Source organism: Actinia tenebrosa, unplaced genomic scaffold, assembly GCF_029948245.1.
Source record: "Actinia tenebrosa isolate PJP-AT-01 unplaced genomic scaffold, QUT_ActTen_1.0 PGA_scaffold3__52_contigs__length_22856419, whole genome shotgun sequence".
NCBI lineage: Eukaryota > Metazoa > Cnidaria > Anthozoa > Actiniaria > Actiniidae > Actinia > Actinia tenebrosa.
This window is the reverse complement of record NW_028292580.1, coordinates 16,046,382-16,116,764: the sequence shown is the minus strand read 5'-3', so window position 1 is coordinate 16,116,764 and position 70,383 is coordinate 16,046,382. Positions and strand designations below refer to the sequence as shown.

At 39.5% G+C, this 70,383-nt stretch overlaps 8 protein-coding genes and 1 long non-coding RNA gene across 9 annotated transcripts in view; 6 read left to right on the top strand and 3 right to left on the bottom strand.

The window, feature by feature from the left end:
* Positions 1–1,217, bottom strand: part of LOC116305906 (uncharacterized) — a 2,589-nt gene extending 1,372 nt beyond the window's left edge. Inside the window, exon 1 of the mRNA XM_031715907.2 lies at positions 1–1,217. This exon is cut by the window's left edge and continues 1,372 nt beyond it. Coding sequence (XP_031571767.1) covers positions 1–92 — 92 coding nt within the window. The 5' untranslated portion in view covers positions 93–1,217.
* Positions 1,218–4,946: 3,729 nt separating this feature from the next.
* LOC116305907 (EEF1A lysine methyltransferase 2) lies at positions 4,947–8,898 on the top strand. Its single transcript, XM_031715908.2, has 6 exons — positions 4,947–5,049; positions 5,743–5,808; positions 6,621–6,738; positions 7,186–7,290; positions 7,644–7,869; positions 8,382–8,898. The coding sequence occupies exons 1-6, from the start codon at positions 4,964–4,966 to the stop codon at positions 8,486–8,488; spliced, it is 708 nt and encodes a 235-aa protein (XP_031571768.1). The 5' UTR covers positions 4,947–4,963; the 3' UTR covers positions 8,489–8,898.
* Positions 8,899–17,526: 8,628 nt separating this feature from the next.
* On the bottom strand, positions 17,527–20,697 carry LOC116305869 (solute carrier family 33 member 2). The gene is made up of 3 exons (XM_031715848.2): positions 19,818–20,697; positions 19,106–19,218; positions 17,527–18,480 (listed from the first exon to the last, which is right to left on the bottom strand). The coding sequence occupies exons 1-3, from the start codon at positions 20,693–20,695 to the stop codon at positions 18,176–18,178; spliced, it is 1,296 nt and encodes a 431-aa protein (XP_031571708.1). The 5' UTR covers positions 20,696–20,697; the 3' UTR covers positions 17,527–18,175.
* Positions 20,698–27,583: 6,886 nt separating this feature from the next.
* On the top strand, positions 27,584–28,455 carry LOC116305922 (uncharacterized). Its single transcript, XR_016120665.1, has 3 exons — positions 27,584–27,650; positions 27,726–27,903; positions 28,342–28,455. It is a non-coding gene; the product is annotated as an uncharacterized LOC116305922 (long non-coding RNA).
* A 578-nt stretch (positions 28,456–29,033) lies between these two features.
* On the top strand, positions 29,034–35,317 carry LOC116305923 (cytochrome P450 10). The gene is made up of 9 exons (XM_089034940.1): positions 29,034–29,564; positions 30,292–30,491; positions 31,352–31,636; positions 32,123–32,220; positions 32,405–32,571; positions 32,976–33,054; positions 33,246–33,402; positions 33,748–33,791; positions 33,890–35,317. The coding sequence occupies exons 1-9, from the start codon at positions 29,152–29,154 to the stop codon at positions 34,001–34,003; spliced, it is 1,557 nt and encodes a 518-aa protein (XP_088891066.1). The 5' UTR covers positions 29,034–29,151; the 3' UTR covers positions 34,004–35,317.
* A 672-nt stretch (positions 35,318–35,989) lies between these two features.
* Positions 35,990–41,859, top strand: LOC148908743 (cytochrome P450 10-like). Its single transcript, XM_089034941.1, has 9 exons — positions 35,990–36,492; positions 37,037–37,236; positions 37,496–37,780; positions 38,618–38,715; positions 38,809–38,975; positions 39,243–39,321; positions 39,881–40,037; positions 40,358–40,401; positions 40,839–41,859. Exons 1-9 carry the CDS (start codon positions 36,083–36,085, stop codon positions 40,950–40,952), a joined length of 1,554 nt encoding a protein of 517 aa, XP_088891067.1. The 5' UTR covers positions 35,990–36,082; the 3' UTR covers positions 40,953–41,859.
* Positions 41,860–47,601: 5,742 nt separating this feature from the next.
* On the top strand, positions 47,602–50,053 carry LOC116305912 (solute carrier family 33 member 2-like). Its single transcript, XM_031715911.2, has 3 exons — positions 47,602–47,987; positions 48,579–49,074; positions 49,655–50,053. Exons 1-3 carry the CDS (start codon positions 47,606–47,608, stop codon positions 50,043–50,045), a joined length of 1,269 nt encoding a protein of 422 aa, XP_031571771.1. The 5' UTR covers positions 47,602–47,605; the 3' UTR covers positions 50,046–50,053.
* A 3,255-nt stretch (positions 50,054–53,308) lies between these two features.
* On the top strand, positions 53,309–57,309 carry LOC116305910 (vesicular inhibitory amino acid transporter). The gene is made up of 3 exons (XM_031715910.2): positions 53,309–54,540; positions 55,205–55,393; positions 56,179–57,309. Exons 1-3 carry the CDS (start codon positions 54,237–54,239, stop codon positions 57,165–57,167), a joined length of 1,482 nt encoding a protein of 493 aa, XP_031571770.2. The 5' UTR covers positions 53,309–54,236; the 3' UTR covers positions 57,168–57,309.
* Positions 57,310–57,824: 515 nt separating this feature from the next.
* On the bottom strand, positions 57,825–59,172 carry LOC116305913 (histamine H2 receptor-like). Its single transcript, XM_031715912.2, has one exon. It carries the CDS (start codon positions 59,111–59,113, stop codon positions 58,151–58,153), a length of 963 nt encoding a protein of 320 aa, XP_031571772.2. The 5' UTR covers positions 59,114–59,172; the 3' UTR covers positions 57,825–58,150.
* Positions 59,173–70,383: the final 11,211 nt, after the last annotated feature.

Below are 70,383 nucleotides of genomic sequence, written 5' to 3'. Positions count from 1 at the left end.
TCATCTCCAAATACACTCGGAGAGTCCAAAGCAATGTCCTCATCAGAATCAATAACTCCACCAAATAGAACATCAGGTACTTGCGCATCCATGCTGCTAGGAATTCTTTACAAAATTACCAACTCAGCTTCTGCCGGGATTATTCTTTGCACTGATGACGATGTTGTTGTTACTCGTGCGAGTTCAGGTCAGGAATGATTCTGGTTGTTTCAAAACCGGCGTCAAGTAGCGAGTGTATGCTCAGATGTATGCACAACAAACACTTTTTAGCGCCTCTGTTGTTGTTACTCTTCTTGGCCCGTGATTGGCTTTCTACTCCTCTCTCACTTTGATAACAATCATTAATTATACAATTACGAAGCAGGATCCTGATTCTCAAACAAAGTGCCAATGAAAAATAACAGATATTCTTCACGACTTGTCACAAGCTCCTCCGGAATAAATAAACCAACCAGGCTTCGAATGACAAACACTATGCAAGTTGGTATTTTGGAACGAGAGAAAAATAATGACCGAATATAGATTAGAACGTGACCTCTGATCCCGAAGACTTATCAATTGGATTTTGCCTCAACTTGTTCCACTAAAGAATGAAAAGTTATCGAACTGGAGGGCAAACTATATTTGTCTTGCGACAGAGTAGTCCATCGAATTTGAATAACAAAATACTTCCCATAAGGTCGCCTAAAAGTTGATTAGAACGATAATTACAGCAGTCCAGAGGTGATAAATTAGTTAAATATTTAAGTCCGTGTTGAGAGTTACCAGTGTAGGTAAAATCCGCGTTTGACGTTTAGCTCTCGCAAAGTACACAAGAAACTACATACTTTTATTCCTAAGCCTTGGGTCATTTGGTTAAATTATAAACGTAAAGCCGTAAATCCTTTGTGATTTTTCCAAATTCGGGCAACCTTTTATGGATTTTGTTGACTGTGTGGAACATCTAGGTGTGTCTCACTGGATGAGCGTCAAGAACATGGTACCTGCTGCGAGGAAGTTGATAGAAAAAACAATTAGCCAAGTAATTGTTTTGCTTGAACAGCAGACTTAACCGGAAAGCTAGTACTTAATCGCATTTCGTGGTCAAACACTGCCGAACTGACATATCATTTGTGCACCTTAAAGAACTTATTCAGTTCTTACTTAATCCTATATGTGTTTTTGTATTGACTAAGTTTAATCAAGTTTGCCAACACACTTGCTGTCGGGCTGCCTCGATATCGACTTCTCGAATGCGTTCAGACTAAACTTCTGTAACCCTAATATTGTTATAGAGAGTAGGATACTGGGGCTATAGTTCCAGTGTTCGACCCCGTAGATGTAAATTTTACACAAGGATGAAGTTGTAATAACAATGTGTCAGGTTTGTGATGTTTTGTTTGGGCTAAAGTGCTTTGTTTCATAACGTCAATCGGTTTAGATCTGAGGGCTCTGCTCGCTCGAATCTTTTTGTGTTCTCATCGAGTTACTTGAAGACCCGGAACTTCGACCAATTGAAAAGGGTTATCGACACTAACCGGAAGAAATACGTTCAAGTGGAATGCTAGAGCAATGCCTAACTGAGTCAATATTGCATTAAGTTACCGTATCGAATAGCTCACTTACTACATGCAACTCTACACTGACCTACTCATCCGAAAATAAAACATCCTTAAAATGACGAATTTAGCCTTTTATACTAGGATTAGAAGTTAAATCTTCTTTTGCAATCAACTTAGAAGATTATCATAGTAGTAATTGAATGTGTCCGTTCAAGTATTTTATGGAGACTATAAAAACTAAGGAGTTTCGTGCAGTTATGTACGTAACTACTGTAAATGATAGCGTCTTGTGAAACTGATTCCGGCACTGATTGTATTGTACTATGCTTGGATTGCCTACGCTTTTAAAGGTCAACGTATTGCGACTTGCTGTTGCGAAAGCATTGGGCTTTACGTAGTTCAGCGTTATTCTATATCCTTGTTGCTCAATTCTTCCGAATTTAATTGCGCTTTCTAGCTCTTTCTATAGTTGGAAAGAAGAGTAGGTATTTGAAAGTAAAGTGGAAGGAGAGCAGAGCAGAGCAGAGCAGAGCAGAGCAGAGCAGAGCAGAGCAGAGCAGAGCAGAGCAGAGCAGAGCACTGCAGAAGAGAAGAGATGAGATGAGAAGAGATGACATCAAGAAAAAGAATGTTGGAAAAGACAAAAGAAGCGAAATGAAAGAAGAAGCGAAAGGAGAGTGCAAAGGAACTCTTCAGTCACGGCTAAAATCATTTTTTTAGCAGGACAGTTCTCTTCTTGATGGTGGCCAATAAAAACGTTTTTCTTGGACAGGACAACAGGAAACTAATATTGTTTATTTGCAAGAGAACATCTTTAAATGTTTATTGAATGTTCACTTCACTGCATGCTATTTTCTCTGAAAATAATAAATAACATATTTCATGAGGTATTTTAAGAACTTTGCAAGAACTTACAGGTAACTTTAAAAATAGTTCAATCCTTAAACCCAACTAAAACCTATTGATTTGGGTCAACTAGTCGAATGATATGAATTTGATTACCTCGAATTCTGGGTGCTTTGCCTCGACCTTCATCGGCGCGCAACTATTCCCCCCTCCCCCCTCCCCCCTCCCCCCTCCCCCCCCCTCCCTCCCCCGATTTAATCTTGCAGCTCTCTTTTTGAATTTTAAAGCCAAGCTAATTATTTTGACCTACGCAGTTATACCTTCAAAAATGATAGATGATATCAGATCAGAGAAAAGTTGACGTTAAACACATGTAAAACGTATCATTTTCAAAAGTCCGTTAATGCTAACTGCTCATCTTTCGTATCATTTGAATTAAGAATTCTAAAATACACTCCAACAACTTTGGCGGTGAGATTAATAAGTAAGGTACAGCTGCTTGGACGCAATGCGCATTTTTCTAAATGCGGCTGCAGCTTTTACCGACAATGGTTTTCAAACAATATTAGTTTTTTTACAATGGCAGTCCAATTTGGCTTTGGCTGGTTTAAATGGAGGCCTGTAAAGTTTGATCTAAAATAGAATTTGTTCCGAGGCTCGTAAACCGCGTATGTGCGCAAATAATATGCGAGACAAAAGCTGCAGCGCCATTTAATCACGTTACCGTGAAGGATGGCCAATAAACCCGGCACAGCACTCTGCACCCAGCAGGCAGCAAAGTATATTTATATGCAGGGAACATGTGAGATATAGTGTTACCACATGTATGGACGGGAATGTTTTTACGTCATTTGACCTATAAAGTCACATTGCGCAGTTGAATGAGAGGAATCTTTTATGCAAGGTGACAATTATCTAACACAGGTGAGGATGTTCGTGATCGCAAGGTGCATCAGTGGCCGGTTCCTTGCATATGATGGTCGTTTTGAGAGGTAGTTGGTTACTCACTGCAGGTGGTGGGTCGATTACGGGGATGCATGTTTGCTTATGCGGTCGCTTAAAGAAGGTTATCTTGATCTATACAGGGTGTCGTAGTTGACAATGTGCATAGTGCACTCGAATCCCACCTCTTATTTGGGCCCCAGGTTCGATTCATCGCGGGTTCATCGCATGTGAGCCGAGGGGTTGTTGGGTCTTTCTTGATTCTCCGGTTTTTTTCCAGCTTCTCCGGTTTTCCTCCCCGGCTTCGCAAAACCTATAGGCTAAATTCCAGTTCGATCTGCAGTGAGTTAGCCATACCTTCCCTTTGAGTTAGGGAATCGATGAAATTTGAAAGTTTCTTTTTGAAGTTGTGGTCGATTACACGAGGTGCATAGCTGCTTACAAGTGGTCGCTTTAGCAGGTGATTGTCTGTGGACGAGGTCGATTACGCCTCAACTTTTGATGACTCCGCCTCCTTAAAGCTATTAAGGGTCGGTATTGAGGGAGTAATGGGTTATAAGAACCTCACTATCCCCTTAAGTAGGACTGATTTAAACAAGCAAGTAGGGATTTTAAGTCGCAATTAAACTGGTACGAATTACTTTGATTATCCACACCACGCGATTCCGTTACTAATACACATGATAGATCTTCTGGGGAGCAAGACAGTGAGATTGCAGACGAGACATATTTCCCTTCCAGCAACTCTCTATGCTATTTACACAATTTTTTAAATTAATAAATTTTTTATTTTTTACATATGAACAGTCTTTACTCCTCAAGTGAGTAAAATTCTGTTGTTTTCCCTTCTAAATTTAAGAAGTACATCTAGAAATTTATGCAAAAGCGGATTTACGCAAGAAATAGATAGCAGTGCAATGCAAGTGCAGCTCATAGACAACTTGGCTCACCGAATATTCATTCCTCACTCGTTCGGTTTTTACGTGTAAAAATGCACACCACAAAATGGGTGTAGTGACAATAACCTCACTGCAAAAACAATACTTTAGTCACAAGGGGCGATAAAACCTGACACCGCACGATAGACACAATACAAAGTACGCAATTCAAGATGTCAGCGCTCAGGGGATCAGCAGGACAAGTCACGGCCCAGCATCGTTTGCTATTGTTTTATCAGTGCAGTTCAAAGTACTTTTGAGCGCCGTTTTTGCCAACTATGAAAACGCTTGTAATTCCCCGAGGAATGTCACGCAAAGTTAGTGAGAAGCAACGTTGTGTAACTTTAAAAATCAAACAAAATTTAAACGGAAAAAGTAACGAAATAACTAGAAACTGATTTGAAATAAAGTGATGTCATGGTAACAGATGTGGGCGAGTGCCAACCAGCCATCTCTTTTTTTAAAAAAGAAATAATATTTAATACTCAGGGGATTATTTCCGCTCAAACTGTAAAAGTTTATTTCCTTTTCTCTTCAAATTTAACTTTTTTTCAAGTTTGTTATCTTGTATAGATTTGTTCTTGTAAATGAGTTGTAAAAGAAAGGAAAGATAAATATCGCGATTTAATAATGATTTGGGCTCCCTGTGTAAATAGAGACGCTGAGCAGCAATCATTGCAGGCTCGTTATTCCAATATGGCGGACGAGTTGAAGGTTTGTAGAACAACAACAGACGATGATGGTTCAAGCTTACCTCCTTCAAGATTAGGAACCAAGGAATAGTAAGTTATCTGAACCATACTGTTATCAATATTTTAGTGTTTGTAATTCTAATTTTTCCCTTTTTTCTCTCTTTCCCTCTTCATTTGTCTTTTTCTCATTCTCTACTTTCTTGCAAATATGTAAAAACTTATTTGCCGTATACTTACAGCAGTGTATTTAGCTGAACGCTATCTAACCCTAACCGTAACTCCGTGTTGTGGTTGGATAAGGGAGTTATCATTATTTATCGGGGGGGGGGGGGGGGGGGGGGTATTTATCGGGGGGGGGGGGCACCAAATTTGTATTGAACCCTGTCAAAAAAATGTATATCCCTTAAATAGGATATAAAAAATTATGACCCTCCCCGAAAATATATATACCAGAAATCCTGATGGAAAAATATTTTATTAACATTTCATTTTCTTAAGTCAAAACATTGTGGCCCTCCCTACACCCATTATTTTAAAAAAGCAACCCTCCCCAAACACACATTCAAAAAAATATGGCCCTCCCCACTAATTTAGTGGCCCTAACGGGGGGTCAAATAATGATAACTCCCTAACATACTGGAAGACGAAGAGATTGTAAAGGCAGGCACAAATGGAGGGGTTGGGGGGGGGGGGGTACCATAAGTTTGCCACTCTCACGAAAAACACTCATTTTGTAGTATAAAAAATCGTATTCATGATTGATAGAGTTCTTTTTTGTGATAGCTGGGATGAGGCATATCAAAAAGAACAAGAGAATTTTGAAGATATTGGAGATGTTGGAGAAATATGGTAATTATTACCATTGATATCCTTTTTAATCATTGTTTTGACTCAAAATGAAAATTAAAAGGGATATCAATGATAATAGATATTTGTATTGAATTCAAAGTTCTTACAGAAAGCTTGTAAATATACTGTAAAACCTTTGATTTTATTAAACCTAAGACATACTCTCGCCTGATCTAAGTCAGTCAAAGCCACTTCGTGGTATATTGGATTTTGTAGTTAGAGGAAAACTGGTCATTGAACCCAATCTCATTCCCAGAGCCTGCATTTTTTCTGGCCTGCGGCAAAGAGCAAGGGCTCTGGCATCATTCATTTTTTGGTGCATGCTTAATTTTCCAGAAGTGAAATATAATCAATGAAAATCATTCTTTCAAACAGAGTTCAGTTTTTACTACCAATCAAACTAAAAATTAGGAATTAGGAAATTTTTTTTATTTTTGGTAAGTCTTTGAATGCGTTCCCTCTTATACCAGAAGTCCAAGGAATCCTAGTCTCCAAAAATCTATTATGCCAGAGCCCTCATTCTTCACCGCAGGCCAGAAGAAACACAGGCTCTGTGTATGAGATTGCATTGAACATTGAAAAAAACCCTTGACTCTAGGGAGAGACCTAACAAACTCTACTTATTACACTGTGATGTTGAGTCAGGCAGGAATCAAACCTGATACCCCAAAGTCAAAAGGCAATGTACTACCACTGCTATAACTAAATCACCTTGATTCCCTAAAATGAAGTTTTTCACAGGAAGCCCAATGCTGCAATGTTTTACTAAAGAGAAAATAGAACCATGGTTGACATTAGCTTTTCAATTTTAGGTTTGGAGAGGGTAGTATGAACAGAATGATCAAATGGATCAAGAAATCATCACGAATCACTAAAGATTCATCTATGTTAGATATAGGATGTGGCAACGGAATGCTTGCCATCAGGCTGGTAAGTAGAAAACACACAGCATTATTTCTACTGTGAACAAGCCATTAAACTAAATATTTTATGATCAAATTTTTTTTCTTATCAAACGGGAAGGAGCAATTGCTAAGTTATTCAATATTTATTATTTGATCACTGTCATACTTTACTCCCAATACCCCCTCCCCTGGGGATATTAGACTAGCTACTTATTGTCATTTGGCCAAATTATCAAGCAAACACCAAACACTCACAAAATAAAATGGAAACACAAGGACTACTCAGGGTATAAGGGGTGGGGATTTTGTCACTGTGAAAAAGACCATTTGCCATCTGGCATTGAAGTTTAAATAATTGAAAACCACCTCCTGATAAGATGCACAGATGATTCAAACTCAGAATGTATATCAGAGTCAGGCACAATATTTTTGTTGCTTCCAATGAATATTTAGTTTTTCATGTTTTTGCCAGGCAGAAGAGGGATATACTAATGTAACAGGAACAGACTATTCGTCGGGTGCCGTACAGCTGTCACAATCCATAGCAAAACAAGAAGGTGTTGATATCAAATTTATGGTTAGTGCAACCACTGTTTTTATGAACACACTAGTGATTTATTGCTAATCATGTATTCTGACTGATTGGCAACACTAATAATGATCTATTTCTCATAATTCATGTTAGAAAAAAAACTAGATTTTTGAAATTACTAAAATCTAGTAAAAACAATCCATCAAATCCATTTTTTGTTCACTTATTCACTAATACCAATCTCAGAATGTTATGCCATCCAATAATACAAATTTAATGATGATAGCTAGAAAATCTATATATAAGAATTAAGATTAGTATGCATACAGCAATAATGCACTCACAGCACTTCACATGCAATATGCAATGGCTAATATAACCTTTTTTATTCTTCTTAGGAATGTGATATTTTAAACTTGTCTAATTCTTCTCTTTCTGGACACACATTTGATGTATGTCTTGACAAGGGTACTTATGATGCTATAAGTCTAAATCCACAAGATAGTACAAGATGTCGAGCTCTGTACATCAAGGCTGTTGCTTGTCTATTACCAGAGAATGGTTTCTTTATTATTACCTCTTGTAACTGGACAAAAAGTGAGCTGGTTGAGCAATTTAAAGAAGGTGAATAGTAGGCACAATGGAGGTAGTGGTTGCTGTAGATTATGGGATGTATGGGTTCAGAAATTACAAACGGCGTGGCTGTTGTGATAGATAGTCAGGTGGAAAATTGCCAAAAGAATAACGATTTGACAGCACATGAAATAAGCAAGAATCTAAAAGGAAGAAGGAAAAAAGAAAAAGAAATAAAAAAAAGGAAGTTAGAAGGAAAAAAGGAAGGAAGGAAGGTAGGTAGGTAGGTAGGTAGGTAGGTAGGTAGGTAGGTAGGTAGGTAGGTAGGTAGGTAGGTAGGTAGGTAGGTAGGTAGGTAGGTAGGTAGGTAGGTAGAAGTGAAAAAGGAAGGAAGGAAGGAAGGAAGGAAGGTAGGTAGGTAGGTAGGTAGAAGTGAAAAAGGAAGGAAGGAAGGAAGGAAGGAAGTAAAGGAAGGGAGAAAGGAAGGAAGAAAATGAGGAAGGATTAGGAAAACCTCTCATATCACTGATCTCACTATTTCTATATCTTTGCCTTTCATTTAGATTTTACTCTGCTAGATGAGATCCCTTCGCCTTCATTCTCTTTTGGCGGACAAGCAGGAAACACCGTGACGTCACTGATCTTTGTAAAAAGGTTCAAGTCAACGTGACACATTCACGGAAGAAGCCAAAGGAAAGTCACAAGGAATACACCATTGGTCGGGTCATAAGTGACAGTCTTTTGGCTTCAAGTTGCCATTTCTCTTTTATTCTATATCATGGAATGAAACATCTTTTTCGAGGCTTTCTTTCCATTTCTAGGATTCATTTCGGTACAACTGCTTGAGTGGCCCAAGAGGGGTAGGGTCATGTAACCTCGGTGTAAATGGCCCAAATTTTTGTCCCAAAGTTCGTGGATGAGCCACAGTGTATCACTGAAGACGTGCATGATGTTGAAGCCGCGATTCAATCATTTGTCTCTCAAGAGAACTGCAATGTCATGGAAGATATCTTGTAATCCTTCTGTAGACAAAATCTAAAACTGCGAAATTTCAAGAAAAATAAAAGGAATCTTGTTTAATTCCTTGTTTTGTACATATTCAGAAACATTTTATTTGCTATAAGAAAAATTCTAACCATTTTTATTTTTATTTTTTTCAACTGATGCTTTTTTTTTTTTTTTTTTTTTTTTTTTTTTTTTTTTTTTTTTTTGATGCGCTTAGTAGTGCACGTGTATCATAATAATAATAATGATAATAATAATAAAAATGATAATAATAACATAAATGGTTTAATCTATAGAATCCACGAGGTGGCTCTTCACCTATTGATAAACTATCTAATATATAATAACACACACACGAGATAAACTTACAATAATAAACTATGAAACTATAAAATAGACAAAGATAAGAAATAAGATTGAAAATTATTGGAAATTTCTTATTGATTAATTCTAAAGCGATGCTATAATTATATATGAAAGAAAAGGATAAAATTGCAGATATTGGGGGTACGCTCCACCACCCCCAAGCAACCGCCTCAGGCCGAGACATCCTGGGCAGACAAAGAAACTGACCCAAAACAATCACCCAAAGGCACCGAAGCGCTAGACAATATGCAGCGCAACGTAAGATGGCAACGCGGGTCGTAACCTTTTTCATACTTCTGGCTTTGCAAAGAAACTATAGTTACTAGTTGAGTTAACCACTTGGCAAACCTGTCACGAATTCTAGCTTTTTTTTTAAAAAAAGAAATATTCAGAATGACTTAACCCGTGAATTACTCTTTCGCGTGATAGACACAAAAGAAATCTAAGGAAGTAAAATCTAGTAACCATTTCACAGGTTATTTAAAACCACTCTAACCAGTTCTGGAGAAGCGCTACTATTCCTGTTTTCAATGATCCTTCAAGAATATAGCACGCGCTCTTTCTTAAATAGATTAGAATTTGGCGCGCGCTATAATTCGACAATTCCTTGCGCGCGGATTTCGTCTCGATTATAATCCATGACATCATAAACAGCTGCTTGACAAACACATGGGGGAGGGAAACGCAAGAGTGAATGTCAATATAGAGTAACAAAATGGATCTTCTTTTACCAAGATTGAGTAAAAGCTCGGGTTCGTCAGTACGGATCAATGTTTGGCGGCAACGAAGGGTGAGTAAATAATTTCATTAAACGAAGTTTTCTGAACACGGATATCTTACGAACTGATCGAAGGTGAAGTGACTAGTAATTTGGACAACAAAATCGCGCAACTGTTCTCGTAAAACTGCTATCCAACCCTGAAACAACATCTCTGGGCTTATTAAAGCGAGGGCGAGGCTAACTTGCAGATCGAATTGGAATTTAGCATGTTAGGTTTTGCGGAGGGAGGAAAAGGCCGGGGAACCTGAAGGAAAAACCGCGAACACGAAAGATCTAGGATACTCTACTCACATTTGATGGGTCCACTGACGAACCGAATCCAAAATCCCAGAAGTGAAGGGCGAGTGCACTTCCGCTCATTGCAGCATCTTTTAAAGACACCTCTTATAGATACTGATTCATTCTTCTTTGTTTAGGCATCTGTGGCACCGATTGGTAGAGTATTCCCAAAGTCCCCTGACCTCACGAAGAGACCTGACGAAACCTTGGACTTGACGGCTATTGGTCTGTCCAACAAAAATAGCCTGCTTTTCCCCGTGGTGGGGAATTCTCGAATATCTTCAAGCCCGATGGATTACGAGAAGATAGCCGATGATGATAACAGTACTGAAGCGTATTGCACAGCACCTAATGTATGTATACTGAAATTAATCTTATTAGGAGAATGTAGCGATACCTTAAAAAACCTATTAGCTGGTCGAAGTCAGGGCACGGCTAACCGGCCCACAGATCAAATCCTGAAACAACCTTTGGACTGATCGAAGTCAGGGCACGGCTAAACGACCCACAGATCAAATCCTGAAACAACCTTTGGGCTGATCGAAGTCAGGGCACGGCTGACTCAGATCAAGCTCTGAAACGAACTCTGGCCTGATTTAAGTCAGGGCATGGCTAACTCACGGATTAAACCCTAAAACAACCCCTGGGCTGATCAAAGTCACGGCACGGCTAACTCCCAGATCGAGTCCTGAAACAATCTCTGAACTGATCAAAGGCAGAGCACAGCTAAATCACAGATGGAACCGGGTTCACTACTGTCACGCCAATCTTGATTCCCCAGTTGTTAGAATTTAGATTAGGTAGTTTTTCTAAAATAGCTGCCAAAAATATATATTAATTTTTTTTTTTACGAACCAACAGCTTCCTGAACTCCCAGGGCTTCCCGGCGAGCGACGCGGCCTCAAAACACCCACCGAACCACCGGTCTTCTGTCTGAAGGGAGAAGGACAACGACTACCAACATATGTAATTGGTACAAGTAAAATAGAGAATTCCCCTGGTGGGATGGTTCTGAAGGTGAGTAGGAAAGAATTATCGATCTTAATGTTTGGGCTGAATGGTTTCTTAGACATTCATTCTTAATTGGTTCAGGCCTTACGTGCATTGAAAAGCTTAAAGGAACAAACTATTCTACGTTCCTCCTTGTTCCTCCTCGCTTCCTGGCTACTCTTCCACTCTCTATTCTTCCACTCTCTATTCTTCCCTGTCTTATTCACTCCTTCGGTACGCTTCTTTACTTCTTTCTCTCCCTCTTCTTTCTCTCTGCCTTCCTTCCTTCCTTCCATCCATCCATCCATTCATCCCTCCCTCCCTCCCTCTCTCCCTCCCTCCCTCCCTCCCTCCATCCATCCCTCCATCCATCTCTCCATCCATCCCTCCATCCCTCCATTCCTCCCTCCATCCATCCATCCATCCATCCATCCATCTTATATTATCCCATTCGATCCATCTTATCCCATTATTACAGAGTATCTGTACTCAGGTGCATTGATTCATTCATTCATTTATTTTCTACATCATTGTAGAGTATCTGTACTCAACTGCACTCGTGGTTTGAAACCTTAAGTAGGCAAAACGTGGACGAGACGAGCATCGAAGAAGAACTAAAAAGGCTTTTATACATCAAGAAAATGAGAGTCTACTTAGAGGTAATGAAACATGAAAGATCAAATCAAATCATTATCACTAGTTAAAAAGTGGTAGAACTTTAGCCATACTCGGGTCCCTCCTTCAATGTGGCCTCTGAATTTAACGATAATAATAATATATGATCAATTATTAGATAATATATTTTTAAAAAAACCTTCAATTTTTCATCGATACGAAGATATGAGCCTATGGGGGAATAATTCAGTACCGCTCGAAAACTGGATTTTCATTGCTCTCTAAGTACAGTACCGCTTTTGTAAGGTTAGGTTTAGAGCTATTGTTTGGATGACCAATCTATTGTTTTTTAATCCAATCATGTAACTCGTTCCAAGCGACACGGGCTGGCTCCTATGGGGTGATCTAAGTCAGGGCACGGCTAACTCACAGATCGAATTAGAATGTAGCTGGTTAGGTTTTGCGGAGGGAGGAAAACCGGAGAACCCGGAGGAAAAACCGGCCACGAATCAAGGGAGACACCTAACAAACTCTATTAACATTTGATGCCGTGTCCAGGAATCGAACTTAAGACCCCAGAGGTGTGAGGAGGATGTTTTAATTTGTTTTACCGCAATTGATGGGTTGCAAGCATCCCGAGAGAGTTAAAAGACAAAAACATGGCGGCCACTGTGGTACCGTTAACAATAGATGCTAATGAGAAATCTTTTTTTAAATGGCACCAACATGGCCGCGATGACGTAACTTGCAAACGAAGAATACCCCTTTGATTCTAACAGAGTAACATAACTAGCCTCACAGCTATCTAACTTATGGCCCTCATCGAACACAACTCGATTTTATTTGTCTTTTCAGGTGCGTAAGAAGATCTTTACTCCTGAAGTCCACTGTGTTCCAATATTCCATTGTCCATGCTGCTTAGAACATTGGATTGTCACTGGCTGGGCACCGGAGGACTGTCAAAACAGCATCCAGCCAACACGAGGACCGGAAGTCGTCATGTATGGTACCAAGATGCGCTTTATTTCCATGCACCCCAAGGGAAAGACAAACATTTTAGACAGAAGACAAGAATGTTCAAAGAGAAAGATCGGGTGAGCTAAAAGCTATTATGTACAGTATAAAACCCCTATTAAGCGCTGGCCATGTAGTTGCTAGTTTCTCAAAGAGGGGTTTCTGCAGTACTAAACTTATAACTCTTCTAAAAGCAAACAACCTTGATTTAGCTGTCATATGGTAATTCCTCGAGATGACTTCTTAATAAAGCTTGAATTTTTATCTAGCTGAAAAGCACAACATACAATCGGGGGGAAAATTGTCTAAGGTTTTTGGTACTTGTGCTTGAATTACTACTTAATTGCTGTTCTTAATATTTGTTTTTAAACCGTGCATTTATTTTCGCGCTCGAAAGAAGGCCTGTAAGTGACCTAAAATACCTTACAATTAGGCCGAGTGCCCAAGGTGTTTGATGCGCCTCCCTGCGTAACTTAAATATTCGCTTATTTACACGCTGTTTATATTGAGGATGTTGAACGTATTTCTCTTTCTCATTAAAGAATTCCAGTTGGTATATCAAGGCCGCCATATCCAAGCATTCCCGCAAAAGAGCGGGAGTGTACACTAAGCGAACCACGCTCCTCGCCATCCAACCCCGCGTCTGATCTAATCACAATTTGCGACTCTCCTGCCGTCAAACATACACTCCCAGAATTGGATCACAAGAATGACAAACGCGAAGAAGAGAAGAGCTCGGTTGGTGGTGGCGCAGACGAACCCGACAGTATTCCTCAGAGTAGAACTTCTATGAGTCTTATTCAATCGATTTCGATGAACGACGATCATTACAACGAGTACGCGAGGTCGAGTTCCAGAATTGGGAGGAGAAGAAATACCTATGGTGGACATCTTTACTCCGAAGACCCCAAAACTCTGTGGAAAACATATAAGCTAACGTCTTCAGTCCCGTTAACTTTAGTAGGCGACGAAGATAGGTTAAAGATGTCCCATCAAAATATTGCGATCACTCCAGTGTCAAGCAATGACTCTATTATTAGAATTGAAGGGAAAGATTTTGAGGTGGGGGAAAAGTTGGAAACTACTACGTACAATAGGTACCATACGAGTCAGTCCGAAAACAATATAGATGTGTCGCAAGAAGACAAGGCAGATAGTCTTCAACCGGTGATTGAGGGTCTACACGATATAAGCTCTGAGGCTCCTCAACCAGAAGACCAAGAACTCGAGTGCGAAAGAAACCACACTGAGAAGGTCTTTAAGAAAACAGAAGTCTTGAGGGAGAAGCAAATGATTGACTTGTCTTTGCTTGACAAAAACAACAAAACACCATCCAATGGAGAGAAAGAGGACAAGGAAACGGTCTCTCTCTTGAGAAATTCTGCATTAAAGAAGATTGATCCTATCGATACGAAGCATGCAAAACAGGAGAAGATCACTGTGACTTGGTCTGACATGAAGGTCGACCTGCCAAAGCTGTCAGGTGATTCAAATAAAAAAATAGACCAAGACGGGAAGAAAACTACTTTAATGGAAGGTACGTTTGACTTTTAAAAAGATATTATCACATCAAGTAAAGTTTGCTATGTTTTCCAGTTTTCTTTCTTCTACAAAGCCTAACAAGCTAAATTCCAATTCAATCTTTTGTTACAGCTCCTAGTTTATTGCCAGCTAATGCTGCTTCAGAGGGAAATGCAAGTAATGAAGAGAACGACAAGCGGTCCTTACCGCCAACAACGGACCACTTCAAGGAAGCTAGCAAATCAAGGCACATGGAAGAACAAATTCCAAAACCAGGTAAATAAAAAGCTCTATATCAGAGGGGGAACCACGGTTCGTTTTCGAAGGGGGAGCACCACTTATGATCAGGATGTTCACAAACGATCAAGCACCAATAAGGCAGAAAGTATCTGCAGTTCATCTGGGGGGGGGGGGGGGGGGGGGGGGGGGAGAGGGGGGAGGGAGAGGAGTGCGTACCTCCTGCACTCCTACCCTACATCATTAGAGTGATTTTATTCAACTGTAAGGGAAAAAAAGACTATTTAGTTAGTACTAGTTGATAAACAAAAAGAAAAGAAAAGAATGAGTTTAGAGTCTATTAACTGTTATACTATATTCTTCACGGGTTAAATAAAATCAGTCTATCATGTATCTTGACATTAAAATCGTTATCGACATCGCATATCATCATCATCTTTACTTTGTGTCATCAACTCGGTAATCATCGTGTATTATTCTTTGTACATCATATCATACATCATCATTATCATGTATCCTCATCATCATACATCATCATTATCATATATCATCATCATCATACATCATTATCATCATGTATTCTCGTACATCATATTATACATCATTGTCATCGTGTATCATCATCATATCACGCATCATAGTCATCATCATCGTGTATTATTATCATGCATCATCAACGTCACCTGTACATAGCTAAAACTTAAAAAGTCTTGTCCAATTATTGTCAAATATCTCGTGATAATTGTTCATTGAAGATGCTATTGTTGTCTTGTTTTGCAGAAGATAAAGTCATAAAACGTTATCTGGAAAAGTCTAAAGCAAAGGAACCCCAGATTGCCGATAATTCACAAAGAATGGTAGAATCCAGCTCTGCGCAGCCCTTGAGCAGTAGAACAGATAGAGTTAGATCATCTCGTGATATTAGTACTTCAGCTGGTAAGAAAAGATAGCTGCGACAGCAGTCTGGAATGAGGTCGAATTTGGAAAAAATCTTGATACACGGAATTGTGTTGATTTAAAAAGCGTTGTATACTACATGTCACTCACTCACTCACTAACGCGCACATAACCACTCACATCACGTCACCACACGTCATCCCACCTGACGTCACCTGACGTCACCTGATCACCTCACCTAACCTCACGTTATTCACCCATTTATTCATTCATTCATTCATCCATTTATCCACCCATTAATCCTCCCATTCATCCACCCATTTATCCACCCATCTAACTTTTGATAATATATCAATTCCATTACTATCTTACGATTTTTCACTTTTCATATTCAATGGTTGCACGTGGTGTTTAGACAAAAAGAAAATCCACCATCCCATGTCCTCAGAAAAGGAATCCCTCACCATCGAGGGTGCTCAAGAAGGTTTCGCCCTGCCACACAGGCGAAAAACAGAAATCCTTCACAAAAAGGAACGAAAGACTACCATTAAGCGTCCAAAGCACGCTTACCACAGCAAGGAAATGGAAAACGTCAAGGCAGAAACTTTACCAGTTACGCCACAGGCATTTAACAAACCACATGTCCTTGAAACCACAGCATTGTACGCATCGGGTTGCTTGACAGATACGCATAAAAGTACTCTAATTACCAACAAAAACAGCATATTCAGCACAGCAGTTTTGCCCTCGGAGCATGCGCAGGATTTGGCAGGACAAGAAATCAATAATGAATTTCGTTCCGTGGTCGCGGATATAAGAAGCGACATTAAAATAGCTGACTTGGAGCGCCGTCCTTCTCGCTTAACACATACAGTTAAGAAAGGAAACAAAATGGATGCCATTGTCGATGAAGATGACGATAGCGATGAGCTTTTTGAAGAAGTCGACAGTAAAACCGAGTTATTTTCAAAGAGGATTCCCAGTGCGGTAAGAGACTAGTTTGAGACTACTTTATCTACTGCTCTGATTACTGACTTTCTGTACTGTGGTTTTAACATATTTTTACGATTTAAATAGTTACTTGCGCAAAGTTCAGCCAAAGTATTAGCCTAATGGATAACTAACCCTATACTAACCCTAACTACAGAGTGGTTATCACATGAGTGGGAAACCCACCGACACATACACGGTACAACATATACCGTAACACGTCGCAGGTCGTGTTCACGTGATGAAAGTCGTTGCGCGCAATATTGCAGAAGTAAATCTTGATTCTACTATGATTTAGACGCGAAAATGTTGCAATTTCTCGTTGCATTCAAAGTTGCGCCCGAACCTTTAAAGTTATATATTAATGTTAAAGTGCAAATGAACCCTTCGACAATACTTTCAGTACTGATCATACATGAAGTAAATAGTTGAATGGTAAAATATTTCTTGATTTGAGTGATGCGTTTCTAAATTATGAAGGTTTATACTTTCAATATGCTAATAAGTGTGACGTCTATTAAGGCTTAATTAAATATACAAAATCGAACTGGTTCATAGATACAGTATTTAAAAAGCATCATTATTTTACTCATGGTTTACATGAAAGCTATTTAAAATTTTTATTTTCAAAATGACCAGCATTAAGTATTACTAGTTACAACAAAAACACTCAAATACCTTACCTGACGTCATCATCATTAACATATTGGAAGTATAAACCTTCCTAACTTAGAGACGCGTCACTCAAATCAAGAAATATTTTACCAATCAACTATTTACTTTATGCAGAACCGGTACTGAATGTATTGTCAAAGGGTTCATGTGCACTTTAACGCCTTGAGTTTTGAGTTATCTAAATCTAATTCTATTCTCAGATTCACAGACTCCCCGTGTCTAACGCTTTCACATTTTCATTCTACGAGCTGCCAAGCCAATACGAGAAACGCAACAGGAAACTACAAATGGCTTCCTTGAAGATCGGCCATGGTAGAAGAAAACAAACCGTATAAACATCAGATTAAAGACCCTTTATTTCCAGAGTGCCTCAGAGGAACGCTAGCTATACACATATATTATGCTGAAATCCAAAAATTATCTTTATGATCAACCATAGTATTACCTTATATTTTTAGTTTTTTTATGTCAATGTGTTTATGAGTAGAACCATCATATTTTGTTATTTGTGGTGTATTGATTACAAAATCAAAAAATACATCGCGTACTAAATAAAAAAATACATTTCATAAATAATATCTTGAGCAAGATTGATTTGCCTTTCAACTAGCTTTGGTAAAAAACTTTTTGTTGCACGTTTTTTAAATTTTCGATCCCCGCCATTTAATGCTATTTATGAAAAGATACTGACCCTAAAACTGCGTCTAAGTTGGGTTCACTAAGTTAGCTCGCGTATAAACATAAGCGGATCTATTCCTGCTGTTGCAGCAAAGTCTCAGTGCTAGCTCGTGCCAGCGATCAGGATCCATTGTATTTGATCCAGAATCCAGTGTATTGCCAGCATTTTACTCAACATTGTTGGAACTTTTTTGCGATTATTTGAATACTGTCACCAGCAATGATCAAAATGTTTTTGAGAATTGTTGGCTGCATTTTAACAAAGCTTTGATCTTACTCGTATCAGTTATTTTTCAGGTTTTTTTGTTCTTATTCCCTTTTGGCGTGTTGTCTCTCAATCTCGCGTTCTTTGGGGCCTTTTACAACCAAAAACAAGAATGCTATCGAGGCTAAAAACGAAATACACAGTCCAAAGGCATAGCCAAAGAAATCTGCCATCAAACCAGCAATAAACGAACTGAACTTGCTTCCCAAGGTATCTAATGTGGTGTACAATGAATGCTGTGTTGTTTGGTACTTGGAATGTTCTCTCTGGCAGAACATCAGAGTGATAGAAAACACTGGAATGGCTTGCGCACCGAGAACGATGTGTTGAAGACAAAAAGAGAAGAAAACTGGACGAAAAGAAAAATGAAATTCCTCGATCAATATGAGTGTAACTTAGAAGGACGAACCGCGTACTATCTCAGTTCGATCCAGATGAAACCACAACCGTATACCAGTAAATGGAATCAAAAATGAGACCGCCAGTTTTTTTGGAATGTATGGAATGTTTTCAGTTGAACATAGTAACTGGAGTAAGGGGGAGGGAATTCATTGACAGGAGAAAAGGAGTCGTACCAAGATCTTTGATTACTCGCAAAAGTAGAGCCTAAAATTCTTTCCACAGTGATGCCAAATTTGCTCTATGGAGCCTATAGTGCAGTTTTCGTATGACTGTGAAAAGTTCACGCCACGAACACGGTCGTGACACAGCAAGGGACACGCCAGACAAACTCTCCATCCAATCAAATACCCGGAACACGGCATAAACACGGCGGAAACGGTCACGCCAAGATCACGGCACCTTTAGACCAATCATATTGCGCGTGAAAAAAATCAGCCAATTAAAATTCTAGAAAGTATCACGGCACGTCACGTCACGCGTACGGCACTCAGCTTTCCACAGTCATACGAAAACTGCACTAACTTATTAACAGTGTTTCCAAAACTTGAACTAAATTCTTTTGATTCCTTTACCTGTATTTGTCGATACTTGGGCTGCATTTTGAGAAAAGACAATGAATATTTGAACCAGGACACTAAGAACGTCTAGTAATGATACACAGAAAAGGATGCTCATAGAAGAGAACCTGAAGAGAAAAAGAAAAGAAAAGATGAGAGATGAAGGAGTTCATGGGGAAGGGAGGGGTTAAGCTAATTTAAATAACATTTTATATCGAAAATTCTATTTTTTATAACAAGATCAAAAATTCTCAACTATTTCCATCCAAGATCAACCTTTTCTTTTTTAATGTGTTTTTTTTTTTTTTTTTTTTTTCAGGGGCGGATCCTGGAATTTGAGAAGTGGGTGACTAAAAAGGCTTTCAACAGGAATTCGAGGAAAGTGGGGATGACTTTTACTAACGATATACTGAGAAATATGAGCAAAAAGGGGGTGACTAGTCAGTAAAAGTCGATGCGCGCAATATTGCAGAAGTTAATATAGATTCTACTACGATTTGCGCAAACCTTTAATTAGTTACATATTGATGTGAACGCCTCATATCATTCATATAATCATATAATTCTATAGTAATTCATAGCTTGAACCCCTCTTTCAAATTCTAGACTGTCGACCTGTTTGTATGTCTTGTGAGTGATTTTTTAGCCTAGCAACTCGTCATACCTAAATTTCATAGCCATTTATATAAATGACTATTGTTTTGTATTAATCCCTTCGTGGACTAACCTTTTCTGACTGAGCATAATTCCAATCACCATGGCAACCAGTAGCGATATAACATGTCCTATGACTCCAGACATCAAGCCAATATTAGATACCTTAACACCCCGATCAACTAACGCCATCGTGAACAACAAATGCGAACTATGAGATGCAAATTTATAAACAAGCAAGCACGTGACCATCCACTTTGAACCACGTGACATATTAGTTATAAACAGACTCACGCCAGAGAAATCGAAACTTTTGGCCTTCACTTCCGGTACAGCGCAAGAAACCATTTGACTGTCACGAGTTTTCATTACTTCCGGTTTCTCTAAAACATTTTCCGGGATCAGAAATATTGTAAAGAATAAAAGTGCAAAATAAATAGCCGACATTATGAGGAATACTTGGTTTGTTAGTTCCAGAACTGATGAAATCCATATTGTAGCACCTCCTCCCAGCAAACTTCCCGCCTTATAAGCAAAAACTTTGTAAGAACTCGCTGTCTTGAGCTGTTCATCTTTAAGTTGACGAAGCAGGATCTTCCCAATCACCAATTCGTGTGTTGCGGAAAAGATATTTAAAATAATGGTTATGAGGGAAAAAAGAGTACCTTCTTGTGTTAGGTGTACCAGAAACAAACAGGTAAGGATTCCTGTAAGAGTTATCGTCAACCATGATCGTATACTGCAGTACAAGTCGATAGCCGGAGCCCATAATGACTTGAAAATCCAAGGTAGAGCAAGGAGGTTGAGTGAACCAATGAAGGATAAAGAAAGACCTTTATTCCTTAAAGTAATCGGTAGAAAATTGACTTGTAATCCGTATAAGATGCCTTGAAATAAGTAGAGGATAAATATGAAGATGGGAAGTGTTGACATGTTTGGCTGTTCGTCCATGGGATAGAAAGGTTATCTGTAATGTGATACTATCAAATAAACTTGGCAAGGATGATAAGAATATGTACAGGCTTATTGCCTCATCCGTTCTCGGTATCTATCCATCCATCCATCCATCCATCCATCCATCCATCCATCCATCCATCCATCCATCCATCCATCCATCCATCCATCCATCCATCCGTCCATCCGTCCATCCGTCCATCCGTTCATCCGTCCATCCGTCCATCCGTCCATCCGTCCATCCGTCCATCCGTCCATCCGTCCATCCGTCCATCCGTCCATCCGTCCATCCGTCCATATCTATTTCTTTATTCGTTTGTTTATTCAATCGTTCATTCATTCTTTCATTCCTTCATTCTTTTGTTAATCGTTCATTCATTCTTTCATTCCTTCATTCTTTTGTTAATTCGTTTGTTCTTTCATTAGTTCTTTTATTTCTTCATTCATTTACTCATTCACACATGTAAGCATATTTGCAGCTATACTGAAGTTTTTCTTGTGCTAAAACCAGTCTAAAACCAGTTTTTTGACGTCATACATACTTCATTAAGCCATCCAATTATTTCATTTAGTCTTAATTGAAGGCAATTTAGATTGCTTACATCAGCTAATTCTTCAGTTTTCGTTAGCTTTGCTACGAATTGCTTGTCTAACAAAATGAATGCGAAGAAAATGTGTTGGCCGACATGAAACGCCGTTTGGCGTTTTTGATTTTCTTTCTAGTTGCTTGGCAGCTAGCTAGCTCTCAGGGTAAGTAAACTAGAAATGTTAGAAATAGAATAACATTGATTAAAAATATTTATCGAGCTTCCTTTCTGGGCGCGCGCGTGCGCCATTCCAAATTTAAGATGAGCAACATTTTTTAACTTTTTTTTCCCCCCTACTATGGATTTAAACTTTTAGGCAAGATTTTTAAAGGTCTTTTTAGTACATCTTTATAGGGACGCCAGAAAATACTGGGAATTTTAAAAGAGAGAAACTGCATAAAAGTTAAAAAAGTTTAGGCCATAAAAATGAAACTCAAGGCAGCCAAATTTTTTTGGCAATAAGGTGGTATATTTTTGCTGAGATTTTATGTTAAGTTTTGTAATTATTGCTGAAAAAAGTATTTAAATACGTTATTCCAAAGAAGTCAACATGACAAGTAAAGAAGAAAGAAGAAAATGGAAAAGTTCTTGTCTGGGTTTTATAATTCGATTATTGGTGACGTCACACTGTAAATTGAGTAATTATTAGTCACTCTATCAGCCAATTACAGAATTAGATAAATCCTTTGATTATCCAATTAGAATCCAGTTAGTATCAATGTTGTTAGAAGGTTTTAGTAGCTACAGAATGTTTCGAAAACCAATTAAGGACATGATAAAAAATTAAACAAAACCAAAACAAAAGAAAGACAAAAAAGAAATAAAGAAAAAAAAACACAAAACAGGAAATTAAAGTCGTAAGACATTTTATTAGAGCCTCGAAGAAATTAAGAAAAAATGAAATAAAATAAAATAATGTATAATGAACGATGAAAAAATTAAAATTAGCAGTCTTACGTTAAATTTTAAGTGGTAGTTTTATTTTATTTTTATCTTATATATAAATAAACAATGCTTCCTTATTAGTAAATGTTTGGGTTGCGTAATAGTAGTCATAGGGTAGGTAGTCATAAGGTAGGTAGTCATAGGGTTAAGTAGTCATATAGGGTAGGTAGTCATAGGGTACGTAGTCATAGGGTAAGTAGTCACAGGGTAGGTAGTCATAGAGTAGGTAGTCATATAGGGTAGGTAGTCATAGGGTAGGTAGTCATAGGGTAGGTAGTCATATAGGGTAGGTAGTCATAGGGTAGGTAGTCATAGGGTATGTAGGTATAGGGTAGGTAGTCATAGGGTAGGTAGTCATAGGATAAGTAGTCATAGGGTAGGTAGTCATGGGATAAGTAGTCACAGGGTAGATAGTCATAGGATAGGTAGTCATAGGATAGGTAGTCATAGGGTTGGTAGTCATAGGGTAGATAGTATATAGGGTAGGTAGTCATGGGGTAGGTAGTCATAGGGTAGGTAGTCATAGGGTAGGTAGTCATAGGGTAGATAGTCAAAGGGTAGATAGTCAAAGGGTAGGTAGTCATAGGGTAAGTAGTCATAGGGTAGGTAGTCATAGGGTAAGTAGTCATAGGGTACGTAGTCATAGGGTAAGTAGTCATAGGGTAAGTAGTCATAGGGTAGGTAGTCATAGGGTAGGTAGTCATAGGGTAGGTAGTCATAGGGTAGGTAGTCATAAGGTAGGTAGTCATAAGGTAGGTAGTCATAGGGTAGGTAGTCATATAGGGTAGGTAGTCATAGGGGTAGGCTGTCATAGGGTAGGTAGTCATAGGGTAGGTAGTCATAGGGGTAGGCTGTCATAGAATAGGTAGTCATAGGGTAGGTAGTCATAGGGTAGGTAGTCATAGGGTAGGTAGTCATAGGGTAGGTAGTCATGGGGTAGGTAGTCATAGGTTAGGTAGTCATATAGGGGAAGGTAGTCAGGCAAAGAGTAGGTGGTCACACGGTAGGTGGTCATAGAATAGATAGTCATAGGTTGTATGTCATTTAGTAAACATATATTAATAAAGTAATAGATATAAGTTACAAAAAGCTATTAAGCTAGCTTTTTTCTATTTGTTCTATTACTTATGTTCCAATGTTAACCGTTTTCTCCCCTTCATTTTGTTAGCCGTAGTAGACCATGGCCTGAACGGAGACATTAACCCTGTCCTACCACACGAGGGCACTGTCTTTGAGAGCAATCCTATAGACAACGAGAATGCCAATGTCAAGTTTCATGTAGAGGTAAATAATTATTTATTGCGACCAAGTGACAAGGTCTTATAGTAATACCACTTTGTTAATCCATTGTTAAAAGCATTTTATTGTTTTATTGGCGTTATATTAAGCAATGACAATGGTATCACTTGGTAAGGATGTTCAGATAATAAGTACCAGATGATCGATGGTGATGACTAGATGATGATGGTGGTGATGATGATGATTATGGTGAAGACCTGCAGATGATGATGATGAGGATGATGATGATCATATGATGATTACCAGATGACGATGGTGATAAGTAGATGATGATGATGATGACCATATAATGATGCTGATAATGATAATGATTATGGTGAAGACCTGCAGATGATGCTAGTGATGATGATGATGAACATATGATGATGCTGATGATGCTGATGCGATTATGGTGAAGACCTGTAGATGATGCTAATGATGATGATGATGAACATATGATGATGCTGATGATGCTGATGCGATTATGGTGAAGACCTGTAGATGATGATGGTGATGATCATGATGATCATGATCATGATGTGATAATGTTGTGATGACCAGATGATGCTAGTGATGGTGATGATGAACATATGATGATGCTGGTGATGATCATGTTTATGGTGAAGACCTGCAGATGATGCTAGTGATGGTGATGATGATCATATGATGATGCTGGTGATGATGATGATTATGGTGAAGACCTGCAGATGATGATGGTGATGATCATGATGATCATGATGTGATAATAGTGATGACCAGATGATGCCAGTGATGATGATGATGAACATATGATGATGCTGATGATGATGATGATGATTATGGTGAAGACCTGCAGATGATGCCAGTGATGGTGATGAAGTTGATGGTTATTACCACCGACCAGCTAATGATAAAATTTGGTATAGCGGATTATTATGATGTTCGTAATGTTGATCAGAGGAAGCTTATGCTGTTGCTGATAGATATGATTATGGGGGTGACAATATGATGATGATATGATGATAATATGATTATGGGGAGCATATGATGATGATGGATGATGCGATGATGTTCCGTATGGCAGATGATATAAAAATAATTTATGAGGATGACGATATGCTATAATAATGATCATAACACAAAATGATTGATGATGATGATAATGATTCTTCTTAATTTTAGGATATTCCAGATAAAAATCCCTTATATGCAGGAGACCTAACCCAATTGCCAAAGCCCGTAGAAGAAAATATTGCACAGACAAGTACCCAGTACGCCCAATCAATTACTAATGGGCAAACATTGAGCCCCAAAGAAACTTCTACAAGGGTCCCATTGCCAAAGACGCCCCAACAACATTTGCCTACAGAAGCACTCACTCGCGTTGCGCAGTCTGTACATAACATCCAACCAGTGGATAATGTTCAGATAAATAGCAACCAAGGAGCTTCTACAGGGGCGAAAACAGTAGCAGAACATCTACAAATGTCTGCCAAGAATATAGAGACGCCACTTGTTGTTCAAAATACTCATCACATCCCGCTAGGGGATAATGTCTATGATGGCAACAGGAAAGGAACGTCGACTTCAATTCCCACTCCTGTCCAAGGAATAACACCACCGCCCATTTTTATGCTTGACTCTGGTCTACTTAAGAGTTTTACGAAACCAAGCAAGGACATCCAATCGACGACAAAGACGATGCAAGGTGACTTTGCCACTAAAGTGTCTCCTGATCAAGCTTCGTCAAATGCAGAACAAAAAACAGATAGTGAAAGGAACAACCCAGTCATGACCCAGTATTCGGTTAAAGATTTTACGCACCCCATTCTAAAGCTCGCAGAAGGTAATAATGCATTTGCCATTGTCTACAATGGTGTGGTGTGGTGTGGTGTGGTGTGGTGTGGTGTGGTGTCAGGTAATATAAGGTTATATATCATAATACTCGATAACGGTATTTTTTATCCTTTGTAAAACAGAAATAGAGATACCACCCTCTCCTGTTCCTGGTCTATATTCTAACCTGAAGGAGAGACACTTCAAAATTCGCAGAAAGAAGAGATCAACGGATGACGAATATCCAAAACATCGCCAGGTCAGTCTCGTTTAACAACATTGCTTCCACTATAACTAAGGGGGAGTTAAGGATAAAAGACAATTGAATCCTTCAAGGATGCAAATGCGCAAATAATATACAAATAATCATTGTCAAATTCAAAGGAGTCGTTTTCAGATTCACTAGAGTCATTGTTATGAGTGATTGTCGAGTTATTGCAGATTTGCTAGAGACAAGTGTATGTATTTAAGTGGCCAAGAGTACATTTCAGTACACTAGACTAATTATGAAATATTTATTTTCACTGACAGACGGATTGCACAGAAAATGTTTCGATGTTTCCAATATCGTACATCTGGGGTATTTGTGGCTGGGCTTGCTTTGTGGTAACCTTATGGCTTTATCTCAACGAAAAACTAAGGTAAGCTGGCATTTTGAATCTTAATCCACATGCAGTTTGAACATCAATACTCCGCGTCCAAGCTTTTTACTAGGCTTTCGAAGGCTATGCAACAGTGTAAACGCCAATCAAGATGATAACCATAGAGATACGTGGTTTGTCTATATATATAGACATCATATAGAGGTTTTGCACCATCACGTGCCCGCATCCCATTATACAGCTTGGACTACCTGTGATTAGATGGCAGAACAATAAAATCCCTTTGCTCTCGGGAATTGAATTCTTATGTAAAACGTTTGTATTATTCCTGCCATCTAACATGGCTGCCGTCACGTGTGTTACAAAATCTCTATTGTTTATTTTCTAAGATTCAATCTCAATAATATGAAAAAACAAAACTAATAACATGTAATTATAGAGTGTAAATTGAATATATACTTTGTTCTTATTTAGATGTTTCGACTATGAACCGACTATAGTCTTTATCAGTTATGTTACTGAGAAAGTCTGCGCGAGGATATATTTCAGAAATACAGCGTGTGCTCGTGCCATTATTCTAATGAAGGAATGACGGAATCTTAAGGTTTTCATATCTCTACTCCTCCCCCCTTAGGCTGCGTTCATAATCTATCGCAGGGGGGGGGGGGGCAGGTGAAAATTTGAAATTGCCAGAATAATTCTTAACAACCCCCCTTAAAGTCATGCAAAAAAATACGAGCCCCCCCTAAGCAAGGCTTGTAGCTTCTTCCAAAAATTGTGCATCCCCCCCATTTTTCTGATAACAATTTGTCCATCCCCCCTAAATTTCACCTGCCCCTCCTCTGCCATACATTATGAACGCAGCCTTATATATATATAGCTTGCATCTCCTGATTTTTCTTTCTCTTTTGTTATCGTTCAGTGTCTGGGCCAGAATACTTAAGCTCTGCACGAGGAGAACACACCAAGACCCAGAAGACTTAGAAAGTGGTCCTCAGATTAACCCTAAAGAAAACAAAGAAATAACAATCTACGAGAAAAGGGGCAGACGTCCCTCGGGATTCGGGATTGTAAAAATCAACAAAGATAGTATTGAGTTAATAGATGAATCCTACTTGACTGAAGGGGTTGCCAATCATCCATCTGTTGCTCCACCCCAACCTGCAGTCGAAAACGCCGAAGAGTTTGAGATGGGAGCTTTCCACAGACGTGCTTCGGAAAAGGTTAAAGTTATTCGAAGACTTTCTTCTTTCAATGGCTGTTCTTCCCTTGAAGATCAAATCCTTTTGGCCAAAGAGGTCATAGATAATGATGTTGCTAGCGACAGAAAGGAATTTTTACACATGATCATTTTTCCATGGCTTGGGCATATAAAGGCTCTAAGATAAGTTCTGACCAAGTTAACCAGAGAACCTTATATTTTCGTAATTATAATTAATGGTTACTGTATTTGTGAAAACGTTACTGACGGTCAAGGCGTCCTGGGCCCGGTTGTACGAAGCCTGGATAGCGCTATCCGACGGATAAATCTTATCCAGTGGATAAATTTATTGGATAACAGCATCGACTTATCCAATGGATAAGGATTTATCCGCGGGATAGCGCTATCCAGGGCTACATATTAATAGTTACGTTTATTTTTTTCACCCTTGACAGGTGTCAGAAAAGCGAAAGGTAATTAGGGAGGCTACTGCCAACGAGAGAAGAGGCTCCCTTCAAGATGAAGTATGTGTTAACATTAGCAAAAGCTACATTTAATAAACAGTGTTTTCGATACTAACTTGGCATAATATTTTTCAGATCGAATTCGCTCGTTCTGTCATTCTTCCTTCTGACGTCGTCAAGGAGCAAGACGAGGATGCGATGCATCGGCGCCAACAAATCAAGGCACAGACATCTGGCAGGAGGACATCACTGCTTGAAGAGATCATCGTTGCCAAGGAAGTGTTGGGTGTTGCCAATGACGTTGCTCCTTGAGGTAAGTATGGGACGCCAGTGAAAAAAAACCTATAACTTGGCCAGATTTTATGACTGATACTCCTTGTGTGTGCACTGACGATGGAAGTGGTGTTGGTGGTGATGATGTTGCTGGTAGTGGTGGAGGTGTTGGTGGTGGAGGTGGTAGTGGTGGTGGTGGTGTTGGTGGTGGTGGAGGGGTTGGTGGTGGTGGTGGTGTTGGTGGTGGTGTTGGTGGTGGTGGAGGGGTTGGTGTTGGTGTTGGTGGTGTTGGTGGTGCTGTTGGTGATGTTGGTGGTGGTGGTGGTGTTGGTGTTGATGGTGATGGTGGTGGTGGATTAATAATTCCGTCACAGCATTTGAGTGGATTTGTTTTCAAATCTTCTCCCATTTTGTGTTTTCCAAAGTATTTATTTTACCTTAAAAGTATGTAAACATGATTTTTTCCCTCTTGTTGCAGACGCTGGTCAGCCGCTAAACAGTGACAAAAATAATCTGGTTCTACTCTACATAACATATGCCTTCACTTATTTTAACGATCGTAACTGGATCGTTGCTCGACGAAAAATGTTGTCCAAAATTACTGGAAATAACAGTCAGTTATACCTTAGTATAACTGTCAGCTAATACTGACCAATAACTTTGAAACTTTACTGTCGGTGATAATTTTTCCAAACCTTTTTTCAACACTTTCACTCTCAGCGAAAAATAAAACAGAGCAAAAAATATATACATAGTTAGTCACTGTTTCTAATACTGCCTTATTTTGACAGTTTTACCATCTTTCTAACAACTAACTGCGAGGTAATAAACTGTGATTAACATTAATTTGCTGTTGCTTTTAATTCAAGTTCCGGTGGTTCCGATCACTGTTCCGGTGGTTCCGATCACTGCTCCAGTGGTTCCGATCACTGTTCCGGTGATTCCGATCACTGATCTGGTGCTTCCGATCACTGTTTTGGTGGTTACGATCACTGTTCCAGTGGTTCCGAACACTTTGTCGTTGGTTTCGATTTTTGTTACGGTGGCTCCGGCGCTTCCTCCGTAACGGTTCATATTGTTGACTTGCTGTGTGACGTTACGCGACGTGCGTGACCATTTGATATTTCTATTTTTGATCGATCGGTTGGTGTTTGATCATGTGATGAAAACAATAAATTCTTAGACAAAGGGTAAATAAATTGGTAACGAAGAAAGTCAAAGCGGCGGAGGGGTTAAGACACAAATAAGGAAAAATAAAGCAACCTGCCCAAAAGGAAGACAAAAAAAGATGGCATTTTTAAAACTCTCATCTAGATCTACGGGGATAGCAAGACCTTTGGTTGAGTTGGTTCGCTTCCAATCTACCACCACCACTGCAACTACACAAGATGTTGAATCGAGTAATGTTCGTCCCTTTGAAGAAGTTCCCGGTCCTAAAGGCCTACCTTTCTTTGGGTCGTTCTATCGCTACATACAAGGTGGTGGCTTCCATAAGATGTTTAATGTGCAAAAGGAGCTATTTAAAGAGTATGGACCGATATTCAAGGAGACTTTATTTGGAAGGACTGGAGTACATGTCATGGATCCTAAGGACTGCGAAAAGGTATTCCGAAACGAAGGAAAATATCCCCACAGGACAGTTATAGAACCGTGGCTTAGGTACAGAGAAGAGCGAGGATACTATCATGGAATTGCTCAAATGTAAGTATCTAAAGATAAAGCAAATTTATGAGAAGATGTGTTACATAACAGTCTGTAGATGATACTCAACAATCATTGGATAAGGTTGAGCAATATGTCGAAGCTGTAGGCTGAGGTTGATAAAACAGCCGAGGCCTTGATAATTTACGATATCTTGCGAAAACCGAATTCAAAAATTGGTTTATTTCAATTTTGTAAGTTAAGAATGAAGATTTGATTCGATCTGCTTTCGAAAAAGGAGGAAAAGTATTTCAATCTCAATTGTGACCTTGAGTGAACTTGACATGTTTGAAAAACTTTTTTTAATTTCTGACTAATTGATATTGATGTAATATTTCAAACACTGAACAGTGAGTTGAAAAAACGAGGTGCAGCCGATTTATTTCAACTGACTTTGAGGTGTTTGGAAATCAGAGGAAGAACTCTCTCAAGTGTCTCAAATTACTTCTTGAACTCATGAATATTTCTTGGAGAAAATTAAAGAAAAAGTTTACGAAATTTAATGCAAATTAAGAACACAATTCCAAACCACCGTCACAGTAGTGATTTGCTTTGTTTTCTCCTCATTAAATATTCATGAGTTTTAGAAAGATAATTATAAAATATTTGAAATGTAATGTAATGTGTGTGCTGATTGGCTGGCTATCCTGTTTATATCAGGTTTTTTCCTTTTTATCCTGTGAGAAGTTAATCATTAGACAATAATAAATTGTGGTCCATTTGTCAGGCAAGGCAAGGAATGGCATCGCATTCGCAAGGCTCTAGCACCAAAGATGATGAGACCCAAGCAACTCTACGACAACATTGAGAACTTTTACGGGGTGGTTGATGATTCAATGGTTAGTATCCGTAAAGCACGTGGCAATGGAAAGACTAGTGGAGAAGTACCAACTCTGGATCAGGAGCTGTTCAAATTTGCTACAGAATGTAAGGTTTTAAGTTTTTGGTCAGCATGATAACAGTCTTGATTGTTATGGGTGTATTTTGGGGTTTACTGAAAACTGAACACCTAGTGGGAAAAACTCGAGTCATGTCTTCTTGAGGCTGGTACCCAAAAATAATTGTCTGTTGCATGTGTTACCCAAAAATTGACTATTGGTTGGGTTACCCAAAAATTGACTGTTAGATGTGTTACCCAAAAATTGACCGTTGCCAAAAATTGACTGTTGGGTGGGTTACCAAACAACAGACTGTTGGGTGGGTTACCCATGGTTTTGTATATTTGAGATAAGCCTAGTGACTAACCTATGTTACAATCATGCTGAGTAGGGTCATTACATTTTTAAACATGACTTGGGGAGGGGGGTAGGACTAAGGATGGAAATCTTATATTTTATCATTTTAATCCAAATCACTACCCCTCCCCCTGCTATGTATGACTATTTCCTGAGAATAAATAATTTAACATGATTCATTATTACCCAAACCAACCTAATAGTGTGAGAAGACAAAATGGGTGAGGAATTAGTAAGAGAGTTCTCTGAAATGTGAAAAAATATGAGGTCCGACAAAAAAAACCAGCATTTTTTTTAATTTTTGGTTTCCTGAGGCTCAGATTTCCAGCTGTTGAGGTTTCGTACACACCTACGATACACTCCCCTCTAGCTCTAACAGGGGAGAGTATCATACTGTAGGCTCATATGAAACCCTGACAGCTGGAAATCTGAGCCCAGACTTCCTTCAAATAAAAAAAAATTATTGATGTATATCAAAACTCAACTATAGTTTTTGTCTGGTTTCCGCACTAATTACATGAAATCTGGTACAATTGAATCTTCATGTTGCAGCAATTGGGACAATGGTTTTTGATGCCAGAATTGGACTCTATGAAGACCCACCAAAAGAGGAACCACAACGATTTATCCAGTCAGTCCATGACTTGTTTCATTATACGCAACAAATTATGTTTGGATTTGAAAACTACCTCTTCAAATATTTCGATACACCATCCTGGAAGAAGTTATGTAAAGCTCAAGACATCGCCATAGAGATTGGCCAGAAATATGTGGACAAGAAAATTGCTGAATTGAAGGAGAAACTGGACAATCCAGAGGAATTACTTGAGGAAAATGGTATTATTAATACCTATTAGTTTAGATGTCAAGTCCTAGATTTATTCAAGAATGCCCAAAATTGGATGAAATAGAATTCTTTAGGTTCATTATTCTTAGGGGCATAATGTTTTCCCATTTCAAACCACCTGTCATTCTCTTGAGAATGAGATTCTTGGCTTTAGGAGTTGTAACCATATTCATGTGTCTTCCCAACTGTTAAACAAAGAAATGATACTCTAGGAAATGAAATGTGGTCTGAAATGGGAATAAAGTCAAAACAAAAGAGGTTTATTGCTCAACTAGTTTCAGGAGACGAAAAAGAGCTCAAATAATTAAAAACTGCTCAAAAAGCTTTAGAAGCAAACCTAACGAAGTGGTAACAAGATGCCTTTTACTGAACGATAAACCCGCAAGGCTTTTTTCTTACCAAGCGTAAATTACGCCTCAACGTAAATTGCTGCTCAATAACCATGCAATTGAAACTAATCAAGTTCTATCTTACAGTGGTACCCGTTTTAACATATTTGTTGGCCAAGAAGGAACTCACTCCACATGAAATTAATATCAGCTCCATTGAGATGTTCATGGGCGGTGTAGACACGGTTAGTATTCAAACCCTCTAGACCACCTCTGGACTGATCTAAGTCAGCTATGGAATGGCTAGTCAGTCGGGGGAGTGAGCGTTGCGTGACAACACTAATAGCGGCTGCGTAGAAAAATAGGGAATGGCTCGCTAGTTACGTCTTTAGCTAACTTGAAATTTAGCTTTATATCTTTCCTTTGCAGACGTCCAACACGGCTCTGTGGCTACTGTATAACCTGGCGAGGAACCCAGAAGCGCAGGAACGCCTGTACGAAGAGATAGTGTCAGTGACGGGTAAAGATGGTTACCTTACAGCTAAGAATATGGGTCGTATATCTTACTTGAAGGCCTGTCTGAAAGAATCCATGAGGTACGGCATAGAAGATACCAGAGTTAAAGTACCCCCAGCCTTCTAACATTATTCCTATTTGAAATACACAGAGTTGAATGGAAATTGGACCGATAGATCTATTTAGCTCTCATGTGTCATTCCTAGAGTATCTTGCCTTTGTTTAACAGTTGCGCAATAGAAGACAAATGAATATGGATGACGCTCAAACAAAGAATCATATATTCTCAATACAATAACACACGTTCTAGAATGAGAAAAACATTACATTCAAGCTTATTAAAATAGATCTATTGGTCTAGTCATTGCTATAATAGAATTATGCTGGAGAAGACTAAAACTCCGATGGAGATACTTTTGGTGCTACTGACTTTTGAAATTCCATGTTTTCGTGAGTAACCTATAGTCCTTGTCGTTTCCCTTAGAGTTAATCCCGTTGTGATAGGAAACGCCAGGTTTCTTGATGAGGACATAGTTTTGAGTGGATATAACATCCCAGCAAAGGTAAAATTTTAACTTTTTTTATAGAGCGTTCTTTTCCACGTTTTTGGATGGAAAAACATTTTGAAACGTATTGTGCGATAGAAATTAAAGTATTGCCGTATTGCGCAACGCAACATTACCTCACCTTATATTATTACCTTATTGTCGTATTGCTGCACCATTAATTAAAAAACTTCACGTATCTCTTCCAGACCTTGATCCAACCATCCATATACGCCGTTGCCCATTCAGAAGAGCACTTTGCAGACGCAGGAGAATTCCGACCAGAACGATGGCTGCGGGAGACTGGTGATGATTTCCATGCCTTCTCTCATTTACCTTTTGGGTTTGGACCGCGCATGTGCATTGGTGGGTTTAACTATGCAGCGTTTATCATATTGTTTTCTTTTCGATGTTATTCCTGGGGATGTGTAATAGGGGTTTCTGGAGTTATGGGCCCGCAGTAGTGGTTCTGATTTGGCCTGCTGTTTGGCCACACAAACTTTCTATTACACCTATAGTGATTTGACATTAACTATTTCAAAAGTCTTCAAATTGTATCTATACCCTAAACCCTCTGGGCTGATAAAAGTCAGGGCACGTTTAAATCACAGATTAAATTGAAATTTAGCATGTTAGAGTTTGCGGAGGGGGAGAGGGTTGTTTAAGGTTGTTAGTCAGCGATTCCATGCTTTTTTGTGTGTGTTAACACAGGTCGACGTGTTGCAGAGCTGGAAATCTATCTTTTTGTATCTAAGGTATGCATTATTTATTCATTCCCCCTTCTGGTGTATTATAGTTTAGTATTATAACTCTCACATGTTTAATCAATTTGCGGCCTATATTCCTTTTTCAGTTCATTCAGCAGTTCAGGCTCGAGTATCACCGCGAACCAGTGGAACCTCAAATGCAGATATTGATTATTCCAGAAGAAACCATCGTTTTGAACTTGGTAGACAGAAATATCTAGCGGTCCTTTAATCATACCCCCACATGCACACCTACACATAGCACGGACGTAGTTGCTTTTAAAACATCGATGAAAGAGTAATCCAGTACCTCTCGAAACCTAGATTTTCATTGCTCCCTAAGTACAGTACCGCTTTTGTAAGGTTAGGTTTAGTGCTATTGTTTGGATGACCAATCTATTGTTTTTCAATCCAATCATGTAACTCGTTCCGAGCGGTACGGGCTGGCTCCGATGAAAGGGAATGTCTCAAGAAGAATTTATCGTATTGAACGCTTGGTATCTAAGAAGCGGTTCTTTAGCACGCACAAAGGACACGGATGTAGGGGCTTCCCATCGTCAGAGCCGCTTTAAAGAATATATCTCAAGAAATTGATCTGTGCTTAAGCAATAGAAGGTTCATACGTTATAAATGCGCACGCGTAGTAAGAATTTCCAACTGATTTTAGGCAGCTTTAAAAATTAAAAAAATATCCATTGTTGTCATACAATCTCCTATAACTTGAATTTTTTTATAATAGACAAACATTGATAAGCGGTTTGAAAGCATAAGAGAATCAAAAAAATGGCGCCCATCTTGGTGGTATTAACAAATGAAGCTAACGAGGTACAATTTAACATGGCCGCGATGACGTAACGTCCAATCAAAGAATACTAAGGATTGAAAGTATGTCGGCGGCCATGTTGGATGTTGGAAAAGCTGGACGAAAATCTCTGGGCTGCCTGACCTTATCGTGATAGTATAATCTCTTCAATCTGATTAAATAATCAAATGTTTTTTCAACAGCTAGTCTGCAAAAATAACCATGAAAAACTAAATAATAGGTGGGTGTACTGTTTACAAAACCAAAAATCAACTTTTGAGCCATAAACGATTGGACTTAAGAAATATAAAGACGTCATAACTGTTGATAATATTTATCAACTTGAGAGCAGTTGCTTCTTAGTTCAGGAGATATAATAAATTAAAGTTGCTAAATTTTGCAGTAAATGTAGGTTGGCAACATCTTGCCAACCAACATTTACTGTCAAATTTCACAACGTTAACTTGAAAACTATCAAGAGATTTGTCCTCAAATTGTTTGTTTATTGCTTGAATTTCCAAGAATTTTATGTTCTTGATCAAAACAAATGACGTCATCGTCGTACGCCCACCTATAGATTGTACAAAGTTTAAAAGTTTTATCACTTATATCCATCTCCACTTGTCAAGGATGCACTAAAGGAAGAAAAATAATGAAACTATCCACCTCCAAAACTACATTAAATTAAAGTAAATATGTTTTTGAATATTAGTAATAAAACGCTTGAAAAACTTTTGTTCCTATTTCATCACAACTTAGGGACTCTTAGTACAGAGGGCAGCTTTGCACCATCACGTGAATGGCAGCCATGACAAGAAGCAGGAACAATTGGTCTGGTCTAATCTACTTTACATGAGAAAGAATTCAGTTTCTCAAGGTAAAAAGACTCTCTCTGTCGTGGTTGCCATCACGTGATGGTGCAAAGCCTCTATATACGTTCGTCGCTACCAAACAGAAGGCTAGAATGTCGGATTTCTCCCAAAACAGTGATGACAGGAGCTTTCACTTTTGGTCCTTTATGCTATTCATTTTTTTACACATTTTTTTATATTTATCTACTATTTTTTTAATGTGATTCATTAATCTAAGTGGAACCACATATTTCTTTCCATGAATCGTTCGGTATTAGTGAAAATCTAGATAAAATTTCAAAGAAACTTTATAGATTTTCCGCTAGAACTTTGAATTCGTATCACTCTTATGTTTCTTATGCTTAAGAGATGACAAACCTCCTTATGCCTGCAGTCAGAATTGCAATACAAATGTAGCACACTTCGTCGTATCCTGGAAAACGTATGATGACACGGTCGCTGCGTGACGTAACGTGACGTGACCTCACTACGCAGGCTACTGCCCGGTTGGTGTCCAACTTGATCATGTGATTAAAAAATTTCTTGGACACAGAGTAAACATGTAACGAACAAAGTCCTGAGGCAAAAGATCCAGGAACAAGAAAGGAATTTGAATCTCGACCTGTTAAAAACGAAGACAAAAAGATATGGCATTTTTAAAACTCTCATCTAGATCTGGGATAGCAAGACCAATGGTCAAGTTGGTTCGCTTCCAATCTACCACCACCACTGCAACTACACAAGATGTTGAATCGAGTAATGTTCGTCCCTTTGAAGACATTCCCGGTCCTAAAGGACTACCTTTCTTTGGGTCGGTCCATCGCTATATACAAGGTGGTGGTTTTCATAAGATGTTTAATGTGCAAAAGGAGCTATTTAAAGAGTATGGACCGATATTCAAGGAGACTTTATTTGGAAGGACTGGAGTACATGTCATGGATCCTAAGGACTGCGAAAAGGTATTCCGAAGTGAAGGCAAATATCCTTACAGAATACCATTGGAATCTTGGTTGAGGTACCGAAAAGAGAAAGGATATCATCCGGGGATTCTTCTCATGTAAGTTCTAGTAATTCAGGATTCGAAGGATTTCAGAGATTCATTAAGAAATTTTGTAAAACCATCAAAAACTTTTTGCTGGTGTCTACCTACTTGATCATCAAATTATAATTTAAGCGTAACTTTGCATTATATAATACAAAAAAATTTTTCGAACAAGTTTGTCTTTATATTAGCGAATATACTAGTACAACATTTAAGGACAATGTAGACTGTTTTTTCTCACAGTATTTTTCCCTACCGAAATTTTTTATAAATACACTCCGGTTTTTTCCTAATTAATTTATCTTCAAGGCAACACTTAGCTATAGAGCCAAAGGTTAATGCGTCACACTCTAATGACTGTATCCTAATAATATGCATTACCGTTATCCTTGCGTGACAAAGCTCGATTTTGTCGTGACCTTGACTGTGACTGCATCTCTGTAGATTGATATAAACGCAACTATCACTTAAAGTTTCTATCTGGTTATGCCATTTGTCAATCTTCGTTCCCCCACTATAAGAATTAAATATAATTTTTTAAAATTAATTTTGGTTTCAGGCAAGGTAAGGAATGGCATCGCAACCGCAAAGCACTGTCTTCCAAGATGTTGAGACCCAAGCAACTCTACGACAACATTGATAATTTCTATGGAGTGGTTGATGATTCGATGGCTAGTATCCGTAAAGCACGTGGCGAGGGAAAGACTAGTGGAGAAATACCAGCCCTGGATCGGGAGATGTTCAAATTTGCTACAGAATGTAAGATCATCTTTAATTACCTGTTTTGAGTTTTTGCGAAAGAGGGTGAGGTGGGGATACAGCCCTTGCCCTTGATTCATCATGTGCATGTTCCCTACTAGCAGAGTTTCTTTCGTTGGCGATTCTCCCATTTTCTCTTCCAAGAATCGCCAACTAGGGAACTAGGGATTGATTGGGAAGCTGCACTGTGATTGGGTCAAAGTTAAGCCAATCAGACAGGCACGTTTTTCACTGAAGTTGTTCTGATACTTTATCCTAGCCGTCGGAACTATGGTTTTTGATGCCAGGATCGGACTTTACGAAGACCCACCGAGAGAGGAACCACAACGATTCATCAAATCAGTACATGATTTTCTTTACTCTACTCAACTACTCGAGGTTGGGTTTGAAAAAATCTTCTACAAATACTTTGACACACCAGGATGGAAGACAATGCGGCAGTCCCAAGATGCCATTGTAGAAATTGGCCAAAAATATGTTGATATGAAAATCGCTGAGCTTAATGACAAACTGGATGATCCGGAAGAATTGCTGGATGGAAAAGGTGCGTCCACTATTATTTAGGGCGCGATTACACTGAGCAATTTTCCGGCTCTGCAACTTGTCTCACAACAGCGTTGGGACACAAGTTGCAAGAGTGTTAACACGGTGCGACGCTGACTCGATTGTAGCTAAAAGTAGAAACGAAATGTATTTTTCGCAACGATTGCTGCAACTTGTTTCGCAAGATCTTTTCAAATTGCGTTGTAGGTTACACGCTGCAATGCTCCATGCAACTTGTTTCGCAACGACAAGTTGCAATGAAATTTGCTGCGTGTAATCGCGCCATTAGGGATTACAATAAGGTCTTACTTGCGCGCAAGTTAAAGTAGATTTACAGTCAGGACACTCTAACCATGAACACTTTGTGCTTTTTTACTACTTTTTTTAACATGCATCCCTTGAGTGAATCATTTAGAAATAAGTTGTCTTTTGATCACACAACATATTTGAGTTCAATCCTACTTTTTTAGAGGGTTTGAAGCAGTAAAAAGCTCAGAAAATAAAAATCTGAATAAAATCAAGTTTCATGGTTCGAGTGTCTTCACTGTAAATATCCGTTGAGTTTTTTTATTAAGGTGGAGTTAACCTGGACTCAGGAGGGTTTATCTAGAACAGTTGTGTTATATAAAATGTCTGCAAAAGCCTTTGTGGGATTCGGCAAAACGTCAATACCTTAAAAAAAACCTCGCGCTATGTTAGGCTGCGTTTACACGAAAAATTCGTTCAATACCATGTAAACGCAGCCTTAGTTACCGAACTGCGTGACATGTTCCATGTAACGTATCGTCTCTTGTAACGTCTTATTAAACGCCTCTCCTTGCTGCTTATTTTATTCCAGTGGTTCCTCTTTTGACGTACTTGTTGGCCAAGAAAGAACTCACACCCCATGAAATCAATATGAGCGCTATAGAGATGTTTATGGCAGGGGTAGACACGGTAGGTGTTTTTATCATTGTTTAAGGACACTGCCATCCAATACACTTATACTATCCATTATAGGACTAATGCATTAACGTTACTACCTTGCAGACGTCCAACACGGCGTTGTGGCTACTGTATAGCCTTGCGAGGAACCCAGAAGCGCAGGAACGCCTGTACGAAGAGATAGTGTCAGTGACGGGTAAAGATGGCTACCTTACAGCTAAGGATATGGGTCGTATATCTTACTTGAAGGCCTGTCTGAAAGAATCCATGAGGTACGACATATGAGATACTAGCTAGAGTTAGAGTATCCCAGCGTTATTCATAATTGGAATACACAGGGTTGAGTGGAAATTGGACCATAGGATGTCTTTAGCTTGGTGTAATGTTAACCCCTTATTGTAAACACTCGTTGTTAAAAGTTCTGCCTTAATGTTGAGACCTTTATCACATGATACGTATGATGCCGGCAGAAATGATTACCAAATACATGCACCGTTTTGTAAGCAACCCTTATAAAATACTATTTTATGTTTTCGTAGACTTCATCCCGTTGTGATAGCAAACGCCAGGATTCTTGACGAGGACATAATTTTGAGTGGTTTCAACGTCCCGGCAAAGGTATACAGCGAAGTTTTAGTGCTTTATTGAGGCGGTGTAAGACTTGTAAATGTAACTTGTTGCGAGACAGTTACACTAGAAATTAAAAATAAACAGTTTTCCGCTTTACAGCCATTCTCAATCACACGCGCCCTCTAGAGATTGTTTCTGTCGCGACGAAGAAGGTTTTGGTGGACGTCAATCACAAGGCGTTTCCATAACATTGTCGGAAAACACAAAGCTGTAAGGGCACGTGCCTATGGAATGTCATAGAAACGCCTTGATTGACGTCCACCAAAAGCTTCTTCGTTTCGACAGAAACAATCGCTAGAGCGGCGCGTGCGATTGAGAATGGCTGTAAATACTCTGATCTAAACACGCTTGATTCTGAGATAACATGAGAGAGGCGTGTATAGTCGGGAAACCATGAAGCGTTGCGCGTGGTTTTCACCTTCTTAAGTATATCATTCCCTTGAGAGTACTGTAAGTAATTCGTGTGTGCGCAATTCAGGGTGGGCTAGTATTGGGTAGTATCTCCTGTGGTATATATGATATAAACCACTTCACTTATTCATTCTAGACCTTGATACAGCCAGCCATTTATGTCGCTGGTCACTCAGAACAACTCTTCGAAAGGCCAGAAGAATTTCGACCAGGGCGATGGCTGCGAGAGACTGGTGATGACATCAATGCCTTCTCTCATTTACCGTTTGGGTTTGGACCGCGCATGTGCATTGGTAGGTGAATGACTGAATGAATGAGTAGGTTTCTAAATGTAAAATTGCACACTCAAAAATCATTCATTTGGCTTCACCAGAATTTATCTTGCGCTCTCCTTGGTAACTGCTTTCTTATCGAAATTTACTTTTTCTTTCTTAATTCAACGCTTCTAAGGCTGTCTTCATTTTCTATCTTCGAAACAATACAAGAGGAACACTGCGCTAACTATCAACATTTTTACTGATACCCGCGCGGCTGCACAAGGTCGGGAACTTACTGTATAACAAGAATATAGTTCATTCAATTAAAAAACGTATGTTTTCTAATGTTAACACAGGCCGACGTGTCGCGGAGTTGGAAATCTTTCTCTTTTTGTCAAAGGTATGTTTCTGAACAAAATCAACTCGAAGTTTTCTTATAGTTTTCTCTTCGGAATGTGTGGTTCAATTTTTGCATTGGACCAAATTTGAGCCATTAAGTTCTAATTTGTCAAGAGAAAGCACAAGCTTTTCCTTGTCCAAGTTGCAGCTTCAGTTGTTTCAAACAAGAAGCGATATGTCTTCTTCGCTCTCACCCTAATTTGACAGACCTTTTAGCGGTATGAACACACCGTTTTTAAATAAGTAATAGAATGAGAAAACCATCTTTCTAAGTCAAACTTCGCTTCTTAAATCTACCTGGATAAGTTTGGTTCTCGCTAGTTTTGGCCAGAGCCTTCTGAACACTCGAATCCTGATGGAATCCTATAGGCCCATAACGATTGCAATGGTAAAGGTGTTGGTTACTTTTTTGTTGACGTTTAATTTTTCTTATTTCAGCTCGTTCAGCAGTTCAGACTTGAGTATCACCGCGAACCAGTGGCATCTCACATGAAGCTGTTGATTATTCCAGAAGACCCCATAATAATCAACTTCGTGGATCGAAATGCCTAAAGGCCGAACTCGGATTAACAACTCACTTAACATCACACACATACGCGCGTTTAAGTTGTTTTTTATAGTGATTAGAGTAGATTTTGGCACAAGACACGGTCACAGTACAGAATTGCATTAACATTCTTTGAACCAATCACAGCGCGCGCGAGGTTACTGCACATCCAATCAGAATGCTTGGATACGGCATCGCCTGCACATCACATCACATCGCATCGCATCGCATCGCATCGCATCGCATCGCATCGCATCGCATCGCATCGCATCGCATCGCATCGCATCGCGTCGCGTTGCGTCGCATCGCGCATCGCATCGCATCGCTTCACATCACATCACGACAGCGGCACGACACGGTCATGTATACAAAACGTGTTCTGTAACTCTGTATGTAGAGAACACCTTAAGGGAGAAGATCGTCTTAGACAATTTCAAGTCAAATCATTCTTTTCTGTGAACCATCCCTTTCAGTATCCTTTGACTACCATTGCAACGAGGCCTCTGTGCATGATACAGGCAACCCAGTGAACGCCTATTAGACCGTCTTGTTAAAAACATATTCACAATCAACGCTTCAGAAAAAGAACTGTTATATTACCCTGGGTTCCAGAGGGATTCGAGGATTTACTGAGAGCTGCTTTCGCGACTTCACCGCTGTCAGTAAGATACGTGAAAAAAATCCCTGTGGAACCAGGGTATCGTTATATTGGATTTTGGCCAAATGTGAGACACAAAACTAGTACGGCATTTCGTGACTAAGTCTTTATGTAAATATTAGAGTGTGTGACGAAATGTTCATGTAACCAGATAGTAGTTTTGTAACCAGAGATATATAGGGATATATTCTTACACACATGTACTGAGCATAGATCTCAAAGAAAGAAGCAGTAAATATAAGTTCCAGCAAAAACGTGTCAACTATTGGTTCGAACGGGATCAAAAGTACCGTGTGTAACATTTTGGCGACCCTGCCAGGACCGCTAATCGAGGAATTTCTCGTAAAAAGGCGGTTCTCTAGACCTGGAAGACGATTGACCTCGTGGTCAAAGAAGTTGATGTTGTGTTGGACGCACATGGATACGAAATTAGCGTTCCTTTGAATGCTTTCATCGCAAATAAGTCAAGCATTCCCTTCGTATGGTACTGAAGACTTGATGTACGTGGCCTAAGAGGAATTAATGTCCGTTTGAACGCCAGAAAACTTTAGAGAACGTGGTTTTGCAAGATTTGGGGGTGTGGTGTAATAACAGACCAAGCCGGCTACGATGGATTTTGATTTAGAGGCTCAGCAGTTGAGATTGGAGCAAGAAATTTTGAATTTGTCGCTAGAACGCTTGCAGGAGTTAGCAGAACACCTCAAGGTGCCTTGTGAAGATGAAGGAAAACTAAAGTTATCGAGGAAAATACGGAGGACAGTCGAAGAAGTAATAGAGAGCTCAGAGGACAAACAGTTAGTCATTGAAGACATCGGCAAATTCACCAAGGAGAGCAACACAGCGCAGAAGGATGCTGAATACGACAAAGCGAAGAAAGAACTAGAGAAGATGCAAGAGAACTTCAAGAAGATGATGGAGGATTACCAGAAGCAAATCAACGAAGCAAACGAAAAGTTGGTATCTCTACAACCAGATAACAAATCATCAAAACAGGAAGCAATCGAACCGGTATGTACTCTTAGTGACGTAGGCGTCGTAGATGTACGAAATGCACTCAGGCGCGATTTTCGTATCATTGGTATGATTGGAGGAGATACGCACAAAGACCGCTTGTCTCTCGTAAGTCTCTTGAGGCAAATCGAGGTTGGTCTTAAGAACAAATACAGCGAGACAGAAGTAATCGAAGGCGTGATCAGAGCGATTAGTCCATCACTTAAATTAAGATCTTATTTAGAAATGATGCCAGCGCTAACGATAGGAAAACTTGAGCAGATTCTAAAAGCACATTATAAACAGAAATCTAGTACAGAGCTTTACCAAGAATTGACAACGGCATGTCAGGCTGCGAAGGAGTCTCCGCAAGATTTTCTAATTAGAGTCATGGATTTGCGCCAACAAGTTCTCTTTGCATCGCAAACGAACGAAGGAACTGTTAAGTATGACTCTGCGTTAGTAAATGGTTTATTTCGCCACGTGATCGAGACCGGCCTGCAGTCGGAATCCATACGCACAAAGCTTCGGCCACATCTGTTAAACGCTGACGCTAGTGACGAAGAGCTAATGGAGAAATTAAATGCTGCGGCGTCGGAAGAGTCTGAGCGCATGAGTAAACTGAGTCTTGGGTCACGCAAAGCGCTCGTTAATCAAATTCACGCTCCTGTCGAACAAAACGATAGAAAAATACCAGCGCCAAAGAACCATGGCAGTGGGAAAGCACAGAGTGAAGATAGCTACATGGCAACGCTCAAGGCTCTTCAGGCTGAAGTGGCTGCAATTCGATCGGATTTAAATAAACCGCGCGAAAGAAGGAAGGAAGAGAGGAATGTTCGCCGTTGCACTAAATGTGAAGAAAACAACGCTGAAAGTTGTAGTCATTGTTTTAAATGTGGATCGGGTGAACACTTCGCGCGGGGTTGCAAAACAAAGTCGGGAAACTCCCGACGGCTACGCCCGGGGGACAGGGAGTAGTCCGGGAAAACAAAGAGTCCCATGTGTGCGTGTCGTGCGGAGTACAAGGGAAACAAGAAACAGTCATACTTTGTTCGGGATGCGAAAGTGTTAATTACTGTTCAAGTGCGTGTAAGTTTGCACATTGGAATGAGCACAAAACACTTTGCAATGCAATAGGCTATATCACCCAGCAAGAGAATGAAGAGATGAGAGAACAAGGATTTTACCGCACACACCTCACGCCAGGACAACTCACCAAAGTTGTTAATTTGGTGGGGAAGAAATGCATGATAACTTGTTTGTTAAATGGTCGCAAAACTGATGCATTATGGGATACTGGGGCTCAGGTTTCTATCCTCCCCAAAGACTGGATTGACAAACAAATGGATGGGACTACCGTGCGTAAAATAGGGGAACTTTTAGATGGGCAAAATCTAAACCTGACAGCGGCCAACGGTACCCCTTTCCCATTTGAGGGTTGGGTCGAAATAGACTTTGAGCTTTTGTCAGGAGGAGAGGGAGCTAAAGTCAAAGTTCCTTTCTTGGTTTCACGAGACCAATTAGACACACCTATTATTGGGTACAATGTTATCGCAGAACTTGTTAAACGTGAAGGGGAAACAAAGGACGGAATAGTAGACAGTATGGCGGCGACAATGACTCATCTGAAAAGAAGCGACGTAGAAGGGCTAGTGAGTACGCCGCGCGCGGTTGATCCATACTGCGAACTTGCCGAAATTAAAACTTGCAAGCGAGACATTGTAATACCCAAAAAGCAAGCAACAATTATAAAGTGCTCAGCAAAGGTTGGTCCGACTGAGGGTAAGATTCCAGTTTTGTTTGAACCAGACCCCCAAGCCTCGTGGCCGAGTGAAATAAATGTACCAGAATTAGAAGCAGTTCCTCCTACAGAACCGGAAGGCAGACCAGTCCGCGAGAGACGCCGTCCACAGACGCTAACCTACAACACTCTTGGGACACCAATGACTAACTGGTACCATGCAAATGGTATCGCAGCTTACCCTTATTACGGAGGGACGTATCACTACCCCGCTCCTGCACACGGAGGGACCTTCATCAACCCACCAGTCTTGTCTAGACAAGGACAAGTTCAACAACCTTACAACCAACCTGTATACCCATGGACAGTGTATCGCCAACAGTTTAATGGCTACAACACTTACAACCCGCAGTACTAACAGATATATTTTTAGCATATTATTCTTATAGTTTATCAAAAAAATAAAAAAAACTGGAACGGGACTGTGTCAAATACACAATGATTAGTCAGGGACTACACACGTCCTACTACACGAAACATTAGAGAGACGACGTGCCCAGCGCCGGCGGACAAGAGAAGTCATATGGACTATAGAAAACGAGACAGCAATTAACTGATTGGGCCTGATCAACCCAATTCACTTGAACTCTATAATCTGTAGATAGTCTTTGAATAGTGTACACGTCTGATTTATGTTTAGTGTTTTGTCATGTCCAGGAGGACATCATTTTAAGTGGGGGAGTATGTGAGACACAAAACTAGTACGGCATTTCGTGACTAAGTCTTTATGTAAATATTAGAGTGTGTGACGAAATGTTCATGTAACCAGATAGTAGTTTTGTAACCAGAGATATATAGGGATATATTCTTACACACATGTACTGAGCATAGATCTCAAAGAAAGAAGCAGTAAATATAAGTTCCAGCAAAAACGTGTCAACTATTGGTTCGAACGGGATCAAAAGTACCGTGTGTAACACAAACACTTATTAGTAACCATTAATTAATTATATAAAATCGATGTCCAAACAAGTGATTTATTTGAATAGTTTTCGTGCACACTTTTTAATACGTAATATAGGCAGTCAAAGGGTTATCTAGTTAGTAAATGGATAGTTTCTAAGCATGCCCATAAAGGACATGCAGCAAGTTAGACAATGCAAGTCCTGCAAATAAGAAACGACTTTCTGCATGTTAGACGATCAAGCTGGTGGAAATAAAAATACAAGTTGCTGCATGTTTGACGAGTGCCTGCAAATAAGAAACGACTTCCTGAGTGTTAGACGATTGAGTTGCTGGAAATTAAAAAACCTGGGTTGCTGCATGTTAGACGGGTTGCTGCAAAAAAAGAAACTAGTCGTATGTTACTTAAACGATAAGCATTTCGCGCGCAGTTGTCGATGATGTATCGAGGGGCTTTTGATTTTCAATTGTACATGGACCCGTAAAACCTCGGAAACATATTATGTCTAATTCAAACACTCAATATATATTATAATATATTATAGTACTAAGTGCTTAACTGTTGGTGTATGCAGACAAGCAGCAAAAGGTTTCCAATGCATCCGATTCACGATCCAATATATTTTTTTCAATTTTTTTAAAATCTTGATTTCTTGTAACCGCTTCTTAGCAGAAGAGTACTAGCTATGAATATTAAAATAAAAATGATAGGGTAAAAGCTGCAAATTCGGCGTAAAAATGCGTTTGCAATCCGAACGATCCAGTTAACTGAAGTCCAGTCCATTCCATACATGCACGGTTCCGGATTTTCCAAAATACAAAAACTCTCAAAAAATCAGAATTTAGAAGCAGAAACCAAATTTTAGAGATTGGGAATGTTTTTTCTATACATTAAAATTGTCCATAACCTTTCAACTTCTGAGAATTCAACGATTTTTAAAATCCAATTATTTCCAACTTGGTCATCATATCGGTTCCATTTATAGCTTAACTCATTAATCTAATTGTTTGCTTTGGCTCGTATCGTTGAATTTTTTAGACACTTATTCAACTGGCTATCTACGCCGCTGGCCATTCAGAAAATCTTTACCACGCTTCTGCAGAATTTTGACCGGAGCGGTGGATGCGGGAAACTGGTGATAAGTTCCATGCCTTCTCACACTTAACCTTCGGTTTTAGACCGCGCATGTGCATTGGTAGGCGAATAACTTGGGTAAATAATCGTTTTAGCTATATGTAAAATGGTGCACTCAAAAATCGTTGATTTGGCTTGGTTAAGTCTTGGTTGAAATTTACTATACTTTTTTGTCCGCGCGTCGTGTTAAGGCCGCGCATGGTCAACGGTCAGCATTAGATCCGGGTACCTCTTGAAGACATGAACTTAAATTCTGTGGGTGAAGCATTTAAATTATATTTTTAAACTTTACAGATGTCGTCGTGTAGGACAGCTAGAAATCTACCTTTACATATCAAATGTATGTTTTGAGGAACTAGGAACTAGACCTCGTTCTAGGAAACAGGTCAATTAGGATATGAACGAGATTAAAGGGAAATTCTTTGTATGTGGTTCTGATTTTTTATGTCCCCCACCCCCTCCCCATTCAAATGGAATTTCTTAGAGAGACACCCTCGGTACATTTCGTGCGTCGATTATTATTTTCAAGCGGCTTCTCAATACCCTCCCAAGGACGTCTACCCTCATCTTTTTAACTAGCCCCTCCCCTTGGAATCCTCAAGGGGAAGCACCCCCATTAGATTCTTCATCAGTGTATCGAGAGGGGTTACCCGAACCTTGGGATACGTCTAATGCTCTAACTTCTACATTTTCGTTAATTTTAGCTGATCCAGAAATTACGACTTGAGTACCACCACGCACCAGCACATCCACCTTATCCAACCTCCTGGTAGATCCACACTGTTTTGTATATAAAATGCTATATTGGAAACATTTATTAAATTGTACTTTGAATTTATAATGCTGTCGACCTTTTTCGTCCTGTGAAATTGATGGCTAACCACAGGGAACCATGATTAGAAGATTCGGCGACCGCATGGGTACGGTTCACTTCCGTCTCCACAGGCCATACGAGCCTAATACATTCTATTGAGAACATTTGATTGAAAAGCGGCTTTTTTCAGTACATACACTTTTCCAAAACATCTAAATATAGGAATCAACGATTATTTCCAGATCGCGGTCCAGATCGCGCATATATCTCTAGAAAATTACAGTCCAGTCTCCTCTCTTCTTGTTAACACAGGATACCCATTCCCATAGATAGTTTAAAAACATTGACACGTACAAAATGGCGGCAGAAAAGTTTGTCCTCTTGTTCTTCCTGTACTTTTCTCAAGGACTTCCCTACGGAATTCAAACCAAACTCATCCCAATATTATTACGAACTCGCTCAGTCTCACTATCCAAAGTGGGGTTTTCTCGTTTTCTTAGCTTTCCATGGCTTTTTAAGGTGTTTATCGCCAAGTATCTTGACTCGTCCTCTTCCATTTGGTACTGGCTCACTATGACATTTGTTGGTATGGCTGTTTGCTGTGGCGCTTCGGGTTTATGCGGGACTCATTTAACGCTTGTAGTTCTTGCTAGTGTGTTTGGGCTTAATGTAATGGCTGCCAGTCAAGATATTGCTGTTGATACGATGGCAATTAGAATACTTCATTCGCGTGAGTTGGGTAAGTGTTCATCAACTTCATATGATTTGTCTTAGTACCAATTTGACAGTCTTGATTTAAATTAAATCTAGCACCCTCTTAATTAGGGACAGTACAGTTATTAAAGGGAGGGGGGATAAGATTGGAAAATATATGAGATTAGTATGGGGAAAAGTGGGAATCTAAGATTGGAAAATATGAGAGACCAGTATGGAAAAAGGGAAAATATGGAGGGGGGGGGGGGTAGGGGGCGGACTGTAGCACCCCCTACCCCAACCCCTCCATGGACCCTGTCCTCCCTCTCCCTCTCTCCTCTACACTGAGTAACCTCATCCTGAAGTGCTTAAATATGAGAGAATGCAGGGGAGAAATCTGTCCTTCCAGTCAGTATGGCTTCCACATAATAAAGGTCCTTCAGCTTATAAGACTACCACACAAGGGCTATGATGACCAATTCACACCCAGTGTGGTAAGGTGTCAACTTATGGTTAAGATATCAACCACTTACAGACACTTTACCCTTATCTTACTTACTTCCACCCAAGACAGGAAATGACATCTAGTAGCAGCAACCTATAATAGCATTATTATAATTTTCTTAATATGTTCCAGGTAAAGGAAATATTGCACAAGTAGTAGGATATAAAGTTGGAGCGTTGACTGGGGGAGGACTGCTAGTTTGGATGTCTGCTTTTGCAAACTGGGAAGTACTGTTCATCATGGTAAGCTGTTTTTATCTATCGTGTGCAGTATACTCATACAAAATGCATTTGAAAGGGGAACCTTATTCTTATATTAATACTGTAACGAAGCAACAAACACAAAATGAAACCCAGCACAAAAGTTATGGACCTGAGAATCGACGAAAAAACACTTTTCAGTTGTTCAAGTCTGTTGTTAAAACTAGAGGCTTTGTGTGGATAGTTGCCTATGTTTTTGTTTATAAACTTGGTGAACAAGGAATGGCAAGCATGGTACCTTTATTTTTATTGGATAATGGTTTTTCTCCTGGTGATGTTGGACTCTTGACTGGCATATTGGCTCAGTTTTTCTCTATATTTGGATCTACGATGGGTGGTTGGATGGCAAGTGGATGGAACACTAGAAGGTAGGTGTCAAAACTAGTGAACTATATATATTATGATTTCAACTTAGATGGCTGTCTGCATATTGAACATGTTTGAGATCTTACTATAGAAATCATTTGTACTATACTGCATATCTTTGTTCTTGGTTGGGTATACTAAAAACAATGTAGTTTATGCATAATACCCAAGCTATACCAAAATGCACCTTGTTTGTTTAACACAGAAAAAGCCATCAAAAACAGTAAATTCTAGAATTTTATTATTTTGAAAAATATTTAATTTTTTTCAAAATGATTAAAAATAATTTAATTTTAAATGAATTTTACTTTCATTTTTTAACCAGTCTTGTTGCTTTTTATGCCTCACTATATACTTTCCCATTTCAATCCATGTGTCATTCCCTAGATTATCATTCCTTTGTTTAATAGTAAGAAGACACATGAATACAGGTACTATTAAAACAAAGAATCCTATTCTCTAGAGAATGACATGTGGTCTGAAATGGGAAAACATTATGCCTAAGGTAGACGTTCATTAAGTGTGTACTTATTTTTTTGACTCATTAATGTTGTTAAAATTATTATTTATCCTTTCTTCCAGAGATGAACTTATAAGGCTTCTCAAATGGATTTCAATAGCAAGGCTTATTCCCATGGTAACCCATTGCCTAGCTGTGTCAACAAGCCAATCATCGACTGTTCTTCTTGTCTCAGAATGTATATTGCAGCTAACTGGAGGAATCATTACCACTATAACTTTTACTGTTATGATGCAGTTTTCCAAAGATGTACACTCTAGTCTACAAGCCACTCATTTCTCTATGCTGGCTACTGTGGAAGTGTTGGGGAAGCTCACTATGATGTCTCTGTCAGGAGGTGTAGTTGACGTTATGGGATATTCATTATATTTCCTGCTGTGTTTTCTCCTGTCTCTTGGTGTTATTCCCATGTTTATCTTCTGCGATCCTGATATAATGGTCACACGGACTTAATGAAAATCAAAGGACTTGTTCCACTGAATTGTTTAAATATCAAGAAAATTCTGTATTCTAGTTAACGACTACTGTACATTTCAAGGACCAACTTTGAAATATTCCTTTTAATAATAATAATAATAATAATAACTTTAAGCAGCAGTAAGGGGGACTCGCGGTGACCAACCGCTCCCAAGCGGGCAAAAGCCGTGCTCACGTACGAGGGGCTCCAGCGGGAAATACCCGTGTCCCATTATACGTTGCGCGGCGATTTCCTTACTGCTGCTGTGTTAACATATTTGTTTTATATATGCATGAATGTAAAGAATTTTGCCTTAATTTATGTGTGGGGCCGCAAACGTAGTCTAAAATATTTCTTAGATATAGATGGACGCTATCAGGAGCATTAGGAATAAGACTGTGCGCAAGCTGCGAACTCAGGTGTTGGATCGTTTGGATGCTGACTTCGCCTTCACGACATTTATGGAGGGAGATACGGACGAAACTATGGACGAAGAAAGGGCTGAGAGGATAATTGATTTAATGCCTGAAGGTAATTACCGTTTGGAATTGACGTTTATAAAGTACATGGATGGTGAATGGATAATAGAGAAGGGTAGGAATCCTATACGAGCGTCAGGTAAGCAGAAGTTGTTCGTTTTGAATGAGCAAACGAGGCCAGGAGCGTTGGTGGGCGTGGACATGTTGTTTTACGAAGTTGCTTATCCTGTTACGGTAGTTATCTATGGTGCTTACGAGATTAAAAAACCAGACGTTAAGAAGCTCAAACCAATGCCACATCCTGGTAACTGCGTAGGGAAACTGGTAAGAGAATTCTTTGAAGATTCCTCTCGTGGAGGTAAACTTACTCTAAAGAGAAGAGAAGCCATTAGGAAATGGGAAAGAGCTACTCATAAGGCCGGAGCTACGATAGATAACATTAAGAAGTTAGAAGTGCTCTTAGAAAGGCGCATACATGTGAAAGACATCACAGATGGATTTATTTACCCGGGTACGCATAAGTACGGTGGAAGAGGAGCTCCCATAGTTATTTACCAGCACAACGAACACGCTTGGCGCGAACTGAGATTCCCTAAGAAGAAGGAGACAAAGATCTACGAAACTACGCCATTGGCAGAATTAGTCCACGAGAATTCTATTTGGTTGATGGATTCGGAAGGAAGTCAATTTATGACGCAAGATGGTACTCTGTATCGTCCTGAAGTGGAACACCAACGCATTCGAAGTGCTTGTGAAACTTTAGGGGAAGACTTCTCAGACGAGGTCCTTAGCAGCCGCAGCTTGGACTTCCTAGCCGCAAAGAAAAGGAATGGTTGGAAACATACCCCAAAGGAGTTCGGAGATATAGCCAAAGCATGCGTGGAGCACGGTCATGGAGGTTTGTGGAATATGGAATACGACGAAGATGAGTATGTTTCCTTGGATATGAAGCATTGTTACCCCGCAAGTTTCAAAGGTTTGGGAGATTGTAAGGAATATTATGATCGCTACGGGCATCCAGACTCACAATTCTTCCGAGTATCTTTACCAGGTCACTCTTTATTTCTATAGCGCTTTTACCTATGATGTTCAAAGCGCTTTACAAACAATATAACAAATATAAATAATTACTGAAATATCAAATAATCAAAAATCCAACTACTAAACTATCTTAATGACTACATTCTATAAAAATATAATAATCTAGTAATTATAAATATATATAAAATGAATAACTAATCTTAAAAACTAACCATAAGCCTCTTTATATAAAAATGTTTTTAGCTTTTTCTTAAAGCTATCCAAACTTGAACATAATCTAATATCTTGGGGAAGAGTATTCCATAACACAGGCCCACAAATGGAGAATGCCCTAGCGCCATAGGTCTTAAGCTTAAACTTGGGTACCCTGAGCAATCCCTTGGCAGATGAACGCAATGTGCGAGATGGAACGTAAAGACACACTAAATCACTAAGATAAGTTGGCGCAATACCATTCACTGCCTTAAAGACAAAAAGAAGGATCTTATACTTAATACGCTGTTCAACTGGGAGCCAATGCAGCTCCATCAATACTGGTGTAATATGATCTGATTTGCGTGAAAGACTAATAAGCCTAGCGGCAGCATTAAGAGCATATTGTAAGCGTTGCACAAGGTGTTTGGGTAAGCCAAACAATAAAGAATTACAATGATCTATCTTCGAAGTCACAAATGCATGAACTAGGATTTTTGTGGTGTCATAGCTTAAATACCTTCTAACGCGTGCTATGTTCCTAATATGGTAAAAAGCAGACTGGCAAACTGCAGTAACTTGTTTAGCTAAACTTAGAGTCCTATCGAAAACTACACCAATGTTCCTTGCATGTTCAGAAACTTTAATGAGTTCGTTAGCAGCAGAAATAGTGTCCAGTGGTGGCGATGGACGATGCTGCGCATGCAGTAGAAGAAACTCTGTCTTGTCGTTGTTAAGCTTCAAGTTGTTGGACAGCATCCAGCAATCAATATCACGTATACATGCTTCAACCCGGTATCTGCAAGAATCCATGTCACCTCCAATGGAGCAGTTGAATGCGTAGTAAATCTGCGTGTCATCCGCGTAGAGGTGAAATGAAACACCATGATGCCGCATTATATCGCCTAATGGTGAAGTGTACAAAGTAAAAAGGACTGGGCCCAAAACGGATCCTTGTGGCACACCGTACTCCAAGTTGAAAACGTCCGATCGTTGGTTTTCAACACAGATGACTTGTTTGCGATCAGCAAGGTAGGAACGAAACCAAGCAAGAACTTTACCACGTACTCCAAAACGAGAAGAGAGTCTTGAAAGCAGGATGCGATGAACTTCAGTGTCAAATGCTGAAGACAGGTCTAGAAGCAGCAGGACAACACATTTGTCATCATCAATGGCACGAAGGATGTCATTCTGTACTCTAATAAGGGCAGATTCAGTGCCGTGGCGTTCCTTATATGCAGATTGAAAAGGTTCAGTTAAGCTATTGTCATTTAAATAGGCAGTTAGTTGTGAAGTCGCCACTTTCTCGCAACACTTCGAAACAAACGGAAGATTCGATATAGGTCTATAGTTGAGCAGTTCTTCATGGTCCAAAGAGGACTTCTTAAGTAAAGGTGAAACAACTGCTTCTTTCAATGATGTAGGGAGTATAGAAAGTTCCAAAGATAGGTTAACAATACGGGTGATTACAGGATACAACAAATCAGTACACTCCTTCATGATGGAAGCTGGAATTGGATCAAGCACACAAGATTTGACAGCGGACGCACCAACATAGGTTGACAGCTCCTCAACAGCTCCTCTTTAATGGATGAGCATATTCAGATTAAACACAGCTGGCCCACTTTTTCACTCACACACATTGCCACTACATTTAATAATAAATCAATCAGCTCGTGAGAGATTGTTGCTCAGCCAATAAAAATGCCTGGATGCGGTACCGTCATAGTCACTGAATGGCATGGCACGTCAATACCTTTTATTTTTCGTCGTACGAGATTCACTTTTATCAAGGCCTTGCATTCTAACAAGGAACTACCCTCGAATAAAATGATAAACAAAATATTCAATATTGATCCTAGAACCAGCTTTGCATCGTGCAGAATGAGTAGTGGTCAAAGATTTTCCTAGTGACATTTTTTCCAAAATGTCTTTCTTGAATTTTTGGGATTTTTTTAGTTATTTTACTCAAAAGAGCTGATAATTTTGGAATTATTGATAACATTGTCCGTTCTTGTTATCTTATTGGTCAAACAAAACGTTTCCTAGTCTTCAAATGCAGCTGGAAGAAGATTTTACTCTTTGGATTTTGTTCGCTTACAGGTGGCCCGAGTAATGAGCAATTTTTGATCCACCTGTTTGATAACTTTGTGTATAAATTATCAACGACAAAGCTTGCAGCTGATAGGATAACTCTTGGTATAACGGCTCTTGTTCTTCAAAACATTTAAATAATTGATTATCCACTGGTTAATGTGTTAATTACTTAGCACAAAAAAACCCTCTTTTGACGCAATTTGATCGTAGAGTGTTAATCTTGAATTAACGTTGAATCCGCTTCAATGTGAGAAGCTTTTATTGACTGGAATATAAAGTATGGTCGATTGAAAAGATCATTTAATATCATCCGCACTGAACTTTCAAAGGTGTCAAGAGACAGTTACTATTTAACTGCTGCAGGATTCAAAGTGTATAATGGATAGATTCACAGGTGTTCTCCAAGCTGTACTGCCGAAGTCTCTCACGAGGCAGAAGAAGACCAACCCACCTTATGATCAATATAGCCACGTACCGAAAGAAGAGGAATCTTTCACCGAAGAAGATTTCGAGTTTGGGGGAAAAGCTTACACGTTAGGCGTGGACAACGATGACAAGACGGAGGAGCAGACTAACGAAAAAGAAGGAGCAAAAGAAGAAAGGGAAGAAATAGATATTAATGAGAAAAAAGGAAAGACCTCAAGCCTGCAAGCTGCCTGGAATATTTCTAATCTTATACAAGGTAGATTTATTTTCAACTTGAAAAACTAAGAAAAAACATTTATTTTTCATTTTAAATGAATTCATTTCATTTTTTTGCGAGTATCTTTTTCTTTTTTGTGTTCTCATTCGTCCAACTAAACTAACATCTAAAATCTTTTCTGTTGATTAAAAAACCATCATCTGTGACGTCATGGGTGTAGATGATTCAAAGCTAAAAGCTGATTGGTGTTTCCAGATATCACAAAAACCTCATCCATATCATCCTGCAAAGACATTCATATTTAATCAATACCTTGAAACAACCTCTGGGCTGATCAAAGGCAGGGCAGGGTAACTCATAGATCGAACCCCGAAACAACCTCTGGCCTGATAAAAGGCATGGCACGGTCAATCGCAGATTGAACAACCTTTGTACTAATCTGCTAGCGGGTCATGGCATGACTAAAATACAATTCCATCTGGGGTTAGTCGTGCACGGACTTTAATTAGCCCAAAGTTTGTTTCAGAGTATCGTTAAGAGTTGTAGTTTTTTGAAAAGAAAGAACAACATGAATGAACTTAAACAAATCCTACTCCGCAGAGTTTTGAAATGGGGAAAAAATACGCCTAAAGTAAAAGTCTTTCATTTTTTAATAAGTACAGCATATAAATATTGATTCTATTTTTGTCTTTTTTCTTTGAAGGTACAGGCACCCTAGGCATTCCTTATGCCGTGAGTAAAGGAGGCTATCTGTCTCTTGCTGCAATCGTCCTTATCGCTGTTGTTACTAACTACACGGGAAAGTTGATCGTCAGGTGTTTGTATGATGCACCAGTGGCACCAGATCAGGGAGAAAAGGGTCGGCGAATCAGGAAAAGCTACGCAGAACTGGGTATGTTTATTTAAAGTTTTGATCTCCCTTGATTCGAGCCGGGATGGTTTCAGAAAATTATCTTCGGTTTTCCGGACGTATCTTACCCGTCCACGTCATGGAGGCCGTCTTGGTGGCCGGCAAGCATTAGATATTAAATATATTTACTGATTACGATACCAACATCGCCGACATGTGTGCCTTTTGAAATTTGTATGTACATGTGTTCACTCCAGGAGGTGAGAGTCCGTTGGCCACAGATTTAAAAAAATCACTTTCTTATAGTGGGATACAAATTCAGTCGGCCTACTGACGTGACAGTCACACACACACTTCCATAGAAGAACGTAGACTACAAAGAATACATGACATGACAGAATATTGCTAGCAACGTTTCTCTGCAATTTTCTTTGTTCTCATTGATCTTTAGATCTTCCTTCTCATTGTTCTTTAGGTACATACGGTCACTATAAATAATGATATTCAAAGATAAGCTGGTCATGTCACTAGTATTCAGTGGATCGTGTTTTGTATACTGGTGATCTCTAAGATTTTTCGTGAAAACAGAACGTGGACGTGGTCCATTTTTCACCACTCGGATTTTGAATTACGCCTTTAACTCATAGGACTAAAATAGTCTTAAGATCCAGAAGTTACTTAATAACATGTCGTATTCTAATAGTATTTACCAAGGGGAAAAAGCGTTATTTTATTCTTCCTTGGGGATGGATGTAAGGTTTGCCTATCTGTCTGTCTTTGAATTTGAAGCACTGTTGATGTAACATTGATTCATCTTTTATTTCCAGGTCATTCATGCTGGAAGCGAAATGGAGCCCTCCTAGTATGCGGCGCACAAGTCCTGCAAACGACGTGCGCATGCATACTCTACGTATTACTAGTAGCAGATTTCTTCAACGATGTCTATGAAAAAAGACCCATCTCGCTGACGGCCTGGACCGTCCTTGCAGGGCTGTTGCTTCTTCCTTCCGTCTTTATCAACCAGTTATCTCGAATCTCCTGGTTGAGTATGTTCAGCGTCTTTGCTCTGTTTGTGGTCTTTGTGACCGTTATGGGGTATGGGCTTACACAGAGGCACACCTGGAGTGTTCACATGCCGCTGTCTACTTTAGAGGGGTTTCCAGTAGCTTGGGGCATCATTCTGTTCAGCTTCGTCAGTCATCCCTATCTCCCAGGAATCGAAGAAAATATGGCTTCCCCTGAGTCTTTTGACTCAGTTATGAACTACTCATCCTGCATTTCAGCGATCACTAAGGTGGCTTATGGATTCATAGCCGTCCTGACCTTCAAGGACAGCACCAAGCAAGAAATATCCGAGAACCTCCCACCTGGGGTACTCGAGAACTCGGCCAACGCCCTTCTGGGTCTGAACGGATTGTTTTCCTTTGCTCTTCCTTCCTTCACGCTGTTCAATATCTTAAACAAAATGAAGTTATCATGCCTACCACGTTGTTTCCCTGACGACGACAACCCCTTGAGTCGCCTGGAAAAATTCCAAGTTTATACCCTGCGAATGTTATTCGTTGGTGTCACAGTGTTGATCGCTATTTTGATCCCCGAGTTTTCTCTACTGATGGCAATAATTGGTAGCCTCTCTGGGGTTTGCTTGAGTCTGATATTCCCGCCATTGTTTTATATCATCCTTAATCTTAATCGTATCAGCGCGGCTAAGTATGTCATCAATATTCTGATCGTTTGCATCGGGATTCTTAGTGGGGGTTTCGGTTTGGTTTTCTCTGTCATTGCTTTAATGAAAGTTTATCTTCAAGGTACTTAAAAAGGTTAACTGTTTTGGAAGGACTTTAAATAATACCGTTTCTCTCCCTACTTTTTTATGGTTTCTTGTTGTTACTTCATTTGGTTTATTTCTCATAGTTTTATTCCTTTTTGTAAAAATTAAAAAAACTTTACCTTCGAAAGGCTTTCTTTTTCTCTTGCGATTTCACGTCGCACATTTCACAAATTCTTTCATTTTACTCCATGTCTCTTTTCTCTCTTTCTTTCTTTTCTTTTCCTTTCTTTTTTCTTCATGTTTGCTTTTGTTTTGTAAATAAAGCGTTTTCATAAATAATTTGTCGGCTATCCTTTTCTATTTTTTTTTTATATCCTACCGATTAATTGATAAAGTAAAGATTGCTCATTCAATTCTTTCTCGATTTACATTCCTTCATTTTACTCCAAGTCTCTTTTCTTTCTTTTTCTTTCTTCTATTTCTTTCTGTTTAGTCCTTTTTTTTTTTTCCTTCTCTTTTCTTTTATATCAATCTATTTGGAGCAAAACGTTTCAAAACAATATGCCAGTAATCCTTTATTCATTTTTTTTTTTTCATTTTTACATCGAACTTTTTTTTCTATTCTAAGGAATTTTTAATAGCAATTTCTTGTTGCAGTAGAAAATATTAACTATATAATTTAGCCCAAAATGAAACCTTCCTTCTACATTTTAGACACTAAAAAGATTAATTATCAGTTCTAGGTTGATTCAATCTACGCTTTATTTTTCTAATAGGCAACCTCTTACAATATACTCTTGACATACAGTTGCCATTTAAGTCTGTGACTAGCATTATGTTTACAGTTTTTCTCTGTGATGCCAAGACCTTAGAGATATTTTTTTAGATCGCATGCTCTGACGTCATTAACGTTAGCAATCTTCTACGCATGTCCAAAGTCTCTGGGCGTAGTTTTACTTTCGATTTGGTTGAGTCTGTAGTATGATGTTAATCCTGTTGTGGTTCTCCATTTTTCGCAGTGTCCTTTCTTAGGTCTCTTCTAAAGTTCCCTGAAGTCTGTCTTGCATTTCGTTTTGTACTGGGTGTATCTGTGTAGGTCTGTCTCGAGAGCATCGAAGAACCAGTTTCAAAAGAGCTCTCCTGAAATCTCTTATCCGAAAGACGTATATCACAGGATTGACAAGGGAATTAGTCACGACCAGGAACACGCAAACCAGATGAGCTTCATTAGGTACATACACCGAGTTAGAAACCCGAAAAAGAAGGAGAAACCCCAGTGGGAACCAGGTCACTACTGATGCCACGGTCACAATGAACAGGGTCGTTGCAAGTCCCCGTTCTTGCCTTGATATCCGCTGACCAGCCATCTGCCGGCGCTCGAACTTGACCTTGATGTAGATGACGATATACGATAGGCATAAAACTAGCAGTATCAAGCACGACCAAACACCTGCTAGGTAGAAACTGACTTTTCCTGCGTCTTCAACTTGTGTGTTTATCAGGGCACCGGACATGGTTATCATAAGGGTCAGTAACCACGTGCTCGTGATGGAAATCACAAAAGCCCAAGAATCGACGCTGCGATGACGTAATGGCCAAAGAGTAGCGCACATCCGCTCTACTGCCACCAGAGTCAGCGCGAGTATAGTCGCATTGGCTGTGAAAGTTTGTATACTTAATTGGATTTTGGCAAAACTCTTTCCGAAGTTATCAAAAGTTTTGTTCAAAATGGATTGCAATCCGAAAGTCGCCATGGCAGAGATGTTGACGATCAAAATCCCAAGCCCCACCAGCATGTCAGCAACGGCCAGGTTCATGACACAGTAAACACTTCGCTTACGTAGATGTCTGTTGATAGTGAAGGTGATGATGGTCAGGAGGTTGGCGAGGAAGACTGCAAAAGCTTGGATAAAATACGTTGTTGTCCACAGAATGTCTGCTGTCTTACTCCCTGCGTCGGTAAAGAATGACTCGGCTGTTGAATTATTCATCGCGCTGGGTTGATAACTAAGTGTGAAATAAAGGCATAATATTTAACTAACTATGGAAAATAATCTGGGAAGAAGTGGCGTTTCAATAATGCACTCGCCCTCCACCTATGCATGGGGTCTCAACTTCGATTCTCAGACTTGGCATCACATGTGAGCAGAGCTCTTTGGGTCACTCACTTAATTCACTTTAGAATTCCCCCGCGGATTCTTTGCTGTGGCCAAAAATTCATTTTAATTCCCATTCATTTTAAATCCCATCCCGTCCCTTGACTTAGATCAGACTTGCAAAAGAGTTCCATAAAATTTAATCTTTCTTTAAAAAAATAAAAAAGGTCGAAGAACACTAATTTTAATTTCTATATAATACTTAGGTATGTATGAGAAATACCATCGTTTGAGTAGGATTAACAAAAACGTCTACACGTATTTTATGTAGTGACTTAATATCACGAATGCGCGTGTTGCACGAGTGTGCTATCAATCTATACGATTTTATTTCTCTTCGATTTTTCAAAACGCAAGGTGGGATTTCCTATTCATAAGACATTTACTAAAAACGTGTTAATTATGATATATAAAACAGCGGAAAATTTTGGTTATCATTCAAACCGTGCATGTAATTGATTAATTGCACACATGGAGAGAAAATTGAGGGCCTAACAACCAATCAGATTTTATCGCAGTTGCTCAGCTGGCGTAATACTTTACTAATATAAATTTCATTTATTTGTTTATCCACGTCAATGGCCTTTTACTTAAACACAGATGGCGAAATTCTGGTAACGGATAAAGCCTAAAAGTAAGCTTGAGATCTACAAATAATATTGCTTAGAATTTTCTTTTCACAGATTCTGGAAAAGAATGCCAAAGATATAAAAATGTTGTGGAAGAAAATCTTTTGGCAAAATTTGAATTTTTAACTCGGAATTCAAACTAGATGTACGGGTGAGCTGAAGCAAAACAATAAGAAAAGAAAGATTTATTAATGTCAAAATAAACTCAAAAAGAAAATGGCTTCTTCTATCAAATTCAAAATAAACTTGAAGTTTTGCAATTCTAGAATGTTGTGCTTTTAAATAATTTAGCCCACGTAGTGAATCGAACAAAAAAGCAAAAAAGGAATAAGGAAAAAAGGAAAACTTATATGACTTTTGGTTGGCCATTATTATCGTACAAATGAATATAGGCAATATCGCTCTCAAGTTTACATTTAAACCGATAAAGTGAAATCGAAAAAGCCACAGCCCTTTTCTCACGGAAAGCGCAAAAACTGGCACTTGTCATTTTCTACTGTCTTTTCCTTACTATCTTTTTCCTCATACAGTCTTTAGTTTTATCGAACCCTGAAGCAACCTTCATGTTATTCACTTTCGATCAGGGCATGGGAAACTGAACCCAGATATCGAACCCTGAAACAATCTCTGGGCTGATCCAAGTGCACACGGCTAACTCGCAGATAGAATCGAAACTTTTGTAAAGGAAGGAGGTGTTAGTCACATTAATGGCAAATCTCAATCGCTTAGCAACATTTTAAAATGTAAGTAGAACTCACCTTTTGAGATTCACGGCGCTGATCGTGGTAGTACTGTAGTTCTTATTATTGAGCCTTATTTATCTGGTTGGAACGAAGGACAGCATCAAACGGCTGGATTTTTTCCTGCCAGGCACTCCGACGACCAATTAAATCATTGAATGGAATTATCTAATCGTTACCGGCGGTATACCTTAGAACACTTGAAAAACTTTGACAGCACTTTACGCTTAATCAGTTTTCATTCGCGATTCCGTGATTGAAGACCACAAAATTTGAAATTCCTACTTGCCGAAAAATTTTATATCCGACTTTTCAAATTTACTTGTCATCATTTCATGATAGATTTTTGTTTGAGAGTAATACAGCTGCCTTGTAAACTCGACACTGCTCACAGGTATAGTCCAGCTAGGTTCACTGGCATTGTGCAGTTTTTTTTAATGAATTGCGATAGTCTAACAATTATCGGTGAGTATTTACTGAGCCGCCAGTCTTGAAATACTCACTATAATCACTGAGCCTAAGACGAGGTGAATAGGTCTATGACGTGTTGCCTCATGGAGGTCTATGGCGTGTTTCCTCATCGAGGTCTATGAGGTATTACAAAATATAACTGCTCTAAATCTCGCGTTCTGATTGGTTGGGAGCGCGTGCTTTTTGAGAGCACACAGCACGCGCGCGCACTTTCAGTTTCGTTATTCAGAAATAAAAAACTTGCTTGCTGTGCTGTGTGCAGTTATAAAGCACTTTTGGATTGGCAGAACACTCGAGAAGTGTCGATAAGCACTCCGCTACGCGTCGTGCTTCTCCTAACACTTCTCTCGTGTTCTGCCAGCTCCCGCGTGCTTTATAACTGCACGCGCGTGCGTTTTCTATTTCTTCATTACCTCATCAAGGTCTATGACCTGATACCTCATCAAGGTCTATGACGTATCAAAGATTGGCCTATTGTTTGGTTGCAATTTTGAAGTGCCAATTCATTTAAGCGACCGCTATCTAAATCGGCAGTGGACTAATATCCGCTATTGTTTGAGTTCATTGAGGTAATTTGGAATGAATTATCAAGTGCCAATATTCCAAAAGCCGATTCTCACCCGAAGGAGCCCGGGCGTCGGATTACTATTCTTCGATCAATCTTTGGACGGTCGATAATTGCTGTGGGGTCCCCCTAAAGCCAATGTAGGCGTACTGTGGTGGTTCCCCTAAAGCAGAAATGACTAGGCCCTATTGCCTAGAGTTTTTTCTATAGATCGGTTTCAACCTCCTTGACAACCACCTTGACAACCGAACTTCGAGAATTTAGTATAGAAATATCACATTCTTTGTTAATAAACCTTTACTTTCACTTTTTACTGAATCTAAGCTTTCCAATGAAGTCATTTTTTTTCAAATGTTATCTAGAACAGAAATTAAGAGAAGTCATTTTGATGGTACACGATCTATGATACCAACTTTAACTTCGGCCTCATTCCACTTCATGTCAGCTATCACTAAAAACTTTTTTCCAACTTATTTCGCAACACCAGAAATATCATACTCTTTTTCACTTGAACCTAAGCTTTTCGATGAAGTCAATTTTCAGTTCAAGACGTTAACTAGAACTGAAATGAAGAGAAGTATCATGGAGTTCTATGACGTGTTATCTCATCAAGGTCTATGACGTGTTGCCTCATGGAGGTCTATGAGGTGTTGTCTCATGGAGGTCTATGACGTGTTGCCTCATCAAGGTCTATGACGTGTTAACTCATCAAGGTCTAAGAGGTGTTGTCTCCTCAAGATCTATGACGTGTCGTCTCATCAAGGTCTATGACGTGTTGTCTCATTAAGGTCTTTGACGTGTTGCCTCATTGAGGTCTATGAGGTGTTACCTCATCAAGGTCTATGACGTGTTTCCTCATCAAGGTCTATGACGTGTTTCCTCATCAAGGTCTATGACGTGTTGCCTCATCAAGGTCTATGACGTGTTGCCTCATCAAGGTCTATGAGGTGTTGTCTCATCAAGGTCTTTGACGTGTTGCCTCATTGAGGTCTATGAGGTGTTACCTCATCAAGGTCTATGACGTGTTTCCTCATCAAGGTCTATGACGTGTTACCTCATCAAGGTCTATGGCGTGTTGCCTCATCAAGGTCGATGACGTGTTGCCTCATCAAGGTCTATGACGTGTCGCCTCATCAAGGTCGATGACGTGTTGCCTCATGGAGGCCTATGACGTGTTACCTCATCAAGGTCTATGAGGTGTTGTCTCATCAAGGTCTTTGACGTGTTGCCTCATGGAGGTCTATGACGTGTTACCTCATCAAGGTCTATGACGTGTTGCCTCATCAAGGTCTATGGCGTGTCGCCTCATCAAGGTCGATGACGTGTTGCCTCATGGAGGCCTATGACGTGTTACCTCATCAAGGTCGATGACGTGTTGCCTCATGGTGGCCTATGACGTGTTACCTCATCAAGTTCGATGACGTGTTGCCTCATGGAGGCCTATGACGTGTTGCCTCATCAAGGTCTATGACGTGTTATCTCATCAAGGTCTATGACGTGTTACCTTATCAAGGTCTATGAGGTGTTGCCTCATCAAGGTCTATGGCGTGTTGCCTCATGGTGGTCTATGACGTGTTACCTCATGGAGGCCTATGACGTGTTATCTCATCAAGGTCTATGACGTGTTGCCTCATGGAGGTCTATAACGTGTTGCCTCATCAAGGTCTATGACGTGTTGCCTCATCAAGGTCTATGACGTGTTGCCTCATGGTGGTCTATGACGTGTTGCCTCATCAAGGTCTATGACGTGTTACCTCATCGAGGTCTATGACGTGTTACCTCATCAAGGTCTATGACGTGTTGCCTAATGGTGGTCTATGACGTGTTGCCTCATGGAGGTCTATTACGTGTTACCTCATCAAGGGCGATGACGTGTTGCCTCATGGAGGCCTATAACGTGTTGCCTCATCAAGGTCTATGACGTGTTGCCTCATGATGGTCTATTATGTGTTGCCTCATGGTGGTCTATGACGTGTTGCCTCATGGTGGTCTATGACGTGTTGCCTCATCAAGGTCTATGACGTGTTGCCTCATGGTGGCCTATGACGTGTTGCTTCATGGTGGTTTATGACGTGTTGCTTCATGGTGGTCTATGACGTGTTGCCTCATGGTGGTCTATGACGTGTTGCCTCATGGAGGTCTATTACGTGTTACCTCATGGAGGTCTATTACGTGTTACCTCATCAAGGGCGATGACGTGTTGCCTCATGGAGGCCTATAACGTGTTACCTCATCAAGGTCTATGACGTGTTGCCTCATGATGGTCTATTATGTGTTGCCTCATGGTGGTCTATGACGTGTTACCTCATCAAGGTCTATGACGTGTTGCCTCATGGTGGTCTATGACGTGTTGCCTCATCAAGGTCTATGACGTGTTACCTCATCAAGGTCTATGATGTGTTGCCTCATGGTGATCTATGACGTGTTACCTCATGGATGTCTATGACGTGTGTGGCACTTTGGTTACCTGATCTATTGGTAGTCCGTGCTGGACCCACTGGCCTTATCCTATTGGCTGGTCGATTGCGCGAGCAATATATTATTAAACAAAGTAAAGCAGCTCTGAAATCCTTCATTCGAAAGACATAAATTATAGGGTTGATGAAAGAACTCCCAACAAACAACAATACGAAGCATTGGACAATGTAAGGTGACATGCTGACTCTATTTGCATCGTTTATGATGAACAAGATCGCTAGTGGAATCCAAGTAGCAAATGACGTAACAGTCACTAAAAACGATGTTTTCATCAGTCTATAATCTCGTCTTGATATCCTCTGTAAACCTATGTGCAGTTGGTTCTGTTGTTTATTTGATCTGGTTTTGAAATAAATTGCAATATACGAAGCACATATGACAAAGAAAATCGAGATCATCCACACCCCTCCCAGGTATTCTTTGGAGCTATTGTTAAATGAAAATATACCAGTTATAGCGATTAGAATGGAAGCCAGCCACGTAAGTGCTATCGAGAGAGCGTACACCCAAGGACTGTATTGACGATGACGCAGCGGCCATAGAATGGCTGACATTCGCTCTAACGCCACGAGAGCTATAGACAACATGGTAGCATTGCAAGTCATCGTATATACATGGAATTGGATTTTCACAGGAAGACTTTGACTTTGAACTGCATTTTCGTGAACGAGCACCTTAAATCCGTATATCCTAGCAATAGCAGAATTCACGGCCAAGGATCCAAGCCCGACCAGCATGTCAGCCACAGCCAGGTTAATGATACAGTAAACACTTCGCTTACGTAGATGTATGTTAATGGTAAAGGTGATGATGGTCAGGAGGTTGGCGAGGGAGACGATAAAGGCTTGTGTGAAGATCACAGTTACACAGATGATGCTCATGGTGCCTAAGCTGTCCTTCGACGACTGTGTAGAATTCTGAGACATGTTTGTCCTGCGTCTAAAGTTAGAAGATACAAAACGATCATGGGTAAACGTCACTTTATCTCGTTATATTTTGTTTCCATTCACTATTTATTTCATTTTCTTTTCGTGTCTTGTGATTTTCTTTCCTGTCAGTTGAATAGCCCACCTCCGAGATATGCTTCGATTGTCACGCACAAAGGTTTCAGTATGAGGCTACGTGCTCTGAAATTAAATGTATTCTTACAGCCTGTCACGAATGACTGAGCTACTAGCACATAGCCCCATACTGAAACCTTTGTGCGTGACAAGCGAAACATATCTTGGAAGTGGGCTATTCAGGAGGCAAAAACAATCCGAAACGAGAAAAACGGTCGAAAGAAAAGGGGGGGGGGGTGGCTGGGGGGACAAAATGCGAAGAGAATTTCGAACGAATTTCAGGGGGGGGGGGGGGGGGGGGGGGGGGGAGAAGGAATGGGAAGCGGCTTCACACGCTACTTTTGCTACTTTGTTCCCATCTGAAATTAGTTTTTTTTTCTTACTTCTTTCTCTTTCACCTGTGTTCATTCATTTATTTGTTATCATATATATTCCTAATTGCAAGAGGGTAGTCATAACAATTAAAAATAACAAAATAAGAAATTGAAATTGAAGATAATAACTGTCGTAGTATATACCAACAAGGTACTTGTATCAAACGTGTCAAACTATACGGTTCAAAACAATGAAGTGTCTTGACTAGTTTTGCTTAAAAATATCATATTATATCAGATCTCACTTCTCATTCTATTCAATACTGTTCTTTATCTTATTATTGTAGAAAACCCAAACGTCACTTCGGAATTTTCTTATCTTATCTTTCTGGTCGTTAAAGATCAAAAGTACACTTGTCTTACCTGCTTTCTTCACGAGATTTCACTTCATTGACGGAATTATGCGTCCTTTCTCAGCTCCCCAACTTATGTTATATTTTTGTTTTCTTCTCGGTATAAATCCACAGTTCTTAAAAAGCGTTGACTGTGTTCAGCGATCTAAGTGCTCGGAAAAAAGTTAAACTAGAAACGCCTAGTAGGTCTTCAGTTCTTATGCGCCTCTGTTTTTCTCTTGCCGCCGATTCGTTGAGAAAAGCCAACCAAAAACCTGGTTACTGAGTTAATGAATCCCACTGTGACTTTTTGCACTAGTCAATACATTCGCAATCAGCTGAGGGGAAAAATTAATTTAAAGCCTTAGGCAAATCCCAGTTTTTTCCGGTTCTTTCTTACTGCCCCTTTGCAAAGATCTTTAATCACTACAGCTTATTTTTGTCTAAGATTTTGGTCTTTTTTTTTTTGACGTCGTGAATCAAGGTTATTTTTCTTAACGTTTCCTGTCCAAATTGGGTAATCCAACCGCAATTAATCTTAAAGATCTTTGAGAGACCAAATAGCCACGCTCAATATAGTTCCACACCAGCAGCTGTCGGCAGTATACCAAATAATGTTGTATACCTCAGCAATAATCTATTAAATAAATTCAATTACTAATGGTATGAGACCTAGTTGCAATAGTAAAAAAATGACATTTTAAATAGGAACTTTAATCTGTATAAAAGAATATTTTTAAAAGGAAGAATATCTTGATAAAAAGAAAAGAACACTCCAGAAGTTATCATTGCTACCTACGCGGAAATGAAATAACAGCTAAACTGATTGCAAATGAACTCATCATAGTATATCGTAGATCAATTCATCATTATATTTCTAGCTTCCTAATTCACCAAGACATGATTGATTATGGTTTAGATTCCTAAGAAAATACATTAGAAGTCTGAGATTAGTTAAAAATCGTCTCCAAAATGGCAATTCTGATTAATTTTGTGGAGGAAATCAGTGTCGGATCAAGAGGTGGTTGCGTAGGTGCCATGGCACCTCCTTTTGTAAGATCTTGTGAAGCCAATCATGTTATTTGCACTCAGTAGAATGCCCTTTGTCTGAAGCCAGTCTCACCAGCTTTTTCTACGTGGCGGCCATTTTGGAACCATTTTGGAACCTCCCTTTTTTAAGAAATCCTGGATCCGACACTATAAATAACGTGCCCTCTGATTGGCTCAGAAGTATCCTATGGCTATGTACTCTGGGTTGATTAAAGTTAGGCCACAGCTAAGCGATCGACTGAATTTAGCGTGTTAGGTTTTGCGGAGGGAGGAAAACCGAAAAAATATCAAATTAGAGACACAACAACTCCACTTGCTTTTGATAAAGTAAGGCGTAATAAGCGTGAATTGAATGGATAGAACTGTGGTGTGCTGTGCGTCGGCCGGAACCAACTACAAAAACTATGATCAAATAGTGTCTTTTCAACCAAGTGACATTTCTGGCAAATTACTCATTCTTTATTTGTTCTCTTCTTAAACTCAATTCAACCTCTACTTCTGAAATTCTTAATTTAGTAGTTTGTGTTCGGTGGCAGCTTTTTGGTCTTTTCTTTTATTATCGGCAGGGTACTGAGCGTTCTTTCATTATAACTTTAGCCTGTAGTCTACTTCCGTTGGCCGTTGGTACTACTGAATAGCTGGAAATTGCTGCTCTTTATTCTATACTTATGAAAATTCTCTTGTTCTCGTGTATGGTGTTACTATTGGATCATATCTCTTAAATAATTATTTATATTCGATATCTGTAGGCAACATGACTGAGTTAGAGGGTTCACAAGTTACTGAAGAAACTACCAAGAACGATCTTAATTGCGGGAATCCTGCCTTGAAAATCAGAATTTCAGTTCCTGTGAAAAGGTGAGAACATTAGGCATTCACAGGTTGATTTAAAACGTTGGGTCGAGTTAGCAATGCAATGCATTGTGGGACTGTTGTTGGGGACAAAATAGATGTATCCATTCTCGACTTTCACATCCCCATAATACTTTGCGTCTTTGGGGGGTAACCAGAGGGTAAAAACCCACTTATTTTGCTGAAGGAAGGCTGAGCAGACAATGTTGACAATACCTTGTTATGGTAAAAACCCACTTATTTTGCTGAAGGAAGGCTGAGCAGAAAATGTTGACAATACCTTGTTTGGTATCCAAAAATAAAATGAAGAAGTAAAAAACAGAAAAAGATAGAAGCTTGAAGACGTTTAAGGTAAATTTTAAGCATTTTTTCGTAAGTCAATACATTTTCTGTACATTTTCCGAAACTCTTCATGATCTGTACACGCAAAAATAACTTGAAATAAACTAATAATCAGTATTGTACAGATAAAAGCAGGTATAGTATAAATTCAATTAAGAAACCTTTCAATTTGGGACAGTTTTTTGATTGGTTACCCCCCAAAAACGCAAGGCATTATGGGGATGTGAAAGTCGAGAATTGAAACCATGTCCCCTTAATAGTCCCACAATGCACTGCAATGCCAACTCGACCCAGCTTTTTCCTCGGCCTTGAAATAGCTAGTAATCCCCTTCACAGATCCTGGTGGCATCTTGAAAGGTAACTGTTCCTTGCTTCAAAGTGAGAAAGGTGGTGACCTTGCAATGATAGAGACCTTTTTTAGCACCTTGGACAATTATTCACATGTGTCTACTATGACTATCTTGATAATTTACGATATCATGCCCAGCCTCATCCAATAATGGTTAAGTATATTTGATATCTGATCATTGTCATGGTAACTGTTGAATGGTGTTTCACTTTCATGGTGTTTTTGTCCTTCATAACCGGTGATTTCGATGTGATAAGTTATGAGTTTGCTATTTATTTTATCCCTTTTAGCCCTTCAGACTAGATTCTTCAAGAAAGGTGCAAGCTTCATGAACAAGTATGTTGGTGATGTTCAAAGTTTAAAATCAGTGACAGGAAGACATAAGAGATATTCTAAATATTAAGTGACTGTTAGTAATTTCTGGATGGGTGGGCGGGTGTGGGGGGGGGGGGGGGGGGGGGAGAGGAGGGGGGAGGGATTGTGAATTTTGAGGTTTCAAGAAACATTTTTGGTAGACCCTTTACAAACTAATATTTATTCGTGCCCCCGCTCCCCCCATCCCTCATCGATATTTCAGGATGTATTCAATTTCAATAGAAAATCACCCCCCTTCTTTGATAGCTACCCCCTAATTTTAACTGAATGTATTGTTAGCCACTGAAAATCCACATCCTTCCCGTTGGCGATATATTCACAATATTCATCACTTTCCATATAAACCGCTTTAACGGTCAAACAAAAAGCATTCAATCGAGCCTGCAAAGTTAAAATTGAAATAACACTTTGAGACTACATATACCTTGCAACCTAGATTGAATGCTTTGTGTTTGACCAGTGAACAGATGCATGGAAGATAGGGAGTACACATTCCATGTTTAAGCTTTGATACAAGCAAGGTGAAGGATTAGTGTTGTCTCTTGCTTTATTTAAATTTAACTCTGCTGTGTTCATAGGCCTTTTTCATGTGGCAGCCATGATGGTTCGAACAGTAGATTCCATCAGGTGTAACTTCACATTCAAGTGCTAGAGAATAATTTTATGCAGGTGAAACAAAGGTTTTTATTCTTATAAGAATAAACATGGCTGCTACATGTTCAAGGCCCATGGTGGTCAGAGGATGGCTATTCTGTGTTACATTACATGCGCAGTGCTCTGTAGGTGATTAGCGATTACCCCGTGCACTCTACATGTATTAGATACACTGTGCACACCAGGCGTGTTAGATGCGCAGGGTAAATTGTTAGTAAATGATGCACAGTGTATTTGATACGTTAGATGCGCAAGGTACAGTGAGTATTAAATACCCTGTGCACTCTACATGTATTAGATACACTGTGCACCCCAGGTGTGTTAGATGCGCAGGGTATATTGTTAGTATATGATGCACAGTGTCTTTGATCTGCTAGATGTGCAGGGTGCAGTGAGTATGCCTTGTGCACACTAATACTCGGTGTACAGTAAGTATTAAATACTCTATGTATTTTATAGACTCACAGCATGTTCATTTATTTGATAGATGAACAGCGCACATCGCTCGTATTAAATATAATTAGACTACGTGTGCAACTTGAACATTCTGTGAATCGTTTTGTAGTGTGTGATGTATTTACTATTAATACTCAGAATGTTTTTGATATTATAAATTGGCGTGCTTTTACTTGTAAGAGATTGCGCAAAAAAAAAAGCAGTTCTGTAAGACAGCGCGCGATAGTACTGCTCAGGCACGACACGGTCACGGTACGGCTCGTACGTGCAGGATTTGCTCTAGATACATCGTGTGCACTGTCCATATATATAGAGTGCTCAATGCGTGTGTTAGATTAATCGTATATCGTGCATCGTACTTGTCGTGCTTCAATATT

Bases quoted from the DNA above. Each gene is read 5' to 3' on its own strand.
- LOC148908743 (XM_089034941.1), top strand. From the start codon at position 36,083: ATGGCATTTTTAAAACTCTCATCTAGATCTGGGATAGCAAGACCAATG. The intron at 37,781-38,617 runs GTGCGTCCACTA...ATTTTATTCCAG, and splicing joins AGAATTGCTGGATGGAAAAG to TGGTTCCTCTTTTGACGTAC. The intron at 38,716-38,808 runs GTAGGTGTTTTT...ACTACCTTGCAG, and splicing joins TTATGGCAGGGGTAGACACG to ACGTCCAACACGGCGTTGTG.
- LOC116305907 (XM_031715908.2), top strand. From the start codon at position 4,964: ATGGCGGACGAGTTGAAGGTTTGTAGAACAACAACAGACGATGATGGT. The intron at 6,739-7,185 runs GTAAGTAGAAAA...TGTTTTTGCCAG, and splicing joins GAATGCTTGCCATCAGGCTG to GCAGAAGAGGGATATACTAA. The intron at 7,291-7,643 runs GTTAGTGCAACC...TATTCTTCTTAG, and splicing joins GTGTTGATATCAAATTTATG to GAATGTGATATTTTAAACTT.
- LOC116305913 (XM_031715912.2), bottom strand. From the start codon at position 59,113: ATGAATAATTCAACAGCCGAGTCATTCTTTACCGACGCAGGGAGTAAG.
- LOC116305912 (XM_031715911.2), top strand. From the start codon at position 47,606: ATGGCGGCAGAAAAGTTTGTCCTCTTGTTCTTCCTGTACTTTTCTCAA. The intron at 47,988-48,578 runs GTAAGTGTTCAT...AATATGTTCCAG, and splicing joins ACTTCATTCGCGTGAGTTGG to GTAAAGGAAATATTGCACAA. The intron at 49,075-49,654 runs GTAGGTGTCAAA...CCTTTCTTCCAG, and splicing joins AGTGGATGGAACACTAGAAG to AGATGAACTTATAAGGCTTC.
- LOC116305923 (XM_089034940.1), top strand. From the start codon at position 29,152: ATGGCATTTTTAAAACTCTCATCTAGATCTACGGGGATAGCAAGACCT. The intron at 31,637-32,122 runs GTATTATTAATA...TCTATCTTACAG, and splicing joins GGAATTACTTGAGGAAAATG to TGGTACCCGTTTTAACATAT. The intron at 32,221-32,404 runs GTTAGTATTCAA...TTTCCTTTGCAG, and splicing joins TCATGGGCGGTGTAGACACG to ACGTCCAACACGGCTCTGTG.
- LOC116305869 (XM_031715848.2), bottom strand. From the start codon at position 20,695: ATGGACGAACAGCCAAACATGTCAACACTTCCCATCTTCATATTTATC. The intron at 19,219-19,817 runs GTTAGTCCACGA...TTTTCTCTTCAG, and splicing joins ATTATGCTCAGTCAGAAAAG to GTTCTCTTCTATGAGCATCC. The intron at 18,481-19,105 runs GTAAAGGAATCA...CTTTTCGTCCAG, and splicing joins CCAAGTATCGACAAATACAG to TTTTCTTCTCTTTTTGTCTT.
- LOC116305910 (XM_031715910.2), top strand. From the start codon at position 54,237: ATGGATAGATTCACAGGTGTTCTCCAAGCTGTACTGCCGAAGTCTCTC. The intron at 54,541-55,204 runs GTAGATTTATTT...TTTTCTTTGAAG, and splicing joins TATTTCTAATCTTATACAAG to GTACAGGCACCCTAGGCATT. The intron at 55,394-56,178 runs GTATGTTTATTT...TTTTATTTCCAG, and splicing joins GAAAAGCTACGCAGAACTGG to GTCATTCATGCTGGAAGCGA.